General features: G+C 44.7%; 2 protein-coding genes across 4 annotated transcripts in view; one reads left to right on the forward strand and one right to left on the reverse strand.

Moving 5' to 3' along the window:
* Positions 1–1,373: 1,373 nt before the first annotated feature.
* Positions 1,374–53,550, reverse strand: LOC139159800 (zinc finger protein with KRAB and SCAN domains 7-like). 3 transcript variants are annotated; one of them, XM_070737190.1, is made up of 12 exons: positions 53,232–53,550; positions 36,759–37,539; positions 34,519–34,594; positions 32,514–32,599; positions 31,796–31,883; positions 28,873–28,980; positions 25,471–26,127; positions 17,462–17,908; positions 14,733–15,104; positions 12,147–12,818; positions 7,736–8,775; positions 1,374–4,398 (listed from the first exon to the last, which is right to left on the reverse strand). In XM_070737190.1, exons 2-11 carry the CDS (start codon positions 37,404–37,406, stop codon positions 7,751–7,753), a joined length of 4,179 nt encoding a protein of 1,392 aa, XP_070593291.1. In that variant the 5' UTR covers positions 37,407–37,539; positions 53,232–53,550; the 3' UTR covers positions 1,374–4,398; positions 7,736–7,750. The 3 variants fall into 3 exon arrangements, with proteins under 3 accessions (XP_070593291.1, XP_070593292.1, XP_070593293.1); XM_070737191.1 differs by lacking the exon at positions 17,462–17,908; XM_070737192.1 differs by lacking the exon at positions 25,471–26,127 and having other exon boundaries at positions 53,232–53,419.
* Positions 53,551–68,180: 14,630 nt separating this feature from the next.
* Positions 68,181–71,524, forward strand: part of LOC139159826 (zinc finger and SCAN domain-containing protein 2-like) — a 6,659-nt gene continuing 3,315 nt past the window's right edge. Inside the window, exon 1 of the mRNA XM_070737235.1 lies at positions 68,181–68,373. Coding sequence (XP_070593336.1) covers positions 68,250–68,373 — 124 coding nt within the window. The 5' untranslated portion in view covers positions 68,181–68,249. The remainder of the gene's footprint in view (positions 68,374–71,524) is intronic.

Genomic DNA, 71,524 nt, shown 5'->3' on the forward strand with positions numbered 1-71,524 from the left:
AAGGAATCCTCAATTTGAGTATTGCATTGGCAGTTCTGTGTTAGCAAAAACTTCAGAAGAGAAGGATTTAGGGGTAGTGATTTCTGACAGTCTCAAAATGGGTGAACAGTGTGGTCGGGCGGTAGGAAAAGCAAGTAGGATGCTTGGCTGCATAGCTAGAGGTATAACAAGCAGGAAGAGGGAGATTGTGATCCCTTTATATAGAGTGCTGGTGAGACCACATTTGGAATACAGTACTGTGTTCAGTTCTGGAGACCTCACCTACAAAAAGATATTTACAAAATTGAACGGGTCCAAAGACGGGCTACAAAAATGGTGGAAGGTCTTAAGCATAAAACTTATCAGGAAAGACTGAACTCAATCTGTTTAGTCTGGAGGACAGAAGGGAAAGTGGGACATGATCGATACATTTAAATATGTTAAAGGGTTAAGTTCAGGAGGGAAGTGTTTTTAATAGGAAAGTGAACACAAGAACAAGGGGACACAATCTGAAGTTAGTTGGGGGAAAGATCAAAAGCAACGTGAGAAAATATTATTTCACTGAAAGAGTAGTAGATCCTTGGAACAAACTTCCAGCAGATGTGGTTGGTAAATCCACATTAACTGAATTTAAACATGCCTGGGATAAACATATCCATTGTAAGATAAAATACAGGAAATAGTATAAGGGCAGACTAGATGGACCATGAGGTCTTTTTCTGCCATCAGTCTTCTATGTTTCTATGCCATAGACATTCAGCAAGGATTATGACCTAAGCAGCCATCTGCTGTGCAGGCTTTAATCTGAATCTTACTCTGGATAGCAGATTGGACTGCTAGCCTAAAATGATCCTTTCCAATTTTTCACAATCCCCGAGTGCAGTGTAAGATTCACTTCCTAAATAGGGATAAAATGTCCCTAACAGGACTCCGTCCGATGATCCTGAACATTTGAATGTAATCAATTCCTCTACTTGCATAGAATTCAGACTAAAGTCTGAATCCCCCACTGTAAAAACTGCCCAGGGTGGAGATGGGAGAAACTACTAAATTCTAGATTCTGAGAAAAAGAAAGTTTAGTCCCATGCTGAAATAAAGTCACTTAAGGGTCACCGATTTACATGAATTAGTCCCCCACCCCCTTAGGATAGGAAATTATTTTATTGATTAAATGTTTGCTGTCTGTTTCACCAGGAAATATTGTCAATATTAAGTAAGAATGTTTGCAGAGAGATGGGTTGTTGGGTTTTTTTTGGTAGGTTTATTAAATTTATCTGCCACACAATTCAAACTGACTCAAGGTGGGTTTAAAATATTTTCAGCCCATTTGGAGCACATAAACTTTTCTAAACCAGCCTAGTGTATTATTAATAAAGGAAAGAAGATTCTTGAAGTTTCAAAGTTGTAAAAAAAAGTTTTATTGTTGACTGCACCAACAAGCTTTCCCAATGTGTCACAATTTATACAAGCAAACAGGATTGTGACCCTTACTACTTTGTAATTTTTTCCATTTTCATTCAGATCTAATACCTTTCCAACCTTTTTTTTAAAGGAATGCATAAGCTTGTCAGGTGAGACTCGAAAAATTAGAATATCGTGCAAACGTTCATTTATTTCAGAAATGTAACTTAAAAGGTATAACTTAATATATGAGACTCTAACATGTAAGGCAAGATAGTTCAAGCCGTGATTTGTCATAATTATAATAATTATGGGGTACAACTCATGAAAATCTCAAATCCCCCATCTCAGAAAATTAGAATATGTGATCAATAAAAAAAAGGATTAAAAGAATATGTGGGAATATTTGCACAATATTCTAATTTTTCGAGTTTCACCTGTAGCTCCTATTAAACCAGGATCTTCCAACCTTGGCATTTTTTTAAAAGATGGGAGAACTTCAACTCCCAGAATTCCCCAGCCGGTTGTTATGTGGGATTCTGGGCGTTGAAGTCCACAGGTTCTAAAGTCGTCAAAGTTGGGAGACTCTTCATTAGAACGACTTGAGAATTACCCGGATTAGAAGGGGTTTGACCATCTTCCCAGGATCACGAAAAAACAAATTTTATTCAAGCTATTCGGTCACGTATCTTTCTGCTGTCCCTGAATTATGTTTAACTTTGGCCCTCAGGCGAAACGTAGAACCTCCATGTAAAGAGGCAGGATACCCGTGCACATTAGCAGCTTTAGGGATCAGGGAGAGTAGAAAATGACCTATAGGCCTCATGGCTTGATTTTCCTGGAAATACAGTAGTCAGTTGTGAGAGACTGCTGGCCTATGCAAGGCGCTGGTCTACATTCCCCCAGTTTCTCCCCCCTCTTCAATCTTTTTATATTAAGACTTTTTCATCCTTTTCCAAGCCTAAATTACAACCCTGAGATTTCCCAAGTCTCTCTTCCACGTACTAACCAGATCCAACTCGGCTTAGTGTTTCACGATCCGTTTGCTACATTAAACACATTAGAAACCGAACAAAGTTTAAAAAAAACAAAAACGAGGAAGGCTCTTGATTCTTGTATTACAGTTGAGGATAATTGGAAGGAAAAGAAAAAAAGATGTTGTGGAGAGCAAAGAGAGAAAATATGTGTATTGAGTTGGAGAACTTGAGTTAAAAATCCAGTCAGGAATTTTAGTGGCCATCCTTCTAAATCCCCACCCGCCTCCATTTTGGGCCTTTTACAATTTCGCAACTCCTGACAAAATGGCTGCCGGATTGTAGCTGAAACCTTCCCAGCAAGTCGTAGTCCCAAAGTATTTTTTTAACTGTTTTTCTCTCTCAATATTTTGCCCCAAGGTGGTTCTCTGCCATTTCTCCTCTAGATTCCTTCACTCTTTCCCCATGCCAATTCAACCTGCTCAGTTCTGGTTTCTTGTTAATGCTTTGACTATGTCCAGGCCGTGAGCTGAGCCAGGGGCACCAACTTGGCTTGTTTGCTCGCTCTGATTCAGGCTTTAAGTCACTTGGGGGGGGGGGGGTCATAAAACGTTCCGTGTGGGCGAAAGACCATTTGTATCTGCTAAAAACGGCCACCACCCTTGGCAGAAACAACCCAATGCAGATTAAAAGAAAGCTGAAGTAAGATGGAAGTCCTATTTCTCCTCAGGCGAGGCTGTTGTACAGAGAAAGAATGAAGGCCTTTTCTGAAGCTGCGGTAGACCTGAAATAGTCTTATATCTATACTCTTCCAATACCCCACTCAATTCCATACTAGGTGAAGCTTGTGAATGATTTTATTTGGAGTATATTTACAAAGAGGTGGGGTGGTTGTTTTTTTGGAAGAGCGAGAAATGCCCCACTTAGTAAAACGCCTCAGGGCAAGCTTATCTTATAAGGTCTTTAAGCTTCAGGACAAAATGTCAGGACAGAGAGAAGTAATCTGAAAATGGAGTTTTGGCTCAACAAGTTAACGTACAATGTCCCTTTTGCCATTCCTGGAATGGAGATCTTAACAATACAAACCCTTCATTTCCAGTTTCTTACTTTTTTGGACTCCACTCTTTTCCTCAAGTTTTGATTGTAAGTGAGGGTGAAGGAAAAACAAAGTTAGAATATTTAACAATGTATATTTTAGATAGCTTTCCCCATCCATACTTGATAGGGAATTGTGGGGCGTCACTTTAACAGGGAACCTAAGACACAAAACATGATAGGTTTATTGTGACACAAATTGGTTTCTTTAAAAGAAACACCTAGTTGCCTTTAAAGAAAAAACAACTGAACAATTATCGTAATTCGCTGCTCGTCAGGTAACTGCCCAAATCGTTGAAAACGGTTCTTTCCAGGCCTTTTCTTGAAGCGACTGTTGACGTCAAAGTGAGTTTTGAATTATGCTATGAGGCCCATAAAATCAAACTCCTTGTGGGACGATGTGAATTCTCTGCCCACAAAGGTGTACAAAATTAGAGGTTTATGCAACATAGAAAGGGGGCGAAAACCTTGGGAAGAAAAAATGGATGCAATATCTCAAAATATTGTTATACTATTGTTGGCTGACAGCCGAGAATGGACGGACCCCCTCTTCCCACCCTATAATGTCTCCGGAGAATATTTCTGAAGATTCCAAATACTCAAAAGGATGTCAACATCCAAGGCTGGTTGTGGGCGGGAAATAGGATCTGTAAGAAGACGACAGAGTCAGCAGTTCGCCTCTCCTCCTCACCACCAAAAAACCCCCAAAACCCCAGGTTATTGTTGCTGGGTGTTTGATCTGCAGAAATCACGCAGCAGCAGCAACTTCTTCGGAGGTTGCTCATCTCTGGGGATCAAACTGTGCTCGCAGGAAGATTGACAAGTCGGCCTCCTCAGCTGCCAGAAGGGAGAGGATTTTTACGGAAGAGAGGTCCCACGTAGCTTTTGAAGTGCTGTGTTTCTTCTTTCATGAGTGATGAAACTATGCAAGCAGGTGTGTTAAATCAAACTGGGAAGAAAAAGAAAGGAGAGAGAAATAGAGAGAAAAGAAGAGAGACAGAAACAAAGAGGAGAGGAGAAAGAAAGAGAAAATAGAGCGAGAGAGAAAGAAAAGGGGAGGAGAAATAGAGAGAAAGAGGAGAAACAAAAAGAAGCGAGAGAGAAGAGAAAGAAATAGAGGAGAAAGAAATAAGAGAGAAATAGAGGTGAGAGAGGAGAAATAGAAGCGAAAGAGAAGAGAAACAGGCGAGAGGAGAAAGAAATAGAGAAAAAGAGAGAGGAGAAATAAATAGAGAGGAGAAAGAAGTAGAGAGAAAAGAGAAAAATAGAGAGAAGAGAAAGAAATAGAGAGGAGAAAGAAATAAGAGAGAGAGACAGACAGACAGACAGAGGGAAGGGAATAAATCAGCAAAATCAGATACAGGTAGTCTTTGACTTACAACAGTTCATTTAGTGGCCGTTAAAAGTTACGACGGCACTGAAAAAAGTGACTTAGGATCACATTTCACAACTTTTGCAGCATCCCCATGGTCACGTGACATACATACAAATGGTTTGTATTTATGACGGTCACGGTGTCCCAGGGTCATGTCATCACCTCCTTTTACAACCTTCTGACAAAGCCAAGTCAACCGGGAAGCCAGGTTCGCATTACAGCCAGGTTACCAATTTAACAACTAACGGCAAATGATTCACTTAACAGAATTGTAACAAAAGTCGTGAAGCGGGGCAAAACCCGTAACAGATTTCTCCCCCTTAGCGACATAAATTCTGGGCTCAATTGTGATAGTAAGTTGAGGACTTCCCGGACACCTTTGAGTGCCCAGGTTAGGTGTTTCCTGGGTGGCTATATTGATGTTCCAGCCTTTGAATTCCCAAACTTAGCTTATGAGAGAAACAGGGCCACATTTTTTGCCTTAATTCAGAAGACTCTTCAAAGAAACATCAAACTGAAGGGGAATGGGAACTATCATATAGGCCGGTGAGGGTGAACCTATGGCACGTGAGGCATTGCCCTATGTCAGCTCCAGCATGCATACGTGCACTAGCCAGCTGATTTTCGGCCTTGAGGAACACCGCCATTTTATCCTCTGGAGGCGTCAGGGAATCTTCCTTGAAGGCTCCGGAGTGAAACCCCCCCCCCCCCCAGCAAAAAAGGAAGTTCGGAAAAACGGACTTCCTGTTTGCCCGTTGTGCTGTTTTTCACACTCTGGGGCTTCAGGAAGTTTCCCTAAAGGCTCCGTAGTGCGAAAAACAACATAACTGGCAAACCAGAAGTCCATTTTTCGTCTGGTTTGCCCCAGGGACAAGAGGGAGATTGTGCACATGTACAATCCTTCCAATTTCCCTCTTACCTTGTATTTCTCTCTCTTCTTTTTTGTATTCTCTTATTCCCTCATTAAAGGTAGTCCTTGATTTACTTTTCGTTTAGTGACTGCTTAAAGTCACAACGGTACTGGAAAAAAGTGTCTTTGTGACCTTTTTTCCCCTCACACTTTCGACCGATGCAGCTTCCCTACAGTCACATGTTCAAAATTCGGGCGCTGTGCAAGTGACTCGGATTTATGATGGTTGCAGTGTCCCATGGTTGTGTGATCCCCTTTTGCGGCCTTCTGACAATAGCAAAAGCCAGATTCACCTCACAAACGTGCTTTAATGTAACAGTGGCGGCGATTTGCTTAACAACTGTGGCAAGAAAAATTGTAAAACAAGTGGCAAACACGCTTAACCACTACCTCGCTTAGCCAGGAGGAATGTTGTGCTCAATTGTGGTTGTAATTCGAGGCCTACCTGCGTGTTTCTGTTTGTATTTTATAATGGAGTTCAATTAAACACTTTTGGAAAAACAGCATTGATTTCTCCAACGCACTCCATTCACAAACCCATCTTTTTATCACCCACGATATGTTCAAACACAGCTTGAATTTTCTAATGTCCCCTCAGGGACGTCGTTCTGAAAGAAATCTTCTCTACCCTTAGCGCAACAGATTCACCTCAGTGGGGGGGGGAGTGGGGAAACGGGTAGACGAGGGCTCCATTTACTGGCCGCTACTGGGATTGTCGTGGGCGGAGCACGCCCAATGGGCATGCACGCTCCCGTTTGGGCAAGATTTCGCTTCTGCGCATGCGCAACAAGCAAAATCTTGTGCAAGGACCACTCACACATGAGATTTTGCCAATTTTCAGTGATTTCTTTCCTTCCGCACATGCGCAAAAGCAAAAATAGCCAAAAATCGGCAAAATCTCATGTGCGAGAACATCCTCGTGTGAGATTTTACTTGCTGTGCATATGCAGAAGCAAATTCTCATCCATGCACACTTGGGGCGCGGAGATGCATGCGCATCTCTATTTCCGCCCCCGAGACGCCGATCTCAGGCGTACCAGCTTCAACCCACTACTGGAAACTGGACAACTTGCCACAGCCAACTTGCTGCAGGACAATGTAACAATTCTATGCAATTATTTAAAATAAAAGTTTTGACATTCACATTTAATTTTGTCCCTCCTTTTGACCCTCCTTCTGTTTTTATCATTAACATTTTTATTCAGTTATAAAGTAATGTTAAAATACAAAATATATAGGAATACAGAGGGGGGGGAAAGGGGGGAAGGAGAAGTGAGGAAATTTTAGAGTATGATTTATACTTTAATACTTTTTTTTTTTTTTAAATGGAGATAAACATTGGGCCTCATGGAAAAAGAATTAGAGGAAAAATTTGGAAATCTGTTATTAAGTATGTTGACAGCATCAAGACTATTGTTATGCACCAAAATGGAAGCGCGCTTCCGATTCCCACTGTGGACGAATGGTTGCAGAAACTGATGGGAGTTGGCTGAAATGGCAAAACTGACCCCCTGGATTAAAGAAAAGAACATGAGTGCTTTTGTTGCCATGCGGAAACCGCTTCTGAACTTTGTGCTTGATGTGGCAAAGAACGAATCTCTGGACTTTGGGCTTTACCGATTAGACTGACAGATCGATATATAGAAATGGCTTGTTCGTATTATTATGAAAAAGCAAAAAGTTGTTATTTGATGTTAACGCCTCATTTTACTGCAATCTTTCCTCAATTCTCCTTCCCCTTTCCCTCCCCACTGCTTTCCTATTTATTTTGTTATTTTACATTACTTTATAACTTTTGCATCCTTTCTTTAATGGTTCTATTCCACCATTTCTTTGACATTAGGGTAACTCTTGTCCCGTGGCGAATTGTCCTATGGTGAGAGGGCCGTGGCAGGTTGTTCTGCAGTGAGTTCTATGTGGTGGCAAGTTGTCCGTGGTGAATTGCCACAGACCCCACCTCACCCTATTTGTGGGAGTGATCTGGAGCCCGACCAAACTTACGCTTCTCTTTGGAAATCATTTCTGACATTCGTTGCATCTGTCAGGTTTTGCTTCAGCGTCCAGGTTCTGGTGATCGGTCAGCTGACGATCATGGGTGAAGGTTTTCCCACACACAGTACATTCCTGATGCAGATCCTCTGCTGAGACTTTTGGATCCAGTACTGGTTCTTCCCGGCTGTCTATTGGATCTGGCGCTGGTTCTTCCCGGCTGTCCATTGGATCCGGTGCTGATTCTCCCTGGCTGTCCTTTGGATCCGGCTCTGGTTCTTCCCGGCTGTCCATTGGATCCGGTGCTGGTTCTTCCCGGCTGTCCATTGGATCCGGTGCTGATTCTCCCTGGCTGTCCTTTGGATCCAGCTCTGGTTTTTCCTGGCTGTCCATTGGATCTGGCTCTGGTTCTTTCCGGCTGTCCATTGGATCCAGTGCTGGTTCTTCCCGGCTGTCCATTGGATCCGGTGCTGATTCTCCCTGGCTGTCCTTTGGATCCGGCGCTGGTTCTTCCCCGCTGTCCTTTGGATCTGGTGCTGATTCTCCCTGGCTGTCCATTGGATCCGGTGCTGATTCTCCCTGGCTGTCCTTTGGATCCGGCGCTGGTTCTTCCCCGCTGTCCTTTGGATCCGGTGCTGATTCTCCCTGGCTGTCCATTGGATCCGGTGCTGATTCTCCCTGGCTGTCCTTTGGATCCGGCGCTGGTTCTTCCTGGCTGTCCTTTGGATCCGGCGCTGGTTCTTCCTGTCTGACCGCCTTATTTCCTTTATTTTTGGAATAGGCAAATCTTTCCAGCCGGGCTCGGAGTGATAGTTCTGGAGTGTGTTTCTCCTCTTCTTTCGGTTCCTCCACTACCTTCTCTACCTTCACTTCGATGTTCTCCTTCACGCTCTCTTCTGTTTTCTGGCACTCCTCGGCTGCCTTTTTCCTTTGCTGGTACTTGTACTGGTGCCAATGTTCACGCAACGCCGTGCTCGCTGCGGATGCTGCTGCCGACCGACGACCTATTTTCTTCACATGGACTTCAGCGGTTTTCTTTGGTTCCTCATAACCTGCCGAGACAAAGGAACAACTGAAATTTTGTGAGGCCACCAGGGGGAAAAGAAGCGTCCCTATAACTTCAATTCCCAGAATTCCCCAGTTGTCATGCCTGAGAAACACTGGAACTAATGGAGCGTTTCAACACCTACAAAAAGATATTGACAAAATTGAACGGGTCCAAAGACGGGCTACAAGAATGGTGGAAGGTCTTAAGCATAAAACGTATCAGGAAAGACTTAATGAACTCAATCTGTATAGTCTGGAGGACAGAAGGAAAAGGGGGGACATGATCGAAACATTTAAATATATTAAAGGGTTAAACAAGGTCCAGGAGGGAAGTGTTTTTAATAGGAAAGTGAACACAAGAACAAGGGGACACGATCTGAAGTTAGTTGGGGAAAAGATCAAAAGCAACGTGAGAAAATATTATTTTACTGAAAGAGTAGTAGATGCTTGGAACAAACTTCCAGCAGACGTGGTTGGTAAATCCACAGTAACTGAATTTAAACATGCCTGGGATAAACATAGATCCATTGTAAGATAAAATACAGGAAATAGTATAAGGGCAGACTAGATGGACCATGAGGTCTTTTTCTGCCGTCAGTCTTCTATGTTTTTAATAGCACTTAAGACTGATATACCGCTTCCCATTGCTCTCTATGCGGTTTACAGAGTCAGCTTATTTATTTTATTTTTATTTTATCTATGCTGCCCAACTCCACAGAGCCTGGGTGGCGCAGTGGTTAGAGTACAGTACTGCAGCCTACTTCTGCTGATCTGCCAGCAGTTTGGCAGATCGAATCTCAGTAGGCTCAAAGTTGACTCAGCCTTCCAAGGTCGGTAAAATGAGGAGCCAGATTGTTGGGGGCAATATGCTTAACTCTTGTGTAAACCGCTTAGAGAGGGCTGTAAAGCACTGCGAAGCAGTATATAAGTCTAATGCTAAGGACTCTGGGCGGCTTATAATAAAAAAGCAATTAAAAGTCAGTTTAAGAATATATTAATAGCCCTTCATCAAACCATGCATATCTCTCAAACCACTCATGGTGGGATCTGGATAGTGACCTCATTCGATCAACGGCCCCAGGCCTGCCAGAAAAACCAGGTCTTTATCACTTTCAAGAAGGCCAGTAGGGTGGGGGTAGTATGGATCTCCGGAGGCAGTTCGTTCCAGAGTGTCGGAGCCGCCACAGAGAAGGCCCTTCCCCCGGCCCCGCCAGCCATTGCTTGTAGACGGGACCCACAGAAGGCCCATTCTGTGGGCCCTTATTGGTCGCTGGGACCTGTGTGGTAGAAGGGGGTCCCGAAGATAGTCTGGTCCTATGGCAACACCTTGAATTGCGTCTGGAGACTGACTGGGAGATACTGCAGCTTGCACAGAGTTGGAGTGCTGTGGGTTTATCTCGGTGCACCCACAATAGCTTGCGGGGCTGAATTCTGGACCAACTGAAGTCTCTGAACGCTTTTCAAGGTTAGACCCATGTAGTGCGCATTGCAGTAGTCAAGGCGTGAGGTGATAAGGGCATGAGTGACCGTGCGAAGACCCTCTAGGTAGGGTTGCAAAAGGCGCACCAGGTGAACCTGTGCAAAGGTCCCACTAGCCACAGCTGAGAGATATTGATCTAATTCAATGCCTGGTGAAGGCGAAAACAGCTTCCAGCCCCCTGGAGGCCCCCTGGAGGCCGAAAACAGCCTGTTTCCCAACTTCTGGTCGGCCCAGTAGGCTCATGTTTTGTCCTCCCCAGACTCCAAAGGCTTCCCTGGAGCCAGGGGAGGGTACGAACACCCTCCCCCACCCCCTGGAAGCCAAAACCTCCCTCCCAAAAATGATTGGCACAGTGGAGCTTAGCTAGGGCAACAGCTCGTGTGCCAGCAGATATGGCTCCGTGTGCCACCTGTGGCACCCGTGCCATAGATTCGCCATCACTGGACTAGATCACTGTTTTTCAACCAGTCAGGTGTGCTGCGAAGAAGGAAGCTTAGCTTCCAGTCTCGCAATTTTTTGCTAAGGGGGCGAAGAGGAAAAAGTTGCGAGACCAGAAGCTAAGCTTCCTTCTTCGCGCCTTCCAGGTTTTCCGGCAGCTGCAGCGTCATACTTGGCTGGAGCTTCCCTGGCGGCGGCAGGTGAGATTTGGGGCTCGGCGGGAGGGCGCTAGCAGCAGCGGACAGAGGCAGCAGCCACGGGGCAGCGGCTGCAAACAGTCGGCAACAGCGTACACCATGCCAGCAACAGCGGCATCGGGCAGTAGGCATGGGGCAGCGGCAGGCCGATTGGCTGCAAGCAGGAGCTGCAGGATGGAGGCATCAATGGTGGCGGCTGGACATGTTGCTGGATGCCGTACATGCTGGCGCTGCGGGGCTGGCACTGGCCCGCTGGCTGAGTCAGGACAGAGGTGCCAGCCCTGCTCCCATGCCCAGCGCAAGCATGTACGACATCCAGCAACACGTCCAGCCGCCGTCATCGGTGCCTCCGCCCTGGAACACCCGCTCACAGCTGTCTGCCCTGCCGCTGCCCCACCATTACTGCCCAATGCCGCTGTTGCCGGTATGGTGTACGAGAAAGAGAGTGATAGCGAGAGAGAGAGAGAGAAAGAGAGAGGGGGAGAGAGAAAGAAAGCAAGAGAGAAAGTCAGAGAGTGAGCAAGAGAGGGAGAAAGCAAGCAAGACAGAAAGACAGAGAAAGAGAGAAAGAGAGTGAGCAAGTGAGAGAAAGCAAGCAAGAGAGAAAGAGAGAAAGAAAGCAAGAGAGAAAGAGAGTGAGCAAGAGAGAGAAAGCAAGAGAGAAAGCAAGAGAGAGAAAGAGAAAGACAGCGAGGGAGAGAAAAGGAGAGGAAGGGATAGAGAAAAAAAGGGAGAAAAAAGAGAAATGAGAAAATGATTTAGGCAGAGAATGAGAAGAGAGAGAAACAAAAGAGAGAGAAGTGACTCTTGATTTAAATCATATGATAAAAAGCACCCAAAGAATAAGAGAGAAAACAACCCCAGCCCTCACCTTTTTTTGGAAATGGTTCAACACACACACACACACAAGGGGGGGGGAGGAGACAGGGATGGAAAAAGAGAGGAGAGTGTCTTAGAGTGTTATTTTGTGTCATTTTGGTTCCTGGTGTGCCCCAGGATTTTGTAAATGTAAAAAATGTGCCGCGGCTCAAAAAAGGTTGAAAATCACTGGACTAGATAATGTGTTTAATCCTGCGATTGAAGGAGCTGCAGCCCTACACTTAAATTTGGCTTATTTTGGGTGGAGTGGGGTAAGGATTATACCAGGCAGACGCAATAAAAAAACACGCTAGCTCTTATTTTTGGGGCAGGTCTCATTTCCGGGGAAACAGGGTAGGGCTTATGCCTAAATCGACAAAAGAGTTCAAAACCAGGCACCAACCTCTGTTTATCTCTTTATCCATGGTGTAAGAGGGCCTTCTGACCTTAACGCTTTCGCTGCTGCGCTTGTGGACTAGTTTGTGCCTGGCAAGGTTCACGTTCCTCTTGAAACATTTCCCACACTCCTCACACGTGAAAGACTTCTCGCTTTCTCCCACGTGGGCCCTCATGTGTAAGAGGTGAGTGGATAGTTTATAGGTTTTGTGCCCACACTTGGAGCAGGTGTATTTCCTTTCTCCTTGGGTTTTTTTTAGACTTTTCATGGGTTTCTTCTGCGCCTTGTGCGTTTTCAGGTGTATTTTGAGGAAGGAAGGGTGGACGAAGATTTTCTCGCAATCCGGGCACTGGTAAGGCTTCCCGTTCGGGTGAGCGCTTTTGTGCCGTATGAGGTCGGACAGGTAATAGGTACGCTGCCCGCAATCCAGACACAAGTGTTTCTTCTCGAGACCTTCATACCGGCTCTTTTTCACATTGTTCGCGGGACCGGCGGATTTGCCTTTCCCGTTCCATTCCCTGGAACGGAGCGAGGGCGAGGCCTTCAACCTGTTAGCCGCAGACCTGGGAGGAGCGGCAGCCGGGGAGCGTTTGGATGACTTCTTCGGCCCATTCTGCAACCCCGCTTCATGCCGCGGAGGCTTCTTCTTACCCAAGAAGTTAATCAACTCCTCATCATCTGTGGGGAGAAAAAACAGAAATGGATCATGTTGTGGTTAGCTCTGGCCCGGCTCCTGCCCCAAGGAATGCGGAGGTGGGGGAAACATCCACATGCCGCAGGCCTGTTTTGCTTCCGATGGAATCTGCTAACAAAGTCTCCTCTGACCAAGGAAACGTGAGTGACAGGGAAGAGGGGAGAGTTTGGCAGACAGCCCAGGAGATCAATCATCTGTATCATCCTTGGATTCTGAACAAGAGTTAATGACACATCCACGCATGCGTAGAGTGATGCATAGGAGACAACAACTGAAGGATTATTACAAGAGAAAATGAGGCCACCTGTGGTTGGGTGGGGCTGCTGTAATTAGTGCTACAGATAAAAGTGCAACCTGGTGTTTTAGCCTCATGGCAGTTTATCTGATTCATTGTTTCGTCAAGATCGTGGTTTTTGTGCTGTTTGTGTGTGGACTCTCTGGACTTTAGAATTGGACTCAATTTCCCAGTTATTGGGTGAGCGACTGGACTGCATTTAACCTGTGCCTTGCGTGTACCAGAAAATCCCTTTGACATTTAAAAAGGGAGCTGCTTTTTTTTCTGTTTATAAAAACTTTTGGGTTTTCCTTTTATCGTGTGGTGTGTGTCTTCCTGGACTAATTACCCTGTAATTACAGGCGGTTGAAACACGCCGGCAGAACAGGTTCAGATCATGGAAAATAGGCAAAACAAGCCCTACTTCTGATTTGATCCTCCAGGGATTTGCAAATTCACCTTTGCAGCCAAAATAACAAGGAAAGAAATGTATTTTCTTACTCTGCGGTCAGATGCAGATTTTGTATTTTACTCCATCGCCCTCAAACTGGAAACCCTTCCCCTTACTTCACTGTGCTCTAAACTACACTTGTTGGCTTTTATTCTGAAATTTCTAAGAATGGAGGTTTTGTCTACATTTATTTACAGTGTTCCCTCGATTTTCGCGGGTTTGAACTTCGCAAATAGCCTATACCATGGTCTTTCAAAAAATATTAATTAAAAAATGCTTCGTGGTTTTTTCCCTATACCATGGTTTTTCCCACCCGATGACGTCATATGTCATCGCCAAACTAATAATTTTTGCAAATAAATAACAAAAAAAATAATTATTGTTAATAAATAATTATGTTTATAAATATCAGGATCACTGTCTTATTCAATGGTGAGTACCAGTAATAAGGGTGAGTAAATGGTTGTTAAGGGAATGGGAAATGGTAATTTAGGGGTTTAAAGTGTTAAGGGATGGCTTGTGATACTGTCCATAGCCAAAAATGGTGTATTTACTTCCGCATCTCTACTTCGCGGAAATTCGACTTTCGCGGGTGGTCTCGGAACGCATCCCCCGGGAAAATCGAGGGAACACTATATTATTATTTATTAATTTGGCTTCTATGCCATGGGACTCAGGGCTGCTTATAACAATATAAAACACAATATAATACAATAATGGAAGAAGTCAATATTAATGTTAAAATAAACATATTAAAATAATAAAGCAATAAAAACCTATTGAAAAAACCCACAACAATCCAATCCAATCAATCATGGTGGTTAAAGCAGGCACGATTCCCTCAGGTATCATTTGTTGGGGGTCAAGGGAAAGGGAGGGTCTTGCCTTCTCTTTCTGCTCAAGATCCCCATGGACAATTGGTGGGCCACTGTGTGACACAGAATGCTGGACTCAATGGACTTTGGCCTGATTCAGCAGGGCTCTTCTTATGTTCTTATCTTTTTCTCTAATTTTCTGCAATTTTCGGCTCTCTCAGCATGCGCAAAAGCAAAATTGCGCTGGGGACACACAGGTGTGTGAAACGTCACGATGCGCACACAGCGCACTGGTAGGAAAACTTAAGGAACCTGCCCCTGAAATTACATTTGATAAGGACCACCAATTTCTACCTACCACTAAGCGTCACGTCGCATTCGGCAACAACAACGTTGGGCATCGGCGTCTGCTGGTCAAGGGTCTGCTGATTTCTCATGAGGTTTGAGGACCATCCGAAGGAGTTCCCGCAGTCCAAGTATCTGTAAGGTTTTTCCTTGTTATGGATTCTGAAATGCTTCAGGATGTCTCCTAATTTTTCAGCTTGGTAGCCGCACTTTCTGCAGGAATGCATTTTCATGTTCTGGTGTTCGGAGGCCTCGTTCGCAGTTTGTCCTTCCTCCTGACTGACTGTCGGAATAAGCTGATCGCCGCAAATTGGATATTCCCCAGTTTCACCTTCCAATTTGATGTTTTGCTGCGGAGGGCACGTATCTCTCGGCGCTTCCTTCCCTATAAGGACAACCAACAATTTTAAGATTATGCCATGTTGCGAATCTTATCAAGTCTGGCTAACAGCGGCTGATTGGCTTGCTGGTTCAAATCACAGTGAATGTTAGCGCTACGAAGTGAATGCCGTAACAAACCTGGGAATGAATCAACCCGAAAGCAACTTTTCACCAATTGTCTCTCAAGGCAAGAAAGAGCAAAAAATCTCTAACTGGCATCGTAGCTCGGAGAGAGTGCTTGGGAACTGTTCTAATTTATTAACGATACAGACATTTGCATTTCAGAATAAGGCCGCATAAAGACCAGCTGGGTGGCATGAATGTGTGTGCACCAGAACTCATAAGACAGCAGCTAGCCACCACATATGTGCGCACTGGAACCAAGAAGAGCAAGCTGGTCGCCGCGCGCAATGGCCAATTGCTTTCTTCTGAGTTCCAGTGCTCCGGTGCGCACATGCTCCAGTTTCAGCACTTAGTGTGCCAAAAAGGTTAACCATCACTGATTTAGATCATAGTCACTAAGCCCTGAAACCCACCACTTAAGTAGTGGGCTCCTGCCTGTACGGCTAATTGTGCGCAGCTCTGGCACGCGAGTTCGAGCACAAGTTTGCTCCCTGCATCTGTGCAGATAGCAAAATCTCACACAGGACGCACGTTTCGGCGAGTTCTTTTGCGCGGAAGCATGTGTGGAATCAAAAAAGGAAGGATTGAGGGAGGGAGGGAGGAAGAAGGGAGTTTTAGCAATGGGTTTCAGGTGGGGAGGGAGGGAGGAGTCTCCAAACAAGCATGCCCAAAGCTGAAATGCAAAATATCAGAACCTTCCACCAGACGTAGCCTGGCTATACCAGGAGGAGGCAAAGTTGGCTCTTCTGTGACTTGTGGACTTCAACTCCCAGAATTCCTGAGCCAATCATGCTAGCTCGGGAATTCTGGGCATTGAAGTCCACATGTCATGGAAGAGCCAACTTTGCCTACCTCTGGGCTATACCATTGTGAAATTATTAAGTCCTCCAAACAGAGCAGGGGTTGGCAACCTGAGGCTCTGGAGCCGCATGGGGCCCTTTGAGGTTGGCTCCGCCCGTTGCGGCTTTTAGTTCTTTTTGGGGGGGGATATTTTTAGAAATCCGGGCTGAGGAACGATCGCCAGCCACAGCGCACGCTTCCCTTCGGGCGGTCCTCCTTCTTGTGACCCTCTGGCCAGCTGTGGCTGAACCGGGGGCAGGTGCAAGCGTGGGGTGAGCCTCACGTGAAGGCCAAAGTGCAGGAAAGGCAGGTGGAGGGTGTGTGGCTGCCCACAAGTGGCCAGGACGTCACGAGAGGGAAAAGAGGAGGAGGGTCGCCGGAGAGTGCAGGAGCAAAGCAACCCCTGTACCTGCCTTTGCTCGCTTGGGGGTGTCTCCATGCATGCGGCTCAGGAGCCACAGGTTGCCGACTCCTGCTCTATTAGAAAGAAAATGTTATGTTTTCTGGCAGTTCGACATTATTGCTCAGTTCTAACACTCTATCGACTTTTGCTTTACGCTCTGCGTATTTCTGTGTTTTTGAAGGCATGTCTTTCATAACATTTAAACACAGGTAGTCCTTGACTTACAACAACACCTCATTTAGTGACCGTTCAAAGTTACAACGGCACTGCAAAAAAGTGACTTAGGATCAGTTTTCACAGTTGCAACCTTCGTAGCATCCCCACGATTGTGCGATCGAAATTCAGGTGCTTGGCCTTTGGTTCATACATACGACAGGGTGTCCAGGGGGAAAGCATTTTGAAATTCCCTGATATTTCCCTGTAACTTGCAATCTAGTTAAGGCGCGGTCTTGGATGAGGTCGTACCAAACGGCTAAGCCGTGGAGAAATATCGGGAGCTGAGGAAGCAAGTTGTTGCCACAGTTATGCTCGTTTTTGCTTGACTCTGCCAGGCAGCGCAATCAGATTTTTTTAGATGATTTTTTCCTGACTTTTAAACATTTTAATAGTTTGTTTTGCCCCCCGATTTATTCCGTTTTTTCCACGAATTCCCTGATATTTCCCGAACCTCTGATTTCCCTGACAATTCCCTGATTTCCCTGTTTTCCAAGTTTGCTGGACACCCTGAGTACAAGATGAACAACAGTGCTCTATAAAGACCGATGGGTTGTCTCATCACATCATCAACATTTTACTGGTAAGCGCTGAATAATAATAAGAGATGTTGGGAAAAAATCCTGAAGAATTGTCTCGATATATTGGCAAGAAAATTGCTCAGGGTAGAAAATGTCACATCAGGCATAAAGGACAACATAATAAAAGGCAGAGAGAGAGAGGAGGAGGGGGGGAAAAAAAGATAGAATGATTCATTATTAGCCAGGTCATCACACACCTACCTCTACTGGTCATCTCCTCTACAAAAACGGAATCGGGAATGGGCCTCTTTTTACAATAGGCAGCGCCTTTCTCGTGCCGATAAGGATGGGGCGAGGGCCTGCTGAAGGCTTTCCCACAATCAGAGGAATTGTAGGGCCTGTCCCCCGGGAGGACGGTGCTGCGCTTAATGGTTTTGGAGAGCACGGTAGCTCTACGGTCGCAATCCTCGGGGCCCTTGGACTTCCCTTTCTGAGGGCTCGGGAGTTTCTTCAGCATCACCTTTAAGGTTTTCAGCCCATATATTTGAGAGCGCTCCACTTCTCGGGACTTCCTCCGACGCAGCCTGGACACGGGGCTTGCATCGCTGACAGCAATCAGCGAAGCCGTGGAGAGCTCTCCCAGCAATTCCAGAGGGGACTTTTGCTCCTGCGTAGAATTGCTTTGGCCCTGATTAGGTTCTCTGGCACCTATGGGAACAAATAGATTGGTGTACAACCACCTGCATTAGCAATAAGAGATGGGGAAAGGGGGGGGGGGAGGAGGGGTGTGTGGAGGAGAAACTACTTCCAGGGAGCACAGAAGAGAAGGGTGGCAGAATAAAGAACCGGGGAGTGGACCAGCTATTTGTAATTCCTCTCCAGACAAGAGGAGGGCTTGAGATCACCCACAAGTGCTCCGGGCATCTATACTGCATGAGGAGATGGTTAAGACCAGTGGTCACCGGTGGGATTGAAGCAGTGGGAGATGAGAGATTCCCATCTGTGTACAAACCACGGTCAGTGCCTTTAAGAGGAGACCGGGTTTGAATACGTCCTTGTTATATTTTCTGGCAGCTCGACGTTATCGTTCTAATATTCTATCCGAAACTCCTTGTTTGCTGCTTTTCGGATAGCAGGGATCTTTGTGATGGCCCAGGGCATGGCACAGAGATAACACAAAACAGCTGGCAGTTCAAACCCGCCCTGTTAGTGCTTCAAATCTCCCCTAAACAAACCTGAAACAGACTCTGGTTGCAATCAGTCCAGCCCAGCGCTATCTGCACCAAGACGACCCCAAATTTATTTAACAAAACAAGGAGTTCAGGGAGCAAGAGATTCAGATAATCAAGTGGATGGAATTCTTGGCAAGTTCAAACATCGGCACACAGCATTCTAGGAACTCAAGTGTTTGTTCTCGACAAATGCCCCTCCGCACAGCATCTCCTTAAGTCTCATTCCCCAGGTGTGCCTGGTGAAGCTGGGCGGGGCACTCTCCTCATGAGTGGCCTCCTCCATCTGAGCTGATCCTGCCTCCTCTGCACTCTCCAAGCCCTTGCTTCAGAAGGGGATGGTCTGTGCCCCCCATCTGAGCTCTGTCTCTCCTCCCTGCCTCCAGGCGTTGCTAATTCCTGGACTGTCTCTGCCCTTCCCAAATTTCCTGGACTGACTCTGCCCTTCCCAAAATTCCTCCTAGGCCCTCTCGCTTTCAGTTCTTGTTCCAGCTCATCTTCCAAACTTCCAGCAGACATGGTAGATAAATCCACAGTAACTGAATTTAAACATGCCTGGGATAAACGTATATCCATCCTAAGATAAAATACAGGAAATAGTATAAGGGCAGACTAGATGGACCATGAGGTCTTTTTCAGCCGTCAGTCTTCTATGTTTCTATATTTCTATGTTCCGCCAATGAGTCAGACTCTGATGGGGGCATGACAGATCTTCAAAATGGCAAGATTTACTACATTGGGTGAGATTACTTCAATCCTTGGTGATAGATGTTTTAAATACAAAGATAAGGACAATACTTTTTTGTATTTTTGTAATATTTTTGTAATATTTACAAAAGAGACATTAAAATCTAGGGGGGGAGGGATTGTGAGGCAAGACAAATAAAAATTAGTGAGGAAAGACAAACAAAAGTTAGTGAAGAAAAAAAATCAAGCGCCAGGATATTATTTGAGGGGAGGTAAATGTCAAGATTATTAAAAAATAAAGGGAAGGGAAATAAAAAGTTCAAGATTGTTAAAAGGAAAGAATATATAATTGTTTTATTTAATCAAGGTTAAAAGATACCTTGTTTCCAGTAAGCCTTGGGGGACCTTGGCTGACCAAGACTGAAAAATGAAACTTTTAAATGGATGAGATATGGGAGAAAAGAACTTTTATTCTAGTTTAAGATGATGAGTTGCTAAAACTGTACTACCCCAAGAAAAGGAATTTTTAAAAATACACCAACTAATGAATGGAGACAAGCATAAAGAGTCAGCTGGTAACCTTAACTGAACAAGTCATGCTGGCTAGGGAATTCCTGGAGTTGTAATCTACCCATCTTAAAATTGCTGAGGTTGAGAAATTGTGATTTGTTGGCTTGTAATTAGTGTTGGGCGAACCGAACTTGCACAGTTCGGGTTCGTAACGAACTTTGCGGTGTTCGGCATGCCGAACCGGAACTTTTTTAAAAGTTAGGGTTCGGCGTTCACTCGCTGACATAGATAGGCTTTATCCAGAGGACTGTGTCTCCAAGCCTTCCAACAGCGCAACAATCAAGTTGTAATTGAGTCCATCCATCTTGCCGCCGTCTTCATCTCTTTCCTTCCAAGTGTGGCTGTGCACAGTATTTTCTGCGGTCTTCCCTAACACCAAAGTTACATCCGTACTCTTTCTATCCCGCTTCTTCAAAATTTTGTTTGCACTTCTATAGTACCACAGGTGAAATCACTGCCTGTGAATTCTCATCTTTCTAAGGGATTAAAACTACTCCAATGCACTCTGCAAGGAACAATGTAGCTTGGTGGGACCCAGAGGAAGAGCCTTCTCTGTGGTGGCCCCGGCCCTCTGGAACCAACTCCCCCCAGAGATTAGAATTGCCCCCACCCTCCTTGCCTTTCGAAAGCTGCTTAAAACCCACCTCTGCCGCCAGGCATGGGGGAACTGAGATACTCTTTCCCCCTAGACCTTTACAATTTTATGCATGGTATGTCTGTCTGTATGATTGGTTTTTATATAATGGGTTTTTAACTGTTTTTAGTATTGGATTTTGTTATATACTGTTTTATTGCTGTTGTTAGCCGCCCCGAGTCTGCGGAGAGGGGTGGCATACAAATCCAATAAACAAACAAACAAACAAACAAAGACCACTGCAATGGGTCGGAAATGCCCGTTTTTGACTGATGCTACCGTAAGTTATTATAAAACTATCTGGAAGATCCTGGATTCAGGTGCAATTCAAAAATGCTACAGCAGCGTGACAGCCTGGCCTCTGCATTATGGGACAGCTTTTCTCCAGGACCGAGTCTGACTTTCCAGAAGCTTTTAAAGACTGAACTCTTGCAGGGAAACTTCAGAGAATGATTGTTCACTGTTTTTACCCAGACACGGATGGAAGACAATGCTTGTAGCTCAGAACTGACATGAAGGGTCCTTCGTGATCTTTGAGCTTGAGAAATGTTTTCTTGCAGATGTTTCACTACCAAACTAGGTAGCTTCATCAGTGCTGTACCGTATACATTACTTAGCATTAGCCACTAATTCTACTGTAGTACGATGCCAGAGGAGAAGGATTTGATGAAAGGAAGGAAGGAAGGAAGGAAGGAAGGAAGGAAGGAAGGACTTTATGTATGGTATGTTTGTATGTATTTTTGGTTTTATAATAAGGGTTTTTTAGTTGTTTTAGTATTGGATTGTTACATGCTGTTTTTTTATCACTGTTGTTAGCCGCCCCGAGTCTACGGAGAGGGGCGGCATACAAATCCAATAAAAATAAAATAAGTAAAGGAATAAAGGAAGGAAGGAAGGATTGAGGGAAGGAAGGAAGGAAGCAGGGAATTTTAGCAATGAGTTTCAGGTGGGGAAGGAGGGAGGAGTCTCCAAACAAGCAAACAAAGCTGAAATGCAAAATATCAGGGCCATCCACCAGACGTAGCCTGGCTATACCAGGAGTAGGCAAACTTGGCTCTTCTGTGACTTGTGGACTTCAACTCCCAGAATTCCTGAGCCAATCATGCTAGCTCGGGAATTCTGGGAATTGAAGTCCACATGTCATGGAAGAGCCAACTTTGCCTACCTCTGGGCTATACCATTGTGAAATTATTAAGTCCTCCAAACAGAGCAGGGGTTGGCAACCTGAAGCTCTGGAGCCGCATGGGGCTCTTTGAGGTTGGCCCCGCCCGTTGTTGCTTTTAGTTCTTTTTGGGGGGATATTTTTAGAAATCCGGGCTGAGGAACGATCCCCAGCCACAGCGCACGCTTCCCTTCGGGCGGTCCTCCTTCTCATGACCCTCTGGCCAGCTATGGCTGAACCAGGGGCAGGTGCAAGCGTGGGGAGAGCCTCACGTGAAGGCCAAAGTGCAGGAAAGGCAGGTGGAGGGTGTGTGGCTGCCCACATAGAAACATAGAAGACTGACGGCAGAAAAAGACCTCATGGTCCATCCAGTCTGCCCTTATACTATTTCCTGTGTTTTATCTTAGGATGGATATATGTTTATCCCAGGCATGTTTAAATTCAGTTACTGTGGATTTATCTACCACGTCTGCTGGAAGTTTGTTCCAAGCATCTACTACTCTTTCAGTAAAATAATACTTTCTCATGTTGCTTTTGATCTTTCCCCCAACTAACTTCAGATTGTGTCCCCTTGTTCTTGTGTTCACTTTCCTATTAAAAACACTTCCCTCCTGGACCCTATTTAACTCTTTAGCATATTTAAATGTATCGATCATGTCCCCCCTTTTCCTGCTGTCCTCCAGACCAGTGTTTCCCAACCTTTTTTGAGCCGCGGCACATTATTCATATTTTCAAAATCCTGGGGAACATTCTCTCTCTCCATCCCTCTTTCTTTCTTCCTCTCTTTTTTGCTCTCTCTCTCTCCCTCCTTCCCTTCCTCTATGTCTTTCTCTCTCCCTTGCTCTTTCTCTTGCTATCTCTTTCTTGCTTTTTTCTCTCTTTCTTGCTCTCTCTCTCTCTTTCACTGTCTCTTGCTATATGTCTCTTTCTTTCTCTTTGCCTCTCTTGCTATCTCTCTTTCTTTCTCTCTCTTTCTCTCTCTCTGTCTCTCTTGCTATGTCTCTCTTTCTTTTTCTCTCTCTCTGCCTCTCTTGCTATGTCTCTTTCTCTCTCTTTCTCTTTCTCTATCTCTCTTTCTCTGCCTTTCTTGCTGTCTCTCTTTCTCGCTCTGTCTCTCTTTCTCTGCCTCTCTTGCTATGTCTCCCCTTCTCTCTCTCTCTCTGCCTCTCTTATATGTCTCTCTTTTTCTCTCTCTCTCTCAGCTGACTGCAAGCGGGAGCCCTGACGGCGGCTGCTGGATGTGCTGCTGGACACCCTATATGCCAGGCCCGCAGCGCCAGCATGTACGACGTCCAGCAGCACGTCCAACCGCCACCGTCAGGGCTCCTGCTTGCAGTCAGCTGAGAGAGAGAGAGCGCTCCCTCTCGCCGCCGCCTGGAGCTCCCTCTCGCCGTCGCCATCTTCCCGCGACTGCCTGCGGCCGCTGCAGCCACCCCCCTCCCACTTCCACCACCAGTGCCCTCCCGCCGGGCCACAAAGGACACTTGCCGCCGACGCCAGGGAAGCTCCAGCTGGGCGGGGCGCTGCCGGTGCCTCCGTCCTGGGGCTCCCACTCGCAGCTGTCCCTCGGCTCCTGCCTGATGCCGCGGTTTATGGCGCTCTCCTGCTGGGCCCCAAAGAAGGAAGGCGGGAAAAAGGCGTGAAGAATGAAGCTCTCCTTCTTCCTGCCTTCCTTCTTTGGGGCCTAGCAGGAGAGCGCCGAAAACCGCGGCATCAAGCAGGAGCCGGGGGACAGCTGCGAGCGGGAGCTCCAGGTCGGCACCAGCAGCGCCCCACCCAGCTGAAGCTTCCCTAGGCGCTTCGTGGCACACCTGACCGTGTCTCGCGGCACACTACACCGGTTGGGAAACGCTGCTCCAGACTATACAGATTGAGTTCATTAAGTCTTTCCTGATACGTTTTATGCTTAAGACCTTCCACCATTTTTGTAGCCCATCTTTGGACCCATTCAATTTTGTCAATATCTTTTTGTAGGTGAGATCTCCAGAACTGAACACAGTATTCCAAATGGGGTCTCACCAGCACTCTATATAGCGGGATCACAATCTCCCTCTTCCTGCTTGTTATACTTCTAGCTATGCAGCCAAGCATCCTACTTGCTTTCCCTACCGCCTGACTGCACTGTTCACCCATTTTGAGACTGTCAGAAATCACTACCCCTAAATCCTTTTCTTCTGAAGATTTTGCTAACACAGAACTGCCAATACAATACTCAGATTGAGGATTCCTTTTCCCCAAGTGCATGTGGCCAGGACGTCACGAGAGGGGAAAAAGGAGGAGGGTCGCCGGAGAGTGCAGGAGCAAAGCAACCCCTGTACCTGCCTTTGCTCGCTTGGGGGTGTCTCCACGCATGCGGCTCAGGAGCCACAGGTTGCCGACTCCTGCTCTATTAGAAAGAAAATATTGTTTTCTGGCAGTTCGACATTATTGCTCAGTTCTAACATTCTATCGACTTTTGCTTTACGCTCTGCGTATTTCCGTGTTTTTGAAGGCATGTCTTTCATAGCATTTAAACACAGGTAGTCCTTGACTTACAACAACACCTCATTTAGTGACCGTTCAAAGTTACAATGGCACTGCAAAAAAGTGACTTAGGATGAGTTTTCACAGTTGCAACCTTCGTAGCTTCCCCAAGATTGTGTGATCGAAATTCAGGTACTTGGCCTTTGGTTCATACCTATGACAGGATGTCCAGGGGGAAAGCATTTTGAAATTCCCTTATACAGTAATACCTCATGATACGAACTTAATTGGTGCAAGGAGGAGGTTCGTAAGACGAAAGGTTCGTAAGACGAAACATTGTTTCCCATAGGAAACAATGTAAAGTCAATTAATCCGTGCAACCAAAAAAACCCCCGCAAAAAAACGGCTTTCGGCGACTGCTGGGAAGCGGCGCGGCTGTTTTAAAAGGTGACAGCCGGCCTGGGGGGCTTGCCAGCAACCTCCCGAACCGAACCCGGGGTTCAGAAAAATTTTGCCTCTTCTTACGAACTTTGTTCGAGTTACGAACCGGCGTTCGGGAGGCTTCTGGGAAGCCCCGCCGCCCGGCTGTCACCTTTTAAAACAGCCGCGCGGCTTCCCAGCAGTCTCCGAACGTCGGTTCGTAACTCGAAAAAAGTTCGTAAGAAGAGGCAAAATTTTTCTGAACCCTGGGTTCGTATCACGAGTTGTTCGTAAGACGAGGGGTTCGTATCTTGAGGTACCACTGTATTTCCCTGTAGCTTGCAATCTAGTTAAGGCGCGGTCTTGGATGAGGTCGTACCAAACGGCTAAGCCGTGGAGAAATATCAGGAGCTGAGGAAGCAAGTTGTTGCCACAGTTATGCTCATTTTTGCTTGACTCTGCCAGGCAGCGCAATCCGTGTTTTTTTTTAAATATGATTTTCCACTGACTTTTAAACATTTAAATTTAATAATTAATTCAATAATTCCCTGATATTTCCCAAACTGCCGGTTTTCCTGATAATTCCCTGATTTCCAGGTTTTATGGACACCTTGATATGAGGGTTGTCATGTCGCAGGATCTGACGGTTGCTGTGTAATCAACATTTGCAAAGCCATGGAGGAAACCAGATTCATTTAACAACCGGGTGACTGACTTATCCAACTGCAGTGAGCTATTTAACCACTGTGGCAAAAAAAAAAGGCTGCAAAATTGGGCAAAACTCGCTTTAAAAATGGCACTTAGCTTTATAATAACGCTTCATAGGGCTTTAAGCATTTACAGAGCCAGTATGTTGCTGCCCCCCAAAAAATCGGAGTCCTCATTTTACCGACCCCAGAAGAACGGAAGGCTGAGTCAACCTTGACTCAGTCACAAATTGCCAAATTGCTGGCAGCCAGCAGTCAGTAGCCTGCAGTACTGCATTCTAAGCACTGCGCACCCCGCGGCACCTATGCCTCGCTCAACGAGAAACTCCGGGCTCAATCGTGGTCGTACGTTGAGGACTGCCTGCCAAAACGCACCAATCCAAGCGTCACAGACTCACCTCTGCGCCTTAACTGCCGCGAGGAAGACCTCCCATTGGTGTGCAGCCTCCGGTGCCGGCAGAGGTTGGACTGCCACCGGAACATCTTGCCACACTCCGTACATTGGTACGTTTTCTCATCGGTGTGGACTTTCATGTGCTCGGCAAGTCCCGACTGGCTCCTTTTAACGACGCCGCATTTAAAGCAGATGTATTCCTTTTTTGTTTGGTAGCCGGTGTTTTTCGCCCCGGCTTTTTTCCTGCGTCCGTTATCGCCCGGCGGTAGGTGAGTCCTCTGGTGATTCTTAAAACACGCCTGGCCTCGGTATGTTTTCCCACATTCAAGACACACGAAACGCTGTTTCTCTACGTGTCTTTTCATATGTCTTAGCAGATCCGAGTAAAAGTAACATTTGTGTCCACACTCGGGACAGGTGTGTCTCTTCTCCGATGGGTAATATTTGTTCTTTTTCTTACAGGCTCTTCTCCGACGTCGGAGGCATCTCTTCTTTGGCGTCTTTCCTTTCTGCTGCCTTGAGCTCAGCAGTTTCTGGGGATCGAGCTGGGAAAACTCGGGGTCTAAGGATTCTTCCTCTTGCAGGGGTTCAAAGTCATCTTCTGTCTCTGAACTGGCCTGGTCAAAATTCTCTACTTTGATCTCCCCTGCGATTCTTTTACCTGGTGACGAAGGGCGGGAGAAAACACGAGAAGTCACTTTCCAGGCACTGTACAACGCGAGTTTTGTTTCAGTCAAAAACAGTGAGGTGAAATGGCGTCAGGCAAACTTTGGCCCACGGGTTCATTCGCGCAGGCGGGGGAGGAAGCGAAGCGTACAAGGACACAAGCGAGCGGTCAGACGAGGAGACCCGAAACTCATTCAGTGGCGGGATTCAAATCATTTTATCAGCTGGTTTTCTCTGCCCTAAGGGCCGGCCGGGTGGGCTGGGCCCACTCGGCGTCACTCATGTCAAGGGGTACTTCGCCTCACCCTGCCTCCCGCGGGGATGCTGCAACGGTCGTAAGTGTGAAAAATGGCCATACGTCACTCTTTTCAGTGCCCTTGTGACTTTGAATCAGGGCGTCCAGAGGGAAAGCATTTTGAAATTCCCCGATATTTCCCTGACGTTTCCCTGTAACTTGCGATCTAGTTAAGGCGCGGTCGTAGGTGATGTCATACCAAACGGCTAAGCCGTGGAGAAATATCGGTAGCTGAGGAAGCAAGCTGTTGCCACAGTTATGCTCATTATTGCTTGACTCTGCCAGGCAGCGCGATCCATTGGGGTTTTTTAAACATGATTTCCCCCTGACTTTTAAACGTTTTAATAGTTTGTTCCCCCCCGATTTTTTCTTTTTTTTCACTAATTCCCCGATTATTTCTCAAACCGCCAATTTCCCTGATACAGTGGTACCTCTACCTAAGAACGCCTCTACTTACGAACATTTCTAGATAAGAACCAGATGTTCAAGATTTTTTTGCCTCTTCTCAAGAACCATTTTCCACTTACAAACCCAAGCCTCCGAAACTGTAACCGGAAAAGGTGGGGAGAAGCCTCCGTGGGGCCTCTCTAGGAATCTCCTGGGAGGAAACAGGGCCGGAAAAGGTGGGGGGAAGCCTCTGTGGGGCCTCTCTAGGAATCTCCTGGGAGGAAACAGGGCCTCCATCCTCCCTGTGGTTTCCCCAGTCACATGCATTATTTGCTTTTACATTGATTCCTATGGGAAAAATTGCTTCTTCCTACAAACTTTTCTACTTAAGAACCTGGTCACGGAACAAATTAAGTTCGTAAGTAGAGGTAACACTGTAATTCCCTGAATTCCCTGTTTCCAGATTTGCTAGGCATCCTGTTGAATGGTCACTAAATGAACTGTTGTAAGTCCCAGGATTACCTATACTAAAATAGAAAAAGCTTCTTTGCTTGCAAAAATCTGCCCTAAATACCAACCATTAGATTAGAAATGGAGGAATACACACTGAGTCCTTGGAGAGGGGAGGCATACCAATCCAATTAAAGCTTTAAAAAACTCCTGAAGATCAAATGACAATCACAGCTATCATGGAAACCTAAAACATTCTGTCTGAATGTCAGACCTGGAAACCCATCTTGCGCACAAGGGTCTGTTCTGGATCCTATTCTTTTTAATATGTTTGTGAGTGACATAAGGGAAGGTTTGGTAGGGAAGGTTTGCCTATTTGCCGATGACTCTAAAGTGTGCAATAGGGTTGATATTCCTGGAGGCATCTGTAAAATGGCAAATTATTTAGCTTTACTAGATAAGTGGTCAAAGCAATGGAAACTGCAGTTTAATGTTTCCAAATGTAAAACAATGCACTTGGGGAAAAGGAATCCTCAATCTGAGTTTTGTATTGGCAGTTCTGTGTTAGCAAAAACTTCAGAAGAGAAGGATTTAGCGGTAGTGATTTCTGACAGTCTCAAAATGGGTGAATAGTGCGGTCAGGCTGTAGGGAAAGCAAGTAGAATGCTTGGCTGCATAGCTAGAGATATAACAAGCAGGAAGAGGGGGACTGTGATCCCGCTATATACAGCACTGGTGAGACCACATTTGGAATACTGTGTTCAGTTCTGCAGACCTCACCTACAAAAAGATATTGATAAAATTGAACGGGTCCAAAGACGGGCTACAAAAATGGTGGAAGGTCTTAAGGATAAAACTTATCAGGAAAGACTTCAATGAACTCAATCTGTATAGTCTGGAGGACAGACGGGAAAGGGTGGACATGACTGAAACATTTAAATATGTTAAAGGATTAAGTTCAGGAGGGAAGTGTTTTTAATAGGAAAGTAAACAAAAACAAGGGGGCACAATCTGTGGTTAGTTGGGGGAAAGGTCAGAAGCAACGTGAGAAAATATTATTTTACTGAATGAGTAGTAGATGCTTGGAACAAACTTCCAGCAGACGTGGTTGATAAATCCACAGTGACCGAATTTAAACATGCCTGGTATAAACATATATCCATCCTAAAATAAAATACAGGAAATAGTATAAGGGCAAATTAAATGGACCATGAGGTCTTTTTCTGCCATCAATCTTCTGTGGTTCTAGGTTACCCTCGTTCTGTGCTTTGAAAAAAGTCCTCCTGCCTTACCTCCGGAGTAAAACTGACCTTTATTTCTTTGCCCGAAGCACAGCTGATTAGATCCTCAGCTGTGTTTTGGGCCGAAACCACCCTTCTGAGCATGTGCGGAAGTGAAATCACAAGAGGGGATGTAGCGTGTTAAGAGCAACCCCGCCTGCGCGAGAATCGTCACGAGGCGCATCGGTGGTGAAGGTTAAGTGGAACCCCTTCCCTGCTACAGATGTTGGCTTGACATCATAAAACAAGACCCTGCGTTGGAAGATACTTCTCCCACTCTCTATCTGTGTGGTGGTTAGGCAGGCATGCACGCACATTACATACTTACCAAACTGGGCGCTGGGAATTTGATCCCCGTGCTCAGGCCTCTCCTGGAAGGCGCCTTGTGGCTGATCAGTTTGGGGGTCGAGTTCGGGTGTAGGAACCAGGAGTCCTTCTTCAGTTGGGAATATGTGAAAAAACAGACAAAGAGGGAGAAAGAGAACAAAACAGATAGGGAGTCAGGACATCAGGGAATGATTCTCATCCCGTCTGAAAGGAAATCACATTTTTACAGGGTGTCCAGGGGGAAAACATTTTGAAATTCCCTGACATTTCCCTGCAACTTGCGATCTAGTTAAGCCATGGAGAAATATTGGTAACTGAGGAAGCAAGTTTTTGACACAGTTATGCTCATTTATATTATTATTATTATTATTATTATTATTATTATTATTATTATTATTATATATGAGGACATGCGAGGTGTTGCTGTATTATTATTATAATATTATGTCAATACAACATAGCAAACAAGATCACTATGCTGGATTTCATATTTCACCACCAGTCGGACACTTCCCAAGCACCTAAGACTGAGTGATGTAGCGGCGAATTATGTTTGCCGATCCCAGTAAAGTGGCCTTTTGCAATTGACAGACGGAGATTTTGTCAATTCCGATGGTTTTCAAATGTCCAGAGATCCTTTGGCACTGCGCCCAGCATCAAAGGATCTCAGCGGACATTTGAAAACCATCAGAATTGACAAAATCTCCATCTGTCAATTGCAAAAGGCTGCTTTACTGGGATCGGCAAACATAATTCGCCGCTACATCACTATTATTATTATTATTATTATTATTATTATTATTATTATTATTATTATTATTATATTTGTATGCCGCCCCTCTCCACAGACTCGGGGCAGCTCACAGCAGTGATAAAGCAATATACAGTAACAAATCTAACATTAAAAGTCTAAAATAACAAATCTAACATTAAAAGTCTAAAAGCCCCATTATTTAAAAATCATACACACAAACATACCATACATAAAACTACATAGGCAAGGGGAGATGTCTCAGTCCCCCCATGCCTGACGGCAGAGGTGGGTTTTAAGGAGTTTATGAAAGGCAAGGAGGGTGGGGGCAATCCTAATCTCTAATCTTTGCTTGATTCTGCTGGTTTTTTAAAACATAATTCAATACAGTTTGGTTTCCCCCCAATTTATTTTGAATTACCTGATAATTTCCTGATATTTCCCAAACCGCTGATTTTCCTGATAATTCCCTGATTTCCCTGTTTTCCAGGTTTGCTGGACACCCTGTCCTAGGCCGGAGCTGAGTGCCTTCTTCGGGTCCTGTCCGCCAATGTCGGTTGGCAGGACCTTGGGGAAGAGCCTTCTCTGTGGCGGCTCCGACCCTTTGGAATCAACTGCCTCTGGAGATCCATACTGTCTCCACCCTCCCAGTCCTCCCGGAAAGCCATTAAGACCTGGGTTTTTTTGGCAGGCCTGGAATTAAGAACGGCTACGTGTATGTATGGTTTTTAGGTTTTTATATATTTTTATAATATTGCTGTTTTATCATTGTTGTACTTTGTATTGCTTTTAGTAATTACTGTTAGCCGCCCTGAGTCCTGTTGGAATGGGCAGCATACAAATAAAAATAAAATAAATACATACATACAGACATACATACTGAGGTTGATAAATACAGTGGTACGTCTACTTGAGAACTTAATTCGTTCCGTGACCAGGTTCTTAAGTAGAAACATTGTTAAGTATAAGCAATTTTTCCCATAGGAATCAATGTAAAAGCCAACAATGTGTGCAAACCCATTAGGAAATAAATAAATAAAAGTTTGGAGTTTGGGTGGGAGGAGGAGGAGGAAGAAGAGGAGGAGGAGAGTTGTTGCCGAAGGAAGAAGGTGAGGTGAGGGGAATAAAAAAAATCCCAAACTTTAAGGCTTAAAAAAAAAAAGAGGGACTCTTAGACGGCGAGGAGGAGTATGCGCCTCCTATACCCGGGGCGAGGCTGCCTCCCATACACTGGCTGCTGCTGCTTCCTCTTCCTTCCCATGCTGATGGGCTCCCCTCTGCTCTCGCTCTGTAGCCGGCGCCTTTCCTTCACTGTGGTGACTGCTCGGCTGCCCAGAGCGAAGGGAGCGTTTCTTTTCTCTGGGCGCTGGCAGAGATTTATTCCCTGTTCAAGCGCCCAGAGAAAGGAAGATGCTTCGTTCGCTCTGGACTGCCAAAGCCACCTTAAGTGCCACCAAAAGGCTCTTCTCTGGCAGACCGAGATGGCCGGGATTAAAGGGGGAACGGCAGGAAACTGGCCGGGCCTTCGAGCCGGTCTCAAATTTCCTGGGGTAATTTTTCCGGGCTTGGGTTCTTAAGTAGAGGCAAAAAAATCTTGAACACCTGGTTCTTATCTAGAAAAGCTCTTAAGTAGAGGCGTTCTTAGGTAGAGGTACCACTGTACTGGCTTAAGCCTACTCTGACAACCCTTTTCAGTGCATCCCGCCATTTAAAGAACATATTATTATTATTATTATTATTATTATTATTATTATTATTATTATTATTATTAAGATTTGTATGCCGCCCCTCTCCGTAGACTCGGGGCGGCTCACAACAGTGATAAAAACAATACATAATGACAAATCTAATAATTAGAATCTAAAATAACAATAGTACATTTAAAAAGTCTAAAAAGCAAGGAACCCCAATATATAAAAACATACATACAGTCATATCATGCACAAAAACTACCTAGGCAGGGGGAGATGTCTCAGTTCCCCCACACTTAACGACAGAGGTGGGTTTTAAGGAGCTTACGAAAGGCAAGGAGGGTGGGGGCAGTTCTAATCTCTGGAGGGAGCTGATTCCAGAGGGTCAGAGCCGCCACAGAGAAGGCTTTTGTTTGCTTTGTTGTCAGCTGTGTGGACTCTTGGAAAGCAAAAGTGGGCCTAACAAGATGAAAGATACTCACCCAAGGCACTGGCACTTCCGCCACTCCTACGCATGACTTCCCAATGCAAGGGGGTCTCCTCTAATTCCTCCTTCACACGCACAGGCTCCTGAAAAGAGGGAGGGGACGCCAGGTTCAGTTCTCGCAAACATTTTTCTCAAGAGACACATTTGGCGCAGGATTTTGTCTTCTGGCTAGAGAGGAATTTCAATGTCACCCAGAAGCAGAGTCAGTGTGTAATACTAACAACAGAATAACAGAGTTGGAAGGATATCACCTATACCAGGGGTAGGCAAAGTTGGCTCTTCTATGACTTGTGGACTTCAACTCCCAGAATTCCTGAGCCAATCATGCTAGCTCAGGAATTCTGGGAGTTGAAGTCCACATGTCATCGAAGAGCCAACTTTGCCTACCCCTGACCTATACTCTGCATATATACCAGAATTCCTGAGCCACCATGAGGACCAATGGCCCCTTTATGCCTTGTGGACTTCAACTCCCAGAATTCCTGAGCCATCCACTGGGAGTTGAAATCCACAAGTCCTAAAAAGGCCATCGTTCTCCACCTTTGTTTTAAGACTAGTCTAAGTTCCATTCTTTCCATTATCAAAATTATTAATAATTTTCATTTATTAGCAAATCCATAAATCACCTTCATTTTCCCCAATTTTCAGCCATTTCTTTTTTTTCCGGCAGTTGGTACAGCAATTGCTAAAATCCATTCTGACAGTCTACGTACCTCCGCGGTTCCAGTCGCAGCCATTTGCAGTCCTGCTGATGATGGCTGGGCTAAGGCCGAGTTCCTTGTGGGTGTCATTTCACTGGCTGTGAAACACACACAAAAAAAGTGGAGAAAGGGATCCAGGATTTAGATTTCTTACATTGTCATATTGTTATTATTATTGTTGTGAGCCGCCCCGAGTCTGCGGAGAGGGGCGACATACAAATCTAATAAATTATATTATTATTATTATTATGTCAGTACAACACAGCAAACGATGTCACTATGCTGGATTTCGTATTTCATCACCAGTCGGGCACTTCCCAAGCACCTAGGACTGCGTGATGTAGCGGCGAATTATGTTTGCCAATCCCAGTAAAGCGGCCTTTTGCAATTGACAGATGGAGATTTTGTCGATTCCGATGGTTTTCAAATGTCCGCTGAGATCCTTTGGTACTGCGCTCAGCGTGCCAAGTACCACTGGGACCACTTTCACGGGCTTATGCCAGAGTCGTTGCAGCTCGATTTTTAGATCTTCGTATTTCACTAATTTCTCTAGCTGCTTCTCCTCAATTCTGCTGTCCCCTGGGATTGCGATGTCGATGATCCATACTTTCTTTTTCTCCACGATCACAATGTCTGGTGTGTTATACTTCAGAATTCGGTCAGTCTGAAGTCGGAAGTCCCACAGTAGTTTTGCTTGCTCATTTTCGACCACTTTTTCGGGCTTATGATCCCACCAGTTCTTTGCCACTGCTAAATGGTAATTCCGGCACAAGTTCCAGTATTATTACAGTGATCCCCCGGTTATTGCGTCCCTGACCATTGCGAACAGGCTAATTTGCGATTTTTGAACCCGGAAGTCAGAACGCCATCTGCGCATGCGTGCCCTTTTTTTCTATGGGCACGCATGCGTAGATGGCGCCGGGCAGATCAGCTGCTGGGCGGCTTCCCTAGGTCTTCCCCCTCTTGGCGGGCATCAGTGAGGAGTTTCCCCACCGCCCACGCAAACTCCTCGCTGCTGCCGCTTCGCTCGGGCCGCTTCCCAGCTGAGTACTCAGCTGGGAAGCGGCCCGAGCGAACGGCTTGTCCTCAGCCTGCCCACGCCGTTCGCTCCCTCTCTTGCTGGCGGGAGAGCGAGAAGCCCTCCCAGCACCCGCTCGCCCACCGTTCGCCGCTCGCCCGCCCTTCGCCCGGCCACCCGCCGTTCGCTTGCTGCTCGCCCGGCCACCCGGGTTCGTTTGGCTTGAGGGCTCAGTTGGGAAGGCGCGCGGGTGTTTTAAAACGTCGCCGCCGACATGGGGGGCTTGCTAGCACCCCCCCAAACCCGGGTTGGGGGTTCGGGAGGGTGCTAGCGAGCCCCCCATGTCGGCGGCGACGTTTTAAAACACCCGCGCGGCTTTCCAATGAGTCCCGAAGACAAACGCGGAAGTTTGACGTTTGTCTTCGGGACTCATTGGAAAGCCGCGCGGGTGTTTTAAAACATTGCCGCCGACATGGGGGGCTCGCTAGCACCCCCCCAAACCCTGGTTGGGGGTTCGGGGGGGTGCTAGCGAGCCCCCCATGTCGGCGGCAACGTTTTAAAACACCCGCGTGGCTTTCCAATGAGTCCCGAAGACAAACGCGGAAGTTTGACGTTTGTCTTCGGGACTCATTGGAAAGCCGCGCGGGTGTTTTAAAACGTCGCCGCCGACATGGGGGGCTCGCTAGCACCCCCCCGAACCCCCAACCCGGGTTAGGGGGGGTGTTAGCGAGCCCCCCATGTTGGCGGCGACGTTTTTAAAACAGCCGCGCCGCCCCCAATCTTCGGCTCCTCGCTAGCGCTGCGGAAGTAAAAACACCATCTGCACATGCGCAGATGGTGTTTTTACTTCCGCAGCGCTACTTCGTGAAAACCCGCTCGTTGCGGGGGGTCCTGGAACGGAACCCTCGCAATGATCGGGGGATCACTGTATTATTATTAATAATAATTATTATTATTATTCCTTCCTCAAGCAACCAATTTCCCCCCCTTCCAACTGACCTCCAGGGTGGTGGTAGTGCTGCCTCTGCCTCCCCTCGGACTCCAGGGAACTAACCGAGGCCTCTGGCAAAGGAACCTAAGAAGGACAAAGAATGAGATGTCAATAACGGCCGTGCTGAATTTTTCTCATTTTCTGCTTTTTTCAAGCAATGAAAACATTACATCGGGACTGATTAATATGGACTAGTTGCACACAATTCTTCACTTGGTTACTGAACTCATCCCCCTCCCCACTCCCGGTTCACACAATGTTACAGATGCTAAGCGAGCTTAAAGCTAACAAGACTAAACCCATTGTGCAAACCCAAAAGTCTTCTAAACCTGGATAAGGGTGAAAGTTTGTTCTCCGAGTTTGTGGGTCGGTTTCCGAATGTTTCATGACCAGGCTAGGTAACATCTCCAGCGGAGTTTAGGGGATGTCAGTGTTGGTCTTCTACTTGTCTATAAGGGCTTTGTGGGGTCAGCAGGTTTTGTGAAGGGCTCAGGGTCATTTATTATATTTTTGGCCTTACTGCATGATAGATTAGGTTGAATGTGTGTGACTGCATAGCTAGGGGTTTTATTATGTTATTAATGTCTTTAAATGGATCTAATTTTTTATTGTTAGATTTGTAATGTATTGTATTATTGCTATGCTGTGAGCCGCCCCGAGTCTTCGGAGAGGGGCGGCATACAAATCTAATAAACTATAACTATAACGATGTCAGGTATGAGCCTCGGTGGCGTAGTGGTTGGAGTGCAGTACTGCAGGCTACTTCTGCTGACTACCGGCTGGCTGAAATTTGGTAGTTTGAATCTTATCAGGGGTCAAGGTTGACTCAGCCTTCCACCCTTCCAAAGTCTGAGGTAAAATGAGGCCCCAGATTGTTGGGATTAATAGGCCGATTCTGTAAAACCCGCTTAGCACCATGTAAAGCACCGTGAAGCTGTATATAATGAGGTTGATTGTGTGCTTGTTTTTTACATATTGGGATTCTTTTGGATTTTTAAACTTAAAACTGTAATTTAGATTGCAAAATATTAGATTTGTTACTATGTTTTGTTTCCCATTGTTGTGAGCCGCCCCGAGTCTACGGAGAGGGGCGGCATATAAATCCAATAAATCTAATCTAATCTGATTGTGAGAGGAATGTTTTTACGATGGGGTTTAACTGTTTGTATTGTATTTTATTGTTCGCCGCCCTGAGGGGATGGGCGGCATATAAATGTAACCAAATCCAATCCAATCCTATATAAGCCTAAATGCTATTGCTAGTGCTATGGGTCTAGTGATGTGAGGGATCTTATGAAGGATCAGGTGTGAGTCACATCAAATGAGGGTCTTTTGAGGGGTGAGGGAACAGTTGTGGGTCTAGTGATGTGAAGGGTCAGGTACGGGCTGCATCGGGTGAGAGTTCTGTGAGGGGTGTTGTGAGGGACACGTCATATGTGGGTGTTCTGAGGGGTTAGATGGGGGTTACGTCAGGTGTGGGTGTTGTGAGGGGATAGCAAAGGTTGGGTCAGGTGAGGGTCTTGTGAGGAAGCCTTTTATAAGCAGAAGAACTGCAACCCTGACAATCTTGGAGAAGGAATCTCTGTCCTCATCCTTTATCTGAGCTACAGATATTCACCAGTATAGCAGGCTTATCTTGGAGGATATCCTGGGGAGTGGCGGCCTCATAAATTTGCCTGTCTAGGATTTAATCAGCAAAAGAGCCTTCTCCAACTTGGAGAGACCTCCTCCTCCTCCTGTACGGGGCTGGATGGGAAACAGAAGCATCTACAAGCAGGGAACTCTAGCCATGGCAACTTTATGACCGGTGGACCTCAACCCTCAGAATTCCTCAGCCACAGCACAACTGGCTGAGGAATTCTGGGAGTTGAAGTCCACCAGTCGTAACCTTGCCATGGTTTTAAAGACTCCTGATCTACAGTGACTCTTCCTTCTCCCTGGAAAGAACAAGGAGAGCCAGACAAGGCGCAATGGATGGAAGCTGTCCAAGGAGAGATTCAACCTGGAAACAAGGAGGAACTTTCTGACTGTGGGAGTGATCAACCAGTGGAATGGCCTGCCAGTGGAGGTTGTGAACGGGCCAACACTAGAGGCTTTCAAGAAAAGACTGGACTAGCATGATGTAGGGTCTCCTGCACCAGCAGGGGGTTGGACTAGATAACCTGCAAGGTCCCTTCCAACTCTAATAATAAATAAAAATAAATAAAAACAACGGAGAGCACCCAGGCCCCAAATGTCCATTCCTCACCTGCCAGGGCGCATGGCGGTGGCCTATCAGGAACTCTTCTGCCAACGCAACCATCTCGACGCAATCCTTCGGCCCGCACTCCCGCACCCAGTTCTGGGCTTCGGTGGGCAATATCCCCAGAAGGTGTTCTTGGATGATCAGCTCGAGGATCTGCTCCTTGGTGTGGCTTTCGGGTTTCAACCACTGGCGGCAAAGATCCTGGAGTTGGCTGTACACCCGGCGGGGCCCTTCCAGCTCCTGGTAGCAGCACTGACGGAAATGCTGGCGTTTCATTTCCACGCGGAGAGCGTCCGCCCGCAAGATGGCGGCCTTCACCTTAGCGTAGTCGCTCCGATCCCGGGGATCCAGCCTGTAGAGGGACTGCTCCATCCCTGCCCGGAAGGCTGGGAGCAGCTGGCGCACCCATTCTTCTCGGGGCCACTGGCAAACTTCGGCCACTTGTTCGAAGGCCAACAGGAACGCCCCCACGTCATTCCAGGGCGCCGTCTGGGCGGGTTGCAGCGTGTTCAGAAATTCCTGCCACTGGGCCTCCCACTGCTGGGGTAAGGCCACCTCTGGCGGTTGGTTCAGCTGCCTCGGCCCCCCTTTAAAATACATCACCTGGACAATGCGCGGGACTTTTCCTGAGCCTTCCAAACTCTTTTCCATGGTTTTTTTGAGCCTTGCTCTGGGACGGAGAGGCGGACCCGACAGCTCCCCTGCCGGTTCTGGCGTCTTTCTGAAGTTTTCAGGTTTTCTTCCCAAAGAACCCCATAAAGGGAGAAAGGGTGTGGAGGACTTTCTGGAAGACAAATGAGAAAGACACCTGTCAGGGTGAGAAAGAGAAAGAGAGACAGAGGGAGGATGGAAAGGAAAAGAGGAGGGAGGGAAAGAGAACGAGAGAGAGGGAGAGGAGAGAAAGAAAAGAGAGACAAAGAGAAAAAGAGAGCAAGTGAGAGCAAGCGAGAGACAGGGAAGGAGGGAAAAAGAACGAGAAGAGGAGAGAAAGAAAGGAGGAAAAGAAAGAGAGGGAGCAAGTGAGAGACAGGGAGGGAAAGAGAAGGAGGGAGGGGAAGTGAGGGGAAGAGGGGGGGAAGAAAGGAGAAAGAGAAGGAACAAGTGAGAGACAGAGAGGAAAAAAGGAGGGAAAGAGAATGAGAAGAGGAGAGAAAGAAAGAAAAGAGGAAGAGAAAAAGAGGGAACAAGCGAGAGACAGGGAAAGAGAAGGGAGGGAAAGAGGGTTTAATGATGGTTGTTAAGCAAAGCCATTCGTTCGAAGGGATGTCCTTTTCCCCCGGTTTTAAAATTTTAGGATGTATGGTAGTCAATAACGCTTGTAAAAAGTGTGCACAACAGCTTATACAAGAAGATTTTCTATGTTTAAGAACGAAAGGCAGCATTTCTAAGCTATAAAATTTCTCTTTTGGCCAGACCTCAAGTACAAGTAGCCCTCAAGTTATAACAGTTCATTTAGTGACTGTTCAAACTTACCAACCGCACTGGAAAAAAGGGACTTGGGACATTATTATTTATTATAATGTATAGTATATACCCACCTATATTATATATAGGTATGCATATATAAATATATTTATAAATGTATACATTATCCTAATGGACTCAGGGCGGCGTACAGAATAAAACAAAGTACAAAATTTAAAACCCCCGATATTAAAAAACATTTTAAAAGATATTCATCCATCACTCATCCATTACTACTACTAGTGTTATCAGAGTGTTATCATTCAACAGCCCCAGGCCTGCCGCCAATCTGGGTTTTTTTTAAAGCTTTCCAAAACGCCAGCAGGGCCTTCTTTTTTTGCACTTACAATCATAGCGGCATCCCCATGGCCTCGTGGTTTTGGCTCCGTAAGACGCACTTTTATTCCTCCCAAAAGTGGATGGAAATGTCTGTGCGTCTACAGAGCGAATATGGGTGAACGGTGGCAGCAGCAAACGGCGGCAGCAATCCCCACCCCCTGGAACAGCTGGTCACTTATCCAACCGCGATTCCCCTGTTTGAAACATAGAAGACTGACGGCAGAAAAAGACCTCATGGTCCATCTAGTCTGCCCTTATACTATTTCCTGTATTTTATCTTAGGATGGATATATGTTTATCCCAGGCATGTTTCAATTCAGTTACTGTGGATTTACCAACCACGTCTGCTGGAAGTTTGTTCCAAGGATCTACTACTCTTTCAGTAAAATAATATTTCCTCACGTTGCTTTTGATCTTTCCCCCAACTAACTTCAGATTGTGCCCCCTTTTTCTTGTGTTCACTTTCCTATTAAAAACACTTCCCTCCTGAACCTTATTTAACCCTTTAACATATTTAAATGTTTCGATCATGCCCCCCCTTCCCTTCTGTCCTCCAGACTATACAGATTGAGTCCATTAAGTCTTTCCTGATACGTTTTATGCTTAAGACCTTCCACCATTCTTGTAGCCCGTCTTTGGACCCGTTCAATTTTGTCAATATCTTTTTGTAGGTGAGGTCTCCAGAACTGAACACAGTATTCCAAATGTGGTCTCACCAACATTCTGTATAGCGGGATCACAATCTCCCTCTTCCTGCTTGCTAAACCTCTAGCTATGCAGCCAAGCATCCTACTTGCTTTTCTTACTGCCCGACCACACTGCTCACCCATTTTGAGACTGTCAGAAATCACTACCCCTAAATTTTTGCTAACACAGAACTGCCAATGCAATACTCAGATTGAGGATTCCTTTTCCCCAAGTGCATTGTTTTACATTTGGCAAAGGCTCCAGGGTTCCCCAGCGCAGGCAGAAAACACGGAGGACACAGGCTGTTTTGCTGCAAGGACGCTACCAGATGGATGCTGGGAGGCAGAGGTAGATTTCCCCCCCTTGTTTTCCTCCTCTAAACCTAGGTGCGTCTTGCGGAGCGAAAAATAAGGTACATTCAGAAACGTGGGAGACTGACATCGCATGTGTGATGGAAGCAATCTCCAAAGGTCATGCCATCCCCTTTTGCGACCATCCTGTCAAGCGAAAATGGGGAAGCCAGATTCACTTAACAACCGAGTTATTGACTTAAACAAAGGCAGCAATTTACTTAACAACTGTTCTACTCTCGGGTTTCTGGTAATTTTCCACATCCAGGAAAATCACTTCTTTGAAATAAAGCTCACTCTTTATTTTTTCACACAAACTGGGTAAGATATAAAACGCAATGCAAAGTCAAAGGAGCGTGAAGCAAAACACAGTTCTTCCTCACTTAGAAATAATTCTTGACTCAGAGGCTGGGAAGCGTGCCAAAATCCAATTAGTTCTAAATCCGTAGATAACACACCCACTGCTATAAATCAAAGCCAGACCAGAGGCTCACCGACAACTTTTTTTTATGAGCACAGGGATGCAGTTCAGAAAATCTCTGGGAGACAAAGCCCATTCTCTCTCTCTCTCTCTCTCTCCATTAGATTTGTATGCCGCTCCTCTCCGAAGACTCGGAGCGGCTCACAACAAGAAAAAAGTACAAATCCAATAGTTAAAAACATTTAAAAACCCCTTAACATAAAAAAACAGTCATACATCTCAGACAAATCATACATACAGCGAAAACAGCCCAGGGGAATCAATTCCCCCATGCTTGACGACAGAGGTGGGTTTTAAGGAGTTTGCGAAAGGCAAGGAGGGTGGGGGCAATCCTAATCTCCGGGGGGTGGAGTTGATTCCAGAGGATCGGGGCCGCCACAGAGAAGGCTCTTCCCCTGGGCCCCGCCAGACGACACTGTTTCGTCGACAGGACCCGGAGAAGGCCAACTCTGTGGGACCTAACTGGTCGCTGGGATTCGTGCGGCAGAAGGCAGTCCCGGAGATATTCTGGTCAGATGCCATGAAGCACTTTTTATAGGTCATAACCAACACTTTGAATTGTGACCGGAAACTGATCGGCAACCAATGCAGACTGCAGAGTGTTGGTGTAACATGGGCATACTTAGGGAAGCCCATGATTGCTCTCGCAGCTGCATTCTGCACAATCTGAAGTTTACGAACACTCTTCAAAGGTAGCCCCATGTAGAGAGCGTTACTGTAGTCGAACCTCGAGGTGATGAGGGCATGAGTGACTGTGAGTAATGACTCCTGGTCCAGGTAGGGCTGCAACTGGTACACCAGGCGAACCTGGGCAAACGCCCCTCTCGCCACAGCCGAAAAATGTTTCTCTAATGTGAACTGTGGATCGAGGAGGACGCCCAAGTTGCGGACCCTCTCTGAGGGGGTCAGTATTTCTCCCCCCCCCCCGGGTGATGTGACGGACAGATGGAATTGTCCTTGGGAGGCAAAACCCACAGCCACTTATCAGTTTGAGTCTGTTGACACCCATTTAGACCCTAACAGCCTCCAGGCACCTGCACATTTTATCATTTCTTTTCAGGGACGTCAGGGTTTCTCAGCTGTTCCATGTAATAACGTTGTGAGTCCATGCCCCCTTTTTCCAGGCACCCTTCTTTATGTAGCCTGGAAGTGACATCACACCTCAAAGAGCTAAGCCTGTGGATTAATACCTTTTATTTTGGATCTCCTCTCGCCTTTTAGCCATCCTTCGATAGCGTGGGTTAATACACCTATCTTCCCCTAATAAATCTTCCTGAGTATCTGACAGGGACCAATCTCCCATTGTAACATCAGCCCCCTGTCTCTCCCCAGTCACTGTCTGCCTCACTTTTGGCCTCAGCTTCCTGTGACAGCTGAGAGGCCCAGTTCATCCTCCTCAGAATCAGGCATGACCTGAGGTAAACAAGGATCACTCACAACAACAACCGTGGCTTAGAATGGGGCAAAATCCGCTTAACAAACATCTCCCTTAGCAATAGAAAAGTTTAGATCAATTGTGTTCGTAAGTTTAAGTTTTAAGTTTAAGTTTTATTGGATTTGTATGCCGCCCCTCTCCGAAGACTCGGGGCGGCTCACAACAACAGCAATACAAAGCACAAATCCAATATAAGTTAAAAACAATTTAAAACCCATAAATATTAAAAAAAACGATCATTACTACACAATCACACCATTCTCATATATTACAGTCAGAAAAAGGTGGTGCTGGGGGAACAAGATAGTTATTCCCCCCATGCCTGGCGACATAGATAGGCCTTCAACATCTTGCGGAAGGCAGGAAGAGTTGGGGCAATTCGAATCTCCGGGGGGAGTTGATTCCAGAGGGCCGGGGCCGCCACAGAGAAGGCTCTTCTTCTGGGTCCCGCCAAACGGCATTGTTTAGTCGACGGGACCCGGAGAAGGCCAACTCTGTGGGACCTGATTGGTCGCTGGGATTCGTGCGGCAGAAGGCGGTCCCGGAGGTATTCTGATCCGATGCCATGTAGGGCTTTATAGGTCATTACCAGCACTTTAAATTGTGACCGGAAACTGATCGGCAACCAGTGCAGTAAGCCGAGAACCACCTGCATTTTCAGTTTTTCCAGCAGTGAGATTCATTAAACACAGGCCTATTGTTTCCCTTATGGATATTTTAATACCGATAAAGGACAAGAGATACACAGGGTGTGTCAAACTGACAAGCAACCACAATGTTGTGCAAGTAAGGGGATTTGCAATGAGAGCCATTGCACGAAGAGGCAACCAGCCATATACAACAGCCGTTCTGTGAGTGCCCACAATGGGCTCCCACAGACACTAATAGCCAACAGCCCCCCCGCCTCCCAAAAAAAGCTTTCTACCTTCATAAGAGATGTTTCAGGGTGTCAGGTCGAAGCCATCATTTTGAGTTAGGGACTGGCCTGCCACAAGTAGAAAAATACTGTGGGAATTTGGGAGGGGAGGGGGTGGCATGAGAGGGAAAGGTACTAATCACAACAAATTCTTTCCAGTGATTCAAGGTCATCCTTTGTTCAGCACCAGCCAGAAGTACAGGGGAGGATGGTGGACATTGAGAGCACTGGAGTGATCCATGTGATGACTTGTGGGTGTGAGGATGAGGGATGAACTTTAACCTGGGTGGAGAATTCTGGGAAAAGTTAATATCAGGTTGGCTACAGTTTGTAACCAACATGGCTCTGTCAATAAATTGGAGATTGGAAGAAGGCCAAGATTTGGACTTTATTCCTCAGATGTTATTTGGAACGCTGACATTGGGTTCCATATAGCATCCAAAATTAAATCAGTATTGCTCAAAAATTCAAATTTATTAACAGAACCATGTTGATACATGTAGGTGAAACAGGAATCTGAAATTCCCCCGGGGTTTCATCCCCCAGTTGAAAGTTCAAGCCCTTGCCCCCACACCCACAAATCCATCACAATGTCCAATCTTCAATTGCCACTCTGGCAGAATATATATCACATGTTTTTTGCTGAAATTTTAAAATTAAGGGAGACTAGGATGGCACCATTCCGGCCTTGTTCTGGCCTCGTCAGCTACCCACACCCTTACTGGGGATTTGATCCGGCAGCTTCTGCCTTGTAAGGCAGAGAATTAATAGCTGAGCCACCAGACCTGATCCCTTCAGCTCTGTACCAGGGAGGGGCTATATGTTTTTTATGTCGGATTACCCTGGTATATTGAAGGAACGTCACAGCTCCTTTTTGCCTCTAGGCCCAACCCAGGGCCATTTCAAGGCAGCTAATTTATTCATAGCCGACAACTATATTCTGTATGTATCACATGTTTTAAATATATATATATATGTTTTCGTAAATTTTCACGGGTATATGTATGTAGATTGTTCTGAGTTCGGGTTTTGCCCTGTGTAATATTTTGCATGTCTATGCGACGTTTCGGCGAAATCACATTCACCATCATCAGGCTGAAATTCCAATCTTTGTGTTGTTTTCCAATCTTTGTGTTGTTTATAGAGTTTATGTACGGTATGCTTGTGTTGTATGTTTTTTAAATGACGGGTTTTTAGATACTTCCTTTTAATATTAGATTTGCTACATTGTAGTTACTATTATTGTTGTAAGACGCCCCGAGTCTGCGGAGAGGGGCAGCATACAAATCTAATATATATATATATATACAAAATATAGTTTGTCGGCTATAAATATATTACTGCCTTGCAGTGGCCCTGGGTTGGGCCTAGAGGCAAAAAAAGGAGCTGTGACGTTCCTTAAAAATATACCATATATAAGATTTGTATGCTGCCCCTCTCCGCAGACTCGGGGCGGCTTACAACAATAATAGTAACAACATACAATGTAGCAAATCTAATATTAAAAGGAAGTATCTAAAAACCCGTCATTTAAAAAACATACAACACAAGCATACCGTACATAAACTCTATAAGCCTAGGGGAGATGTCTCATTTCCCCCATGCCTGGCGATATAGGTGGGTCTTAAGCAATTTACGAAAGGCAAGGAGGGTGGGGGCAGTTCTGATCTCTGGGGGGAGTCGATTCCAGAGGGCCGGGGCCACCACAGAGAAGGCTCTTCCCCTGGGGCCCAGCCAGACAACATTGTTTAGTCGACGGGACCCGGAGAAGGCCAACTCTGTGGGACCTTATCGGCCACTGGGATTCTTGTGGCAGAAGACGGTCCCGGAGATATTTTGGTCCGATGCCCTGTAGGGCTTTATATCCACTCATCTCCTTCCGCAGAGACAAAGGATGACCTTGGCTTTCTAGAAAAAATGTATTATGGCTACAACCAGTGAAGGGCTACCAAAACGTTTACTACCACACTGTGGGCATGGCTTATGCAGGATGCCCTGCATTTTCTTTCAATATCTTTCAGTGCAAATTGGGTGCTCTGGGGTGGAGCTCCATTTTCGCTACCCCACTGTGTCCCCTGCCCCCCAGGTCAAGGCAGTAGCCCACCCCCAGCCTACAACCCTCAAGCAATTCCCCTTCCCATTTTCCCACAGTAGAAAATGCATAGTGGTATAGTATAAACTGTGGCAGGCGAAAGATCCCAAATTCCAGATCCCAGATTCAACAGGGGGATACACTCCAAGGCCAGGGAAGTATTAATACTCTTCTACGCCCTGGTCAGACCACATCTGGAGTACTGCATCCAGTTCTGGTCACCACACTTCAAAAGAGACATTGAAACTCTGGAGAAGGTGCAGAAAAGAGCAACCAAAATGATTAGGGGACTTGAAACCAAGACTTACGAAGAGAGATTGCGGGAACTGGGCATGGATAGCCTAGAGAAAAGGAGGGCCAGAGGGGACATGATAGCTGTATACAGGTATTTGAGGGGTTGCCACACAGAGGAGGGGGCCACTCTATTCTCCACAGCACCAGAGGGCCGGACGAGGAACAATGGCTGGAAGCTGACCAAGGAGAGATTCAACTTAGAAGTAAGGAAGAACTCTTCCTGACGTTCAGAGCGATCAACCAGTGGAACAACCTGCCTGCGGAGGTTGTGAACTCCCCAACTCTGGACACTTTCAAGAGGAGATTGGACTGCCATTTAGTTGGGGTGCTTTAGGATTCCTGCTAAGGCAGGGGGTTGGACTTGATGACCTGCATGGTCCCTTTCAACTCTAACGATAGATAGATAGATAGATAGATAGATAGATAGATAGATAGATATAGATAGAGGATAGATAGATAGATAGATGGATGGATGGATGGATAGATAGAGATAGAGATAGATAGATGATAGATAGATAGATGGATAGATGGATAGATAGATAGAGGATAGATAGATAGGTAGAGATAGATAGATAGAGGATAGATAGATAGATAGAGATAGACAGATGATAGATAGAGATAGATAGATGATAGATAGATAGATCGTTAGATAGATAGATAGATAGATAGATAGATAGATAGATAGATAGATAGATAAAAATAAAATAAAATGGCTTCGGCCTGACCAGATGTATTAGAAATAAACTGACTCAATAGGGATTCTCTTAGACATTACGAATGACGAGATGTCATCGGGTTATTTTTTTTTTTCAAACATGCTTAAGGAAAGTGTTTGACTAATCCCTAAAAATATCCCAGCACTGCTAAGTATTTGCGGATAAAAGGTTTACGCCTGTCACACATGGCAGATATCGAATTTTGTTAACGCAAACAACGCTGGCGGTGTGATTCTCAAGTGTAAAAGAAACACCTTAGAGCAGTATTTATAATTTAATGCTAATTGGGACCCTGAAAGACAACTATGAGTAGTCCTCCACTTATGGCCAGAATTGTAAAAGATCAAGAGAGTCGGAAGGGACCTCGTAGGCCAGAAGTGTCAAATTCAAAGCCTGTGACCAAGCTATGCTGGATGGGGAATTCTGAGAATTGACGTCCACAAGACTTAAAAGTTGCCAAGATTGAAGACCTGTTCTGTCCCTGTGTCGAGCCCCCCCCCCCCCAAAAAAATAAGATGCACACCACCAGATTAACTAATAAAGGTTTTACTATTTACAAAAAAAAGTCTTATGCAGATTGAGCCTTTTCGAAAAGAAGGAAAAACTAGCCAAGTTTTCACCGAAGATTATAAAGTCTTATCAAGTAGCCAGAGTCTCCCGAAGAGATAAACACCATGGTAATTACCAAGTTTAAGCAAGATTTAGTAGCGTACACCTCGGAGTTGATTACTGCAGCCAAGAGTGTGGTTTTTTTCTACAGGCAGTCTTAAACTTACACTACTTTGCTTAGTGACCACCACTAAATGAATTGAGTACAGTACTTACAGTACTACACAGGACATAAATCACCATTTTCTACAGGCAGTCCTCAACTTACACCGCTTCACTTAGTGACCGTCACTCAATGAACTGAGTATAGGACATAAATCCCCATTTTCTACAGGCAGTCCTCAACTTACACCACTTCGCTTAGTGACCGTCACTCAATGAACTGAGTATAGGACATATATCTCCAGGACCGCCTTCTGCCGCACGAATCCCAACGACCAGTTAGGTCCCACAGAGTTGGCCTTCTTCGGGTCCCATCAACTAAACAATGTTATCTGGCAGGACCCAGGGGAAGAGCCTTCTCTGTGGCGGCCCCGACCCTTTGGAATCAACTCCCCCCGAAGATTAGAATTGCCCCCACCCTCCTTGCCTTTTGCAAACTCCTTAAAACCCACCTCTGCCGTCACTTTATGCTATGGTTTGTCTGAGATGTATGACTGTTTTTTTATATTAAGAGGTTTAAAATTGTTTTTAACTATTGGATTTGTACTTTTTTTCTTGTTTTGAGCCGCTCTGAGTCTTCGGAGAGGAGCGGCATACAAATCTAATAATAAATAAATAAATAAATAAATAAATAAATAATAAATCCCCATTTTCTACAGGCAGTCCTCAACTTAAGACCACTTTGCTTAGTGACCATCACTCAATGAATTGAGTACAGGATTTATAAGTGGGAGATAAATCCCCATTTTCAGTGGTCCTCAAGCTTTCTAATGCCGCGACCCCTTAATACAGTTCCTCATGTTGTGGAGACCCCCCAAAATAAGTCTAGCACCAATCTCCGAACAGAGCTTTAAGCTGATTGACAGGAAGATCAGAGGGACACCCCCCCATTGTAAATGCCTGATTGATCGGATTGTAAAAATATATTCAGAATAGAAGAGTAGCCAGATTAGAAGCTTTAGTTTCTAACACCATGGGAAAATTGTCTTTTCCCATGGTCTTACGCAACCGCTGTGAAACAGTCGTTTGACCCCCAAAGGGGTCCTGACCCCAAGGTTGAGAACCACTGTGTTAAACACAAGCCGAAGACATGAGCTGCAACAAGATTTCTGAAACAAACTGGAGGGATTTATACTTATCTCTGCAAAGCATCGCGTGACTTCTCGTTAAATAACCTGATGGCACGGCCAGTAGCCAGCAATGCTACTCACGAGGAAGCCTCCTCTCGAGTAACCACTCATTTCTTCTAGAGGCCCCGCGAATCCTAGCATCAAGAAGAGGCTCCTCCTCTTCTGCTGAGTCACTCATCTCAGGAGGTGAAGAAGGCCCTGGTTGCTCATCAGCCCCTGACACCACGTCTTCTTCACCATCAGTCTCAGGTGCCACGCCTCCACTGTTTCTGCGTCCATTACTAATTGTGCAGGACACAAACGGCCACAAGACCTCTGTTCTAAAAAGATGCAAATGACCAGCTGTCTGCCATAAGTATAAATCCTTCCATTCCCCATCATCTAGGCAGAGCCAAAGAAGCTTTTTGGATGAGAAGCAAAACATCCTCAAATAAAAATCAGAAAGTCCAATTGCCTCTTGAAAAAGAACCTTTGGGACAACCGTGATCCGGATGACTGAGAACCTCTACAGGGTCATTCTTTGTCAAGTGGACCTGATGTCCACGTGATTGATTTTTGCAGCCTTATTTGAAAAGAAACCATCGCAAAAACAACATATATGATAGAAAAAATTGCTCTTTCTAATGAAACAAAAATGAAGATGATTGAAGGTGAGAAAACTTCAATCATCTTCATTAATGAGCACGTTTTTGTCTATCGCTCTTGTTGTGGTTAGCTCTGGCCCAGCTCCTGCCCCAAGGACTGTGGATGTGGGGGAGACATCCATATGCTGCAGGCCTGTTCCCCCCCCCCCCGTGGAATCTGCTGATGAAGGCTCCTCTGACCAAGAAGATATGACTGACAGGGAGGAGGAGAGTGGGGCAGACAGCTCAGAAGGAGATCAAGTATCTAGCTCCTTCTTGGATTCAGAACAAGAGTTAATGCTACAGCCACGCATGCGGAGAGCGATGCATAGGCAACAACAACTGAGAGATTATTATCAAAGAAAATGGGGCCACCTGTGGTTGGGTGGGGCTGTGGTAAGTAGTGAGGCTGCTATAAATAGCAGCCTGTGGGTTTGGCCATTGTGGAGGATTATCTGATCGTTGTGTTTCGTGCCTGCTTTACTGACTTTGACCTTTTGTGTGCTGATTTTCTCCCGCTTTGAAACTAAACCAGTGTGTTTCACTTTGTGAAAGAAGAAGGACTGTGAATTGCCTCACAGAACTGATAAGGGACTTGTACAAATTACCAGTTTGTTTGGAGACAAGTGCTCTTTGCTATACCAAAAGAAGGCTTGGTTTAAGTGAATTTTCATTATAAAGAACATTGTTTTGAATTTTCAAAGGTGTGTGTCTGAAATTGTATCTGTGCATTTTTGGGAGGAGTCTACCAGAGAGCTTGACAGAACAGCTCTCTGTTTTCTCACCTTCAATCATCTTCATTTTTATTTGATTAGAAAGAGCACGTTTTTTTCCTATCATTTATGTTGTTTTTGTGATGGCTTCTTTTCAAATAAGGCTTCAATTTCACCTGGTCCACTTGACAAAGAATGACCCTATAGATTTTTATGAAGTTATTTTTAACACCATCAAACAACAGCATATCAACCTATCTCAAGATCTATCTCAAGACGAAACCTCAACCTATCTCAATCATAAGACAAAAAACAAATTACAGTATTTCATAATACGTATATTATGTATTAGTACTGCCAGATTAGTACTTGTGCAAATATGGAAGGATGAAAAAAAACCCTTACAGACACAATGGTAATAAAGAAAATGTTGGATTGTGCAGAAATAAGCAGGCTTATTATAGAATTTATTTATTTATTTATTATTTAGATTTGTATGCCGCCCCTCTCCGCAGACTCAGGGTGGCTCACAACAAAGTGAAAATAATTTACAACAAATCTAAATTACTGTTTAAAAATATTTAAAAGACCCCATTTTCTAAACACACATACATACAAACATACTATTCATAAATTGTATATGCCCGGGGGAGATGTCTCAGTTCCCTCATGCCTGACGACAAAGGTGGGCCTTAAGGGGCTTACGAAAGGCAAGGAGGGTAGGGGCAGTTCTAATCTCCGGGGGGAGTTGGTTCCAGAGGGCCGGGGCCGCCACAGAGAAGGCTCTTCCCCTGGGGCCCGCCAACCGAATGGCAAAGAATTTCATACCATGTGGGAAAAACTGTATAAATGGCTTGAAAATAGGAATAAATAAATAAACAAACAAACATACATACATACAACTAGCTAGCAATTAGTAGTTGCAAGAGTTTTTGTAAATATTGTTATATAAAGATAAATACCAGTGGGAAAAGATTATTGACAAGATAGTTGGATAACAAGGCATTGAAATTGATATGTTGATGCTACCGAAATGTAAGTGAAGAGTTACATGAATGATTTGTTAATGTCTTTCATGTGTTTGTATTGTTTTAAAAATCTAACAAAAATTATTTTAAAAGAAAAAACCTTGGATAGGATTCAATAGCCAGATGAAAATGGCAACTGCAGAATAAACATCTGGCTGACTGCACAATGAACAATGCTGCTTTGTCTAAATCCATGCTTACTCGATTCACAAGCAATTCAACAGGAGGTTAAAAACAACTCTGACCCTGGCCTTACAGTTCAGATTGGATATTTGTTCAAAAGTTTGAAACTCTCTCCGTAAATATACCGTATTTTTTGGAGTATAAGACACACCTAGATTTTAGGGAATAAAAGTATTCTGAACCAATTGGTGTAATATATTTTTTTAATAAAATACCAGTGTAGCAGAATACTTTTTACAACCATGTACACTTTTTACAAACTTCAAACTTGACAGCTTTAAGACTTGTGGACTTCAGCTCCCAGAACTCCTCCTCCAGTCATGCTAGCTCAGGAATTCTGGGAGTTCAAGTCCATAACTCTTAAACTTGCCAGGTTTGAATACCCTTGCACCCCCTAACCTCTAATCCAGGGGGTCTTCAAACCTGACAGCTTTAAGATTAATGGACTTCAACTCCCAGAATCCCTCCTCTAATCATGCTAGATAGGGTAATTAGAAGGCAAAAGTAGCCCCGTTTTTGAAAAAACTGGGCACTTTTTGCCCGCTTTTTCACACAAATGAGGTGGGAAAGGGGTCTGGGAAGCTTGCAAAGAACTACTGGGAACTGGCAAAAATAGCCCCGTTTCCCCCCCCCCCAGCACCCAGAAGCTCTCTGCAGGCTTCCTAGACCCTCTGTCCAAAAATGGGATGCAAGAGCAAGGCTTCAGGACAGCAAAAATGGCTGTATTTGGTGTAAAAGACGCACCGACATTTCCACCCCCTTTTAAGGGGAAAAAGGTGCCTTTTATTATTCTGAAAAAATATAGTCAAAACTCAGCTTTAAATTATCCTCAAAGGAAAAAAACAAAACAAAGCCCAGTTGCCTTGTGAAATAAGCACTTTTGGGATAAATAAAATACTATACAACTATCTTTCAGGATCTTATTAAATAAATCAACAATGCAGTCAGCCTTGACTGGTCCAATTGATTCCTCAATGGGAGTTTAAACATTTGGAAGAATTCGATTTTAAACTTTTTTGCTCTTTCCTGGTTTTAAACATAGAAACATAGAAGACTGACGGCAGAAAAAGACCTCATGATCCATCTAGTCTGCCCTTATACTATTTCCTGTATTTTATCTTACAATGGATATATGTTTATCCCAGGCACGTTTAAATTCAGTTACTGTGGATTTACCAACCACGTCTGCTGGAAGTTTGTTCCAAGGATCTACTACTCTTTCAGTAAAATAATATTTTCTCATGTTGCTTTTGATCTTTCCCCCAACTAACTTCAGATTGTGTCCCCTTGTTCTTGTGTTCACTTTCCTATTAAAAACACTTCTCTCCTGGACCTTATTTAACCCTTTCTCATATTTAAATGTTTTGATCATGTCCCCCCTTTTCCTGCTGTCCTCCAGACTATACAGATTGAGTTCATTAAGTCTTTCCTGATACGTTTTATGCTTAAGACCTTCCACCATTCTTGTAGCCCGTCTTTGGACCCGTTGAATTTTGTTCAATTAAAAACTATCGAGGACCCCACCCATCCACCCCCACAAAACAGCTTTGGCTTGTACGGCTTACCTTGTTTGATATTTACCATATTAAAAAATTAAAGCTGATGAATTCACCCTCACTAACGCTTGTCAAATAGGATTTTAATACTGTAATATTTTTCAGCATAAACTGATTTTATGGGACCCAGAGAGGGTCTTGGGGACTCTTCCAGGAATCCTTAAGTGCCGCTTTAAGACTGCACCTACAACTGAACCCAACACTTCTGTTGCTGAGCGACACAATTGTTAGAAATGAGTTTTGCTCCATTTTATGACCTTTCTTGCCACCATTAAGCGGATCACTGCAGTCGTTAAATCAGTAACACGTTTGTGAAAGGAATCTGGCTCCACCACTGACTCCGCTTATCAGGTGGCAGCAAAAGGAGAATCCCACAGCCCCAGGGACACTGCAAACCGTCATAAATGTGAATCAGTTGGCAAGGATTTGAATTTGAACCACGACCGTGGTAAATGCCTGTAACGGTCGGAAGTGTGAAAAAATGGTTGTGCCTTTTTTTCACTGCCGTTGTCACCTGGAATGGTCACCAAGCAGAAGTGGCCTATGTTGAGGACTGCCTGTAGAAAATTGGGATTTATGTCCTGCGTATAATGTCCTGCACTCAATTCCTTTAGTGACAGTCACCAAGCGAAGTGGCCTAAGTTGAGGATGCCTGCAAGAAATGGGGATTTAAATCCTGTACTCAGTTCACTTAGTGACCATCACTAAGCGAAATGGTGTAAGTTGAGAACTGCCTATAGAAAGCGAAGCGGTATAAATTGAAGGCTGCCTGGAGAACATGGGGATTTATGTCCAGTGTATAATGTCCTGTACTCAGTTCACTGAGTGGCAGTCATTAAGCGAAGCGATGCAAGTTGAGGGCTGCCTGCAGAAAATGGGGATTTATGTCCTGGGTATAAGTCCTGTACTCAATTCCTTCAGTGACGCTGGACAACCAACTCCCAATTTACGACCCTTTGTAGCGTCACGTGGTCCCCTTTGGCGACCTTCCGTAACGCAAAAGTGCACAGGGCGGGGGAGAAGAAACCCGATTCACTTAACGACCGGGTTACCCATTGAACCACTGCAAGGATTCACGGAACAGCCTCGTCGAGGCAAAAAACTTCCCCTTGAAACAATCGCCTCTCTCGAGGCAACGGGAACCCGTTTGGGCCCGACGGCGGTCGTAAGTCGAAGACCCGTCCCCTGGCAGGGAGAAAAATACAAAGCCACGTAAGGGCGACTTTTTCTTGGCCTCCCTCCCATATTTAAATCATCCGGCCCAAGCCCAGGAAAATCAGCAAGAAAACCAAGTCGGGCGAGGGGGGGAATGAATCCCGAAGGGAAACATGGAAGCTCTGCTTCCTCCCACCAAAGAAAACGAGGCGGCCTAAAAAAAAAAAAAGGAAAGGAAAAAAAAAACACGTTTTGGTGCCCCGCTTCAAAATGGCTGGAAAAACGCCTTTTTCCAGGCCTAGGGAAAGGATGTCCGGGCCTTGGGGGAGAAAAAGGGCGGCGGCGGCAACCAAAATAGTAATTGCTGTTACCAAAAAAAAACAAAAAAAGGAGGGGGGCACAGGCGCGACTCTTTGCAAGGGCGGGAAAGACCCCGCCGAGAGGAGGGGCGGGGGAAATGGGGGGTAAGGAAGATGGATGCCTTCCCAGCCTCGCCGCCCAGCAAAGACCCGGTGTGTGTGTGTGTGAAAAGCCCGCTCTCACCTTTGCTTTCCACAAATTTGCACCCGACCGCGGCGTGTAAGAGGAAAACGTCCCCCGGGCGGGTCGCCCCACGGAGCCCAGCTGCCTCTCTTCTTGCAACGAGCGCATCCGATTCAGCAGGCTACGTCCATAGGGCGCGCGATGGCCTTTCTCCTCTCTCGCTCTCTCTGGGACGCGTCACTTCCTGCGCCCCGAGCATGCCGGGAACGGTAGTTTTCGCCCAAGAATCTTGGTTACGTTAAGGAAAGGATGAAAAACAAAGGGAAAACGGAGAGCGTTTGAACTGGAGCTTTCGCCGGCAAGGGTCGACGTGGGACCGCTGAAATGACAAGGGCAATAATGATATTCGACATAAAATAGTTCCTCGTCATAATAATTCGTCCCTGAGAGCGTATGCACCGAGGAAAACTTCCTTGTGTGGCTGTTGTAGGGATCATAGCTAACTTTGTTGGTTATCTGAGTCCGGGGTTCGAAGTTTGCTGAGTATCTCCTCTATAACCTTCATCATGTATTTTACTATGTGTATATAGATATATACCCACTAAAACCCTCATTGTGTATTGGACAAAATAAATAAATAAAAATAAATGAATGATATAATGGCCTCAAGTGATTGTGCCATGTGATGAGCTAATCATGGGCTAATGATCCTATTATGTCCTGGAGGGTCATCTTCTAATCCCATCATGCTGGAGCTGGAGATCTTTTGTCTTGTAGATGGGTTGGGCCAATCTTTCAAATATCCTGCTGGGGGAAGGGAGCTGCTGTCTTTAAAACAGGATTCTTATTTTTATCTATCTATCTACCACTTCAGCTTTAACCACAACAACACAAGAGCACACAACAGATTCAAGCTTAACATTAACCGCTCCAAACTTGACTGTAAAAAATATGACTTTAGTAATCGGGCTGTCGAAGCGTGGAACTCATTACCGGACTCCGTAGTATCATCCCCTAACCCCCAACATTTTACCCTTAGACTATCCACGGTTGACCTCTCCAGATTCCTAAGAGGTCAGTAAGGAGCGTACATGTCCCCTGTCCTTTCTCCTATATCTCGTATTTCTTCTCTACTATATCCTCTATAACCTTCATTGTGTATTATTGTGTATTGGACAAAATAAATAAATAAAATTAAATTTAAAAAAAATCTATCATTTGTCAAACATGGATAGGATAGTAGTAATTTGTAAAAACAGGTATCTTGTTTTTATTTATTTATCTATTTATTTATCTATCTTTATTATCTGTAAAACGTATAGAATAGTAGTAACATAAGTAAAAAGTAACGATAAAAGAGGACAATAGGACAGGGACATTATGCACGGTGTGTACTTATGCACGCCCCTTGCAGACCTCTTAGAAATGGGGATGTTATCCAACATCTTTAAAACATCCAGTATTGGAGTACTGTATTCACAACTTCTGGAGGCAAGCTGTTCCATGGATTAATTGTTCTTCAGGAAGTTTCTCCTTAATTCTAGGTTGCTTCTCTCCTTAATTAGTTTCAACCCATTGCTTCTTGTCCTGCCCTCGGGTGCTTTGGAGAATAGCTTGACTCCCTTTTCTTTCTGGCAGCCACTGAGATACTGGAACACTGCTATCTTGTTCCCTCTAGGCCTTTTTTCTCCCTTTTCAGTAAACCAGACATACCAAGTTCCTGCAATAGTTCTTGGTATGTTTTAGTCTCACAGTCCCCTAATCCTCTTTGTTGCTCTTCTCTGAACTCTTTCTAGAGTGTCCACATCTTTTTTACATTCTGGTGAGCAAAATTTTTAAAAAATCAAACAATGAAACCCATTTTCCTGATTGTGGTTTCCCTTCCTGTGTCCTGTCTTCCTCCCTTTTCAGGCCACAGTTGTTACTACTACTACTACTACTATTATTATTTATTGCATTTATGTGCTGCTGAACTCCAAAACAGACTCTGAGTAGCCAACAACGGTTATAAATACAATACAAGTAAAAAAGCAGTGAAAAACATCAATAAAATCATATATATCATTAAAAAAAACCCATGCGTACTAACAATCAATCTTAATTCCAGGCCTGCCGGAAAAGCCAGGCTTTGACAGCTTTCCGGAAGACTGGTAGACATGAGATAATGCAAATTTCTGGGGGCAGTTGATTCCACAGGGTCGGAGCCACCACAGAGAAGCCTCTTCGCCAAGGTCCAGCCAACCAACATTGTTTGGCAGATGGGACCTGGAGAAGGCTGACTGGATCCTTACTGACTGCAGCAAGGTATGAGGGAATTGTTCTCAACAACTTCAAGACACAAGCTGGGTTTCCCAGAGAACCTCTTGTTCCTTCTCTTCTGACTGCCGTCTGTTTTTGACAGGATTTGAACCCTTTTGTGGCCTCCTGGTATATCTCTCCAGCCTTCAGGATGGCGGTTCTTGAGGGAAATGAGTTCAATTCCTCCACAGAGGTTTATCTCTATCTCCACAAACCATTCCTGGACAGGAAAGAGAGGAAGATGGAGAAACTGCAGCCTCCGGAAACCACAAAGCTTTTTCTTTTTCCCCAGCAGGAAACCACGGAGAGTCCCTTTCTCTCCCCCCCCCAACTCCCAGGCCCATCATCCCTGCCCTCTTCCTTCCCCTCAGATGCGCCCCTCTTTCCCGCCTTTTTTACAATCCTGGCACTTTGCCCCAAATTCACGAGGGAGGAGCATGGCATCCAGTTTTATGAATAAAATCCAGCATAAAAATACATTTGCTGTGTATTACTGTTTTTGTGAATAACAACAACAACAACAACAACAGAGTTGGAAGGGACCTTGGAGGTCTTCTAGTCTATTTTATTTTATTTATTTATTTATTTTATTTATTCGATTTGTATGCCGCCCCTCTCCGCAGACCCCGCAGTGATAAAACAGTATACAATGACAAATCTAATATTAAGCCTAAAATAACAATTTTACGTTAAAAACCTAACAAACCCCTTATATAAAAATATACACACAAACATTCCATACATAAAACTACACAGGCAAGGGGAGATGTCTCAGTTCCCCCATGCCTGACGGCAGAGGTGGCCTTTAAGAAGTTTATGAAAGGCAAGGAGTGCCGGGGCAGTCCTGATCTCCGGGGGGAGCTGGTTCCAGAGGGTCGGGGCCGCCACAGAGAAGGCTCTTCTCCTGGGTCCCGCCAAACGACATTGTTTAGTCGACGGGACCTGGAGAAGGCCAACTCTGTGGGACCTAACCGGTCGCTGGGATTCATGCGGCAGAAGACGGTCCCGGAGGTATTCTGGTCCGATGCCATGAAGAGGTTTATAGGTCATAACCAACACTTTGAATTGTGATCGGAAACCGATCGGCAACCAATGCAGACTGCAGAGTGTTGGTGTAACATGGGCATACCTAGGGAAGCCCATGATTGCTCTCGCAGCTGCATTCTGCACGATCTGAAGTTTCCGAACACTCTTCAAAGGTAGCCCCATGTAGAGAGTGTTACAGTAGTCGAGCCTCGAGGTGATTTGGCATGAGTGATTGTGAGTAGTGACTCCCGGTCCAAGTAGGGCCGCAACTGGTGCACCAGGCGAACCTGGGCAAAGGCCCCCCTCGCCACAGCTGAAAGATGTTTCTCTAATGTGAGCTGTGGATCGAGGAGAACACCCAAGTTGCGGACCCTCTCTGAGGGGGTCAATAATTCCTCCCCCCCAGGGTGATGGACGGACAAATGGAATTGTCCTTGGGAGGTAAAACCCACAGCCACTCCATCTTATCAGGGTTGAGTTTAATCCCCTGCTTAGGAAGAAACCCTAACCACTTTAGGACAAATGATTATCCAACATCTTTTTTAAAACTTCCGGTGTTGGAACATTCACAACTTCTTGAGGCAAGCTCTTCTACGGATTAATTGTTCGGTCAGGAGTTGTTCTCTGAGAACTTAGTTCTAAGTTGCTTCTCTCCTTGTTTAGTTTCCACCCATTGCTGCTTGTTCTGTGCTCAGGTGCTTTGGAGCAGGGGTCTCCAACCTTGGCAACTTTAAGACTTGTGTGGACTTCGACTCCCAGAATTCCTCAGGCAGCTTTGGAAAATAGTTTGAAATTGACTCCCTCTTCCGCACAATTTAAAGATGCTGAGATTACAAATCAATTCAGTTCAATTTAATTCCAAGGACCTAGAGCAGCTCACAACATGCAATACAAACAATATGTATGCAAATCTAATATTAAAAACAGTAATTAAAATCCCATTATATAAAAAAAACAGTCAGTCTATTCAAATCCATTTTCCCTGGTTTCTCTGCTTTTTGGAGAAGTCTTAATCCAGCCATATCTATTTTATCTGCCTGCCTGCCTGCCTGCCTACCTACCTGTGTGTACTGTAATATACAGTATATGGCTGGATTAAGACTTCTACACACAAACTAAAAGCAGAGAGAAACCAGGAAAAAGGGATTTGTAATTATTATTATTGTTATTGTTATTATTATTATGTCAGTACAGCTCAGCAAACGAGATCACTATGCTGGATTTTGTATTTCACCACCAGTCGGGCACTTCCCAAGCACCTAGGACTGCGTGATGTAGTGGCGAATTATGTTTGCCAATCCCAGTAAAGCGGCCTTTTGCAATTGACAGGTGGAGATTTTGTCAATTCCGATGGTTTTCAAATGTCCGCTGAGATCCTTTGGTACTGAGCCCAGCGTGCCAAGTACCACTGGGATCACTTTCACTGGCTTACGCCAGAGTGGTTGCAGCTCAATTTTTAGATCTTCGTATTTCACTAATTTCTCTAGCTGTTTCTCCTCAATTCTGCTGTCTCCTGGGATTGCGATGTTGATGATCCATACTTTCTTTTTCTCCACAATCAGGATGTCTGGTGTGTTATGCTTCAGAATTCGGTCAGTCTGAAGTCGGAAATCCCACATTAGTTTTGCTTGCTCATTTTTGACCACTTTTTCGGGCTTATGATCCCACCAGTTCTTTGCCACAGGTAAATGGTAGTTCCAGCACAAGTTCCAGTGTCATGTCTATGCTTGTAGTCAGTCTGTTGTTGTTGTTCTTGTTGTTATTATTATTATTATTTAGATTTGCATGCCGCCCTTCTCCGTAGACTCTGTGCTACTATTACTACTATTACTAACATTACTACTAGTTTTTCCCATCATTCCTATCCCCCATTTCCTCCCACTTGTGACTGTATGACAATCATTGTTGTACCTTATGATTCTTGACAAATGTATATTTTTATTTCATGTACACTGAGAGCATATGCACCAATGACAAATTATTTGTGTGTCCAATCAAACTTGGCCAATAAAGAATTCTATTCTATTCTATTTTATTTTATTTTTTATTTTATTTTGTCACGTACATATTGGTGGCAACAAATATATAATATTTATATACATGATACTAATAAAAGAGAAACATTAGGACATTCTATTCTAATCTCAGCATTTTTAAATTGTGCAGAAGAGGGAGTCAAACTATTGAAGAGATGATGGATGGATGGATGAATGGATGGATGGATAGGATAGGATAAGATAGAGCAATGTTTCCCAACTATGGCAACTTGAAGATATCTGGACTTCAACTCCCAGAATTCCCCAGCCAGATAGATAGATAGATAGATAGATAGATAGATAGAGAGAGAGAGAGAGAGAGAGAGAGAGAGAGAATCAGCCTTAAGGGTTAAACTCACCGAGCGTCACTTCCTAGAGCGCCACCGGCATTTGAGCAGAACCGGTGGCATCCAAAGAAGAAAGTGGCGGCTTCGGCCTCTTCCGGTTTTTCCTGAGGGGGCGTGGCCAAGCTGCTAGACGGGGAGGAAGGTGAGCCGAGCCTTCTTCTCCTTTGCACAATGGGGAAAAGATGGAGCCCGCGGGAGGGAAAGAAGAAGAAGGCAGGGTGGGTGGGTGGAGGGTAGCGGCTGGGAAGAACAACCCGAACCCGACATCCATTGGACATGGGAGTGATGGGAGTTGTAGTCCCCCCCTAGGGTTTGGATTGGAGGCTCCCAGATTGCTCCGCCGCGTTTAGCCACTTTGCTGGACGAATTGCAGCTGGGATGCGCAAAGGTGTATGCGGGAGGCGGAACAGGGATGCTCAAAACACCTTTGCTGAAGGTGACCCGGGCAAAGAGGATCGTGGGAACCGTTCGAAAGCATCCTTGAGATGTTGATTTGAACCCAAACTAGGAAAACAGCTTTTCTTTCCCTAAAAGGGTTAAGAACTTGGGACAGCTGAGTGGCTGGGTTCATAATAGAATAAGAGTGATTAGAATTAGAATAAAATAGGAGTAGAATTACATAGAGACTAGAATTAGAATAGAGTAGACTTAGAAGTAGAATAGAAGTTGGAGATTGTTTGATTGTACAGTATTCATAGGGGTTTTTAATTGTTTTGTATTGTTTTTTACCTGTTGTTAACTGCCCAGAGTCCTTCGTGAGTTGGGCTGCATACAATTTAATAAATGAATGAATAAATGAAGCAACAATATAACCAAGAAGGCTTCAAGAGTTGTAAACCTAATCCTACGTAGCTTCTGCTCTGGCAATCTCACACTACTTACCAGAGCTTACAAAACTTTCGCCAGACCCATCCTCGAATACAGCTCATCTGTGTGGAACCCATATCGCATCTCAGACATTAACACCCTTGAAAATGTCCAAAGATACTTCACCAGAAGAGCCCTTCACTCCTCCACTCGAAACAGAATACCCTATGAGACTAGACTTTCAATCCTGGGCCTAGAAAGTTTAGAACTAAGACGCCTTAAACAAGATCTAAGTATTGCCCACAAGATCATATGCTGCAATGTCCTCCTGCCTGTCGGCGATTACTTCAGCTTCAACCACAACAACACAAGAGCATACAACAGATTTAAACTTAATATTAACCGTTCCAAACTTGACTGTAAAAAATATGACTTCAGTAACCGAGTTGTCGAAGTGTGAAACTCATTACTGGACTCCATAGTGTCATCCCCAAACCCCCAACACTTTACCCTTAGATTATCTACGGTTGACCTATCCAGATTCCTAAGAGGTCAGTAAGGGGCGAGTACAAGTGCACTAGAGTGCCTTCCGTCCCCTGTCCTATTGCTCTCCTATATCTCCTATACCTTTCGTCTATTCCTATATCTCTTCTTCTATTCTTTCATTGATATGTTCTATTACTATACCTTCTTTTCTATTATTTCTTAGATATATTTTACTATGAGTATCTCCTCTGTGACCATCATGTATTTTACTATGTGTATATAGATATATACCCACTAAAACCCTCATTGTGTATTGGACAAAATAAAAATAAATAAAAATAAAAAATAAATAAAAGTAGAATAGAATAGAATTAGAAAAGAAATAGAAAAGTGGGAAGGGACTTTGGAGGTCTTCTAGTGTAGTCCAACCCCGTGCTTATCCATCATCTTCTTAAAAACTTCCAGTATTGGAACATTCACAACTTCTGGAGGCAAGCTGTTCCACTAACCCATCAGAAAATTTCTCTTTTTGTTCTAAGTTGCTTCTCTCCTTGTTTAATTTCCACCCATTGCTTCTTATTCTACCCTCAGGTGCTTGGGAGAATAGCCCGACTCCCTCTTCTTTGTGGCAAACCCTGAGATATTGGAACATTGCTATCATGTCTCCCCTGGTCCTTCTTTTCATTAAACTAGACATGCCCAGTTCCTGCAACCATTCTTCATATGTTTTAGCCTTCAGTCCCCTAATCATCTTTGTCGCTCTTCTCTGCACTCTTTCTAGAGTCTACACATCTTTTTTACATCGGGGCAACCAAAACTGAAGGAAGTATTCCAAGTGTGGCTTTACCGAGGCATTATAAAGTGGTATTAACACGTATGTCTCTTAGAGTGTGAATCTAGGCCCAGTTTTCATAAATTCAATAATCTGGAAGAGAAGAGTTTTGAAGAAGATGGGTGGCTCAAAAATATGAAAAATAAATAAATACAGGGTAACAGTGTTGATTATCCCATGACTGCTCATTTCAGACACACTGAACCCAAAAGGGAAAAAAATGAAACTCAGTTGAAAGGCCTCTCTTAACCTGCTATCTCCCTGTATTTGAGGAACCCCATAGAAACACAGAAGATTGGCAGCAGAAAAAGACCTCATGGTCCATCTAGTCTGCCCTTATACTATTTCCTGTATTTTATCTTAGGATGGATATATGTTTATCCCAGGCATGTTTAAATTCAGTTACTGTGGATTTACCAACCACGTCTGCTGGAAGTTTGTTCCAAGCAACCCCAACTTCTAGAATTCCCAGACAATACGATAGATGTAATAAAGCTGTGCTTCTATCAATCTCAGCTAACCATCCCTCTTGAAAATTGTTGGAATAAAGCTCCCTTTATTCCAACAGTATTGTTATTCCATTGGACCAGAGTACCCTCACCACATCTCAGACATCAACACTCTCGAAAACGTCCAAAGATATTTCACCAGAAGAGCCCTCCACTCCTCCACCCGAAACAGAATACCATACGAAAACAGACTAACCATCCTGGATCTCGAAAGCTTAGAACTGCGGCGCCTAAAACACGATTTAAGTATTGCCCACAAAATCATTCGCTGTAATGTCCTTCCGGCCAACGACTACTTCAGCTTCAACCGCAACAACACAAGAGCATGCAACAGCTTCAAACTCAATGTTAATCGCTCCAAACTTGACTGTAAAAAATATGACTTTAACAATCGAGTCATCGAAGCGTGGAACTCATTACCGGACTCAATAGTGTCAACCCCCAACCCCCAACATTTCTCCCTCAGACTCTCCACGATTGACCTCTCCAGGTTCCTAAGAGGCCAGTAAGGGGCGTACATAAGTGCACTGATGTGCCTTTCGTCCCCTGTCCAATTGTCTTTCCTTTCCCTTTTATCATATATATTCTTTCCTTCCCACCCACTTCTCTTCCTCTTTACTTCCTATCTTTACTTCCTATCTTTTATATATCACTTAATGTCTATTCTCTTTCATATGTATTGTATATTGGACAAAGAATAAATAAATACCTCTGGAACCGCCTGCTACCGCACGAATCCCAGCGACCAATAAGGTCCCACAGAGTTGGCCTTCTCCGGGTCCCGTTGACTAAACAATGTCGCTTGGCAGGCCCCAGGGGAAGAGCCTTCTCTGTGGCGGCCCCGGCCCTCTGGAATCAACTCCCCCTCCCGGAGATTAGAACTGCTCCCACCCTCCTTGTCTTTCGTAAACTACTCAAGACCCATCTATACCGCCAGGCATGGGGGAGTTGAGACACCTTTTCCCCAGGCTCTTTATATTTTATGTTTGGTATGTATGTGTTGTTTGGTTTTTAAATATGATAAGGTTTTATCTGCTTCTTTTTAAATATTAGATTTGTTTCGCTATAATATTGTTTTTTATTATTGTTGTGAGCCGCCCTGAGTCTTCGGAGAGGGGCGGCATACAGATCTAATAAATTATTATTATTAATTATTCCAAACTCATGTTTGTCGCCAGGCCTGGAGTAATTAGATCTTTCCCCCTGACCAAAGAGTGTTTTTGGTCTTATTTATTGAGTGAATGTTAACGGATGTTTTAAAGCTAGAATTTTTAAAGATTTTAAATTACATAGAAACATAGAAGTCTGACGGCAGAAAAAGACCTCATGGTCCATCTAGTCTGCCCTTATACTATTTTCTGTATTTTATCTTAGGATGGATATATGTTTATCCCAGGCATGTTTAAATTCAGTTACTGTGGATTTACCAACCACGTCTGCTGGAAGTTTGTTCCAAGCAACCCCAACTTCTAGAATTCCCAGACAATACGATAGATGTAATAAAGCTGTGCTTCTATCAATCTCAGCTAACCATCCCTCTTGAAAATTGTTGGAATAAAGCTCCCTTTATTCCAACAGTATTGTTATTCCATTGGACCAGAGTACCCTCACCACATCTCAGACATCAACACTCTCGAAAACGTCCAAAGATATTTCACCAGAAGAGCCCTCCACTCCTCCACCCGAAACAGAATACCATACGAAAACAGACTAACCATCCTGGATCTCGAAAGCTTAGAACTGCGGCGCCTAAAACACGATTTAAGTATTGCCCACAAAATCATTCGCTGTAATGTCCTTCCGGCCAACGACTACTTCAGCTTCAACCGCAACAACACAAGAGCATGCAACAGCTTCAAACTCAATGTTAATCGCTCCAAACTTGACTGTAAAAAATATGACTTTAACAATCGAGTCATCGAAGCGTGGAACTCATTACCGGACTCAATAGTGTCAACCCCCAACATTTCTCCCTCAGACTCTCCACGATTGACCTCTCCAGGTTCCTAAGAGGCCAGTAAGGGGCGTACATAAGTGCACTGATGTGCCTTTCGTCCCCTGTCCAATTGTCTTTCCTTTCCCTTTTATCATATATATTCTTTCCTTCCCACCCACTTCTCTTCCTCTTTACTTCCTATCTTTACTTCCTATCTTTTATATATCACTTAATGTCTATTCTCTTTCATATGTATTGTATATTGGACAAAGAATAAATAAATACCTCTGGAACCGCCTGCTACCGCACGAATCCCAGCGACCAATAAGGTCCCACAGAGTTGGCCTTCTCCGGGTCCCGTTGACTAAACAATGTCGCTTGGCAGGCCCCAGGGGAAGAGCCTTCTCTGTGGCGGCCCCGGCCCTCTGGAATCAACTCCCCCTCCCGGAGATTAGAACTGCTCCCACCCTCCTTGTCTTTCGTAAACTACTCAAGACCCATCTATACCGCCAGGCATGGGGGAGTTGAGACACCTTTTCCCCAGGCTCTTTATATTTTATGTTTGGTATGTATGTGTTGTTTGGTTTTTAAATATGATAAGGTTTTATCTGCTTCTTTTTAAATATTAGATTTGTTTCGCTATAATATTGTTTTTTATTATTGTTGTGAGCCGCCCTGAGTCTTCGGAGAGGGGCGGCATACAGATCTAATAAATTATTATTATTAATTATTCCAAACTCATGTTTGTCGCCAGGCCTGGAGTAATTAGATCTTTCCCCCTGACCAAAGAGTGTTTTTGGTCTTATTTATTGAGTGAATGTTAACGGATGTTTTAAAGCTAGAATTTTTAAAGATTTTAAATTACATAGAAACATAGAAGTCTGACGGCAGAAAAAGACCTCATGGTCCATCTAGTCTGCCCTTATACTATTTTCTGTATTTTATCTTAGGATGGATATACTGTATATTTATCCCAGGCATGTTTAAATTCAGTTACTGTGGATTTATCTACCACGTCTGCTGGAAGTTTGTTCCAAGGATCTACTACTCTTTCAGTGAAATAATATTTTCTCATGTTGCTTTTGATCTTTCCCCCAACTTACTTCAGATTGTGTCCCCTTGTTCTTGTGTTCACTTTCCTATTAAAAACACTTCCCTCCTGGACCTTATTTAACCCTTTAATATATTTAAATGTTTCGATCACGTCCCCCCTTTTCCTTCTGTCCTCCAGACTATACAGATTGAGTTCATTAAGTCTTTCCTGATACGTTTTATGCTTAAGACCTTCCACCATTCTTGTAGCCCGTCTTTGGACCCGTTCAATTTTGTCAATATCTTTTTGTAGGTGAGGTCTCCAGAAATGAACACAGTATTCCAAATGTGGTCTCACCAGCGCTCTATATAAGGGGATCACAATCTCCCTCTTCCTGCTTGTTATACCTCTAGCTATGCAGCCAAGCATCCTACTTGCTTTTCCTACTGCCCGACCACACTGCTCACCCATTTTGAGACTCAGAAATCACTACCACTAAATCCTTCTCTTCTGAAGTTTTTGCTAACACAGAACTGCCAATGCAATATTCAGATTGAGGATTCCTTTTCCCCAAGTGCATTATTTTACATTTGGAAACATTAAACTGCAGTTTCCATTGCTTTGACCATTTATCTAGTAATTCCAGGCGCTGTCCCGGTGCGACGCCCCAGAGACCCCTGACCCCGTTTTCCTGGATTCCTGGTGGCGGCGACCGAGCCCTGCCGCGGGAACGAAGCGAGTGGGGCGCTCCCCGCCCGGCTGCGGCTCTTGTAACTCGGCCCGGGATGGGTGTGATTCTACGGGCTGCCCTCGTCGGGGAAAGGGAGGGGAGGGGAGGGGAAGAGAGGGCCGGGAGGACACAGAAGGGAAGGAAGGAAGGAAAAATAGGGAGGGAAGGAAGGGAAAGACGGAGGGGAAGGAAGGGGAAGAGGGAGGAGAAGGAAACAGGAAGAAGAGATAGGTTGGTTGGAATGAAGGAAGAAGGGAAAGAAGGAGAAAGGGGAAGGGAAGGAAGGAAAGGAAAAGAGGGAGGGGGAAAGGAAGGAAGGAGAGATAGGTTGATTGTAATTGAAAATTACAATTGAAAGTAATTGAAAATTACTTTCGCCAGTCTCCGGAGAACGAGAGAGAGTGAGAGCAATGACAGAACAAGATAGAGAGAAAGTGAGAGAGAGAGAGAGAGAAATAGGGGGAGAGAAAGAGATAGCAAGAGAAAGAGAACGAGAGAGAGAAAGAGTGTGAGAGAGAAAGCAAGAGAGAGAGAGAAAGAAAACAAGAGAGGGAAAGTGAGAAAAAGAGAAAGAGGGGGAGAGATAGAGAAAGAGAGAGAAAGAAAAGAGAGAGAGATGAGAGAGGAAGGAAGAGGGAGAGAGAGGGAGAAAGCAAGAGAGAAAAAGAGAGAGAGAAAGAAAGTAAGAGATGAGAGAGGAAGGAAGAGAGAGAGAGGAAGAAAGCAAGATAGAGAAAGAGAGAGAGAGAAAGAGAGAGAGAGAGGAAGGAAGAGAGTCAGAGAGAGGAAGAAAGCAAGATAGAGAAAGAGAGAGAGGGGAAGAAAGCAAGATAGAGAAAGAGAGAGAGAGAGAAATGAGAGAGGAAGGAAGAGAGAGAGAGAGAGGAAGAAAGCAAGATAGAGAAAGAGAGAAGGAAAGAAAGAAAGATGAGAGGAAGGAAGAGAGTAAGAGAGAGGAAGAAAGAAAGATAGAGAAAGAAAGAAAGAGATGAGAGAGGAAGGAAGAGAGTGAGAGAAAGAGAAAGAAAGCAAGAGAGAGAGAGAAAGAAAGAGAAAGAGATGAGAGAGGAAGAAAGAGAGAGAGAAGAGTGGAAGGAAGAGAGAGAGAAATGATAGAAAAAAGGGGAGAAAAAAAGAGAAATGAGAAAATGATTGAGGCAGAGAATGACAGAAAAGAGAGAGAAACAGAGAGAGAAGTGATTCTTGATTTAAAGCATATGGTAAAAGCACTTAAATAATAACAGAGAAAAAAACCCAGCCCTCACCTGTTTTTATTAATAGTTTTGCTGGTTGTTTTAGTTTTAATAGTAATGGATTTTGGTTTTTTAAAATTATTATTGACAAAATCGAACGGGTCCAAAGACAGGCTACAAGAATGGTGGAAGGTCTTAAGCCTAAAACGTATCAGGAAAGACTTAATGAACTCAATCTGTATAGTCTGGAGGACAGAAGGAAAAGGGGGGACATGATCGAAACATTTAAATATGTTAAAGGGTTAAATAAGGTCCAGGATGGAAGTGTTTTTAATAGGAAAGTGAACACAAGAACAAGGGGACACCATCTGAAGTTAGTTGGGGGAAAGATCAAAAGCAACCTGAGAAAACATTATTTCACTGAAAGAGTAGTAGATCCTTGGAACAAACTTCCAGCAGACGTGGTTGGTAAATCCACAGTAACTGAATTTAAACATGCCTGGGATAAACATATATCCATCCTAAGAAAAAATACAGGAAATAGTATAAGGGCAGACTAGATGGACCAAGAGGTCTTTTTCTGCCGTCAGTCTTCTATGTTTCTATGTTTCTATTAATTTATTTTAATAAAAAAGAAGGGATTTATTTATTTATTTATTTATTGTTTATTTATTTCTATGCCGCCCAGTCCCAAGTTTTTCCTTATTTCCAGATTGCATTTATTCTTGGTGAGGTTCCGCCCATTGCTTCTTGTACTACCTTCAGGTGGCATGGAGAATAAATAGATGCCATCTGCTCTGTGGCAGCCCTTTAAGATTGGGAAACTACTATTATATTCCCCCTCAGTTTTCTATTTATTGAGCTAAACATACTGGTTCTCTTAGCCCTTGTTCATAGGATTTAGCCTCTAGGCCAGGGGTGTCAAACTCAATTTCATTGAGGGCCACATCAGGGCTGTGTTTGACCTCAGAGGGCCGGGGGAGGGCTTGCCCAGGGTGTGTGGCCATGGTGGGCATGGTACCGGATTTGGGGGGGCAGTAGTTTTAAAATGGCCGGGGGGGGGGGCAGACACTTAGGCTGTATGGGGCCCCAAAATTCCTGCTTATACATTCTGACTCCATTAGCCAGGACAGGGCTACACGTAAGTCACATAGTTGAGTCTGCACTTCTGGCGAAATCTGCTTAAGGAAATGACTGGCCATAAAACGGTTCAACAACTCTCCTCGGATAACAAGTTTGCATCAACAGGATGAGAACTGTGTGATCAAAGGATGCAATATGCACTGCCTGGGGTAAATAGGATGAAGGCTGTGATAAAAGACCTTGCTTATGGTAAACAGGAGATAGCTGTGTTAAACAACAAAGGGTCCCAGGAAATTGGCCATGAGAGACATTTGCCCAGTGGAAATTGGTTACGTGCCATATGGAGATAGGAAGGACTCGAAAGTTGTGTCATGTTTAGAGTTACGTTATTGGATGTTTGTATATCACTTGACATGTACGTATAATCATTCCCATTTGCATATGCTCCCAATAAAAGGAGGTGCACAGCTCAATAGTGTGTCACATCACCCAGAGAGAAATGTGTCCAAGTTTTCTTTCTAGGATTGGCGTTTGTGAGTGACCCGCCTGTCTGGGGGTTCTCTAAGTCCCTCTGAGACATCGTTCCCCTCAGGCAAACAATGACAAAAAGGTGGTTTAGGGTGATGCTTCTCTAACCTTGCCTCCCATTGGTTAGAAATTTTGCCTCTCGTTTCTTAGGAAGCCACGTGTGGGATACGGTCTTCCCAAAGAAGATGAAAACGGGTGACCTCTTTCCAAATAATTTTTCATGAAGATGTTCCAATGTCCAGGATGAGTCAAAAGGAAGATCTGCAGATGTTACAGGCCAGCACCGTTCCTTTGGACCCAGATCGGGTCAAAAAGGAAGAGGAAGCTATCGCTTTCGACCAGACAAAAAGTAATGAAGGTGAGAAAAAATTCCATTTATTTATTTATTTATTTATTTGTTTGTTTGTTTATTTATTGGATTTGTATGCCGCCCCTCTCCGTAGACTCGGGGCAGCTAACAACAGTGATAAAAAACAACATGTAACAATCCAATACTAAAACAACTAAAAAACCCTTATTATAAAACCAAACATACATACAAACATACCATACATAAATTGTAGAAGCCTTATTTATTTATTTATTTATTTATTTATTTATTTATTTATTTATTTATTTAATTTACTTACTTACATACATACATACATACATACATACATACATACATACATACAAATATACCATGCGTAAATTGTAAATGCCTAGGGGGAAAGAATATCTCAGTTCCCCCATGCCTGACGACAGAGCTGGGTTTTAAGGAGCTTACGAAAGGCGAGGAGGGTGGGGGCAATTCTAATCTCTGGGGGGGAGATGATTCCAGAGGGCTGGGGCCACCACAGGCTCTTCCCCTGGGTCCCACCAAACGACATTGTTTAGTTGACGGGACCCGGAGAAGGCCCACTCTGTGGGACCTAACTGGTCAATGGGATTCGTGCGGCAGAAGGCGGTTCTTAAGTTAGAGAAGCAAGTAATGTTTTCCCCATTGTCTGTTTTCCTGTTTATTCATTTAATTTATGTGGCCATCCATTTCAAATCCATGACTGTGGGTGGCCTTATATTTTTGGAAATGTTCCCTTGGCTGGTAATAAAAACCACATCATGATGCAGAAAAGTCATTAGATGAATTAGACCAAGGAAACACAGAGAAGAGCAACTAGAATTGGAAACTAAAAACGTATCAACCACGGTTGCAGGAACTGGGTACGGCTAGTGTAGGAAAAGAAGGGCCGGGGTTGACATAATAGCAGTATTCCGGTATTTGAGGGGCTGCCATAAAGAAGGGGGAGTCAATCTATTTTCCAAAACATCCAAAGGCAGGACAAAAAGCAATGGATGGAAACTAATCAAGGAAAGAAGCAACCTGGAATTAGGGAGAAACTTCCTAACAGTGAGAACAATTATTCGCTTGAGCAGCTTGTCTTCAGAAGTTGTGGGAGCTTTATCATTGGAGGCTTTTAAGAAAAGATTGGACAGTCACCTGTCAGAAATGATGTAGGGTCTGCAAATTGAGCAAGGTGTTGGACTAGGAGTGTCACGCTGTGTATTGCCAGCCCCAGAGACATTCAGTAATTAAATAGTTAACTCTGTTTATGTTAGTTTAGCTCTGCCCATTATGATGTAAAATCCTGTCTGGACTGCCAGCATCACTTCCTTTCTTCTTGGGAAGAATCCATCTTTTTCTAAGTCTTCAACAATGTAAGACGCATAGAAATTGCCTGGGATCAGGCATAGCTATTTTCTTTGTTTTCTTAATAAAAGTAACTTCGTTTGAAAGCCGTTTCTGTAACTTAATCCATCGCCTCCAGATTTGATTTATTATAGCTCACGCGGGCTGTAATTTATCTCCAAAATCTGACAAGAAGACCCCCCAAACTCTATTCTAATTGATTGATTTATTGATTGATTGAATGAATGAATAAATGCATGAATATGGCAGATAGGGTATACTTAGATTTCCGTACTGCATTTGATGAAGTTGGCCGTAACCATTTCCTTGATAAAACGGAACCATTTGGGATGGTGAATCTTAACTGCCAGAGGCATTTGCAGCTAGTTGAACAACCACATCCATTGTGTGGTTCTTCATAGTGCTAAGACACCTATGTCAACATAGACATGGGGTATAGGTAATGCTCAACTTATGACCGCAATAGCTATGCAAGGCAATTGTTGTGAGTTTCGCCCCGTTTTTACACCCCCCCTTTTTTTGACACAGTTGTTAAGTGAATCACTTCATTGTTAAATGAATCAGGCGGTCAGTTGGTGAATTCAACTTCCCCATTGACTTTGCTTGTCAGAAGCCAGCTGGGAAGGTTAATGTTGGCATGTCTCGGTTTAGCTAAGCTATGAGACCTTCGACATACACCAAGCAGAGAATTTTAACAGAGCGTGGATGTGTGATAAAGCCAAGACACAGACTTAGTTAAATAAGTATTATTTACATATAAACAAAATATAAACAATACAGAATAAGCACGAAGCAAATACAGGATAATAAGCACTGAGCAATTACAAGATTAGAAGCACAAAGCAAAATACAATACAGTAATACCTCGTCTTACGAACTTAATTGGTTCCAAGATGAGGTTCGTAAGGTGAAAAGTTCGTAAGATGAAACAATGTTTCCCATAGGAATCAATGGAAAAGCCAATAATGCGTGCAAGCCAATTAGGAAAATCCAAAACATTAAGGCTTAAAAAAAAAAAGCTGTCAGCAGACGAAGCTGAGGCGAACGGAGTGGGGGGAGTGACAGCAAGAGGTGGCAGTCCCAACGAAGCAAGGCGAAAAGAGCCTCTCTTGAGCTCCATGGGTCTTTTCCACCTGTTTTTGCCCACCCCGTTCTGCTCATTTTCCCCACACCTTTCTCCTTTCTTGATCTCCATGGGTCCCTCCTGTTTTTGCCCACCCTGTCCTGCTCATTTCCCCCACACCTTTCTCCTTTCTTGAGCTCCATGGGTCCCTCCCGTTTTTGCCCACCCTGTCCTGCACCTTTCTCCTCTCTTGATCTCCATGGTTCCCTCCTGTTTTTGCCCACCCTGTCCTGCTCATTTCCCCCACACCTTTCTCCTTTCTTGAGCTCCATGGGTCCCTCCCGTTTTTGCCCACCCTGTCCTGCTCATTTTACCCACACCTTTCTCCTCTCTTGAGCTCCATGGGTCCCTCCCGTTTTTGCCCACCCTGTCCTGCTCATTTCCCCCACACCTTTCTCCTTTCTTGAGCTCCATGGGTCCCTCCCGTTTTTGCCCACCCTGTCCTGCTCATTTTACCCACACCTTTCTCCTCTCTTGAGCTCCATGGGTCCCTCCTGTTTTTGCCCACCCTGTCCTGCTCATTTCCCCCACACCTTTCTCCTCTCTTGATCTCCATGGGTCCCTCCTGTTTTTGCCCACCCTGTCCTGCTCATTTCCCCCACACCTTTCTCCTTTCTTGAGCTCCATGGGTCCCTCCTGTTTTTGCCCACCCTGTCCTGCACCTTTCTCCTCTCTTGATCTCCATGGGTCCCTCCTGTT

Source organism: Erythrolamprus reginae, chromosome 2, assembly GCF_031021105.1.
Source record: "Erythrolamprus reginae isolate rEryReg1 chromosome 2, rEryReg1.hap1, whole genome shotgun sequence".
Classification (NCBI taxonomy): domain Eukaryota; kingdom Metazoa; phylum Chordata; class Lepidosauria; order Squamata; family Dipsadidae; genus Erythrolamprus; species Erythrolamprus reginae.

What these genes read in the sequence shown, in the direction of transcription:
- LOC139159800 (XM_070737190.1), bottom strand. Translation starts at nt 37,406, where the DNA reads ATGGAAAAGAGTTTGGAAGGCTCAGGAAAAGTCCCGCGCATTGTCCAG. An exon ending in AATTCCCAGCGCCCAGTTTG is followed by an intron (nt 26,128 to 28,872) that starts GTAAGTATGTAA and finishes CTTCGTCACCAG; the next exon opens with GTAAAAGAATCGCAGGGGAG. An exon ending in AGAGGAGATGACCAGTAGAG is followed by an intron (nt 15,105 to 17,461) that starts GTAGGTGTGTGA and finishes TTGTCCTTATAG; the next exon opens with GGAAGGAAGCGCCGAGAGAT.